This window comes from Lampetra planeri, chromosome 53 (assembly GCF_965212315.1).
Source record: "Lampetra planeri chromosome 53, kcLamPlan1.2.h2, whole genome shotgun sequence".
NCBI lineage: Eukaryota > Metazoa > Chordata > Hyperoartia > Petromyzontiformes > Petromyzontidae > Lampetra > Lampetra planeri.
Window position 1 is genome coordinate 357,056 of NC_136159.1, and position 72,089 is coordinate 429,144.

The 72,089-nt window shown below is 53.1% G+C and overlaps 1 protein-coding gene across 1 annotated transcript; it reads left to right on the top strand.

Moving 5' to 3' along the window:
• The first annotated feature begins 23,056 nt into the window (after nt 1–23,056).
• Nucleotides 23,057–58,461, top strand: LOC144734785 (thrombospondin-3-like). Its single transcript, XM_078617157.1, is given in 18 exon segments — nt 23,057–23,137; nt 23,139–23,223; nt 23,918–24,066; nt 24,380–24,520; nt 26,405–26,482; nt 32,072–32,224; nt 35,940–36,044; nt 38,791–38,898; nt 39,643–39,802; nt 40,595–40,713; nt 43,373–43,425; nt 47,838–48,055; nt 49,797–49,975; nt 52,558–52,606; nt 53,595–53,791; nt 54,823–54,995; nt 56,310–56,449; nt 57,825–58,461. Coding segments are annotated over 18 exon segments (2,259 nt in total). The 3' UTR covers nt 57,896–58,461.
• The last annotated feature ends 13,628 nt before the right edge of the window (nt 58,462–72,089 follow it).

Consider the following 72,089-nt stretch of genomic DNA (forward strand, 5'->3'; position numbering starts at 1 on the left):
TCATCATCATCATCTGCCTTGGTCAATCAACTGCTACATGATGACTTCCCCAAGCCGCCACCATCTCTCACGATCCTGCGATGTAGTAGCTCATCTAGCACCTGCACACGAGCGGATTCCATGGCTCCATCTCCTCAGCACACGTTCCCCGGTACTTTGCTTGAATAGGAAAGAGATCCATTTCCACCGAGGCCTCATTATAAACAAATACAGATGCATTGTCCGTCAAGTGGCAGCACTCACTTGCTGCCGCAGTAATGGGCGTAATGCCATTGACAGTGGGAAACCCAATACTCGACTTGGAGAAGGGGTTTTGGTGAATCTTGGAAATTGCAGTTGACAGCTGGAAAAGAGCAACCCTGATGTGGCATTTGCAAGATATGTTTTCTTACCAGTAAAAACACGTGGTAGCATTACTCTCACTCGCAAATACATAAATAAACATTACATAAACTATATTCTTGGTTCTTTCTGTAAAGTCACGTAGAAGGGAAATAATAAAATACAAATATAATATATATAATATAAAACAATTATATTTGTATTTTATTATTTCCTTTCTATGTGACTTTACCGAAAGAACCAAGAATATGAATACCTGCAGTCACGAAAGCTTTAAATCAAAATGACATAAACTGTTTTATAATTTAGGGTTAAAAGGCACAATACCAAACCCTGTAAATAAACTGCTTGTATTTCCAGAAAAAAACAAATGTTACTGATGTGACACATTCCAAAACGTAAAGAGCGGAAATAATTGCTCATGGATTATTTCCCAGGGAGCCTCAACCCACACAGCGCACTGTGGAGCGGGGGGTGGGGGGATATTTTCTGGAGCTCAGCCCGAAGACCACTCTGGCTAACATTGCGACGAGCAGCAGGAAAGTGACACGCGACGATTACTAAATAACATTGACGCAACTCCACAGAAGGCGTTGGAGTCGTGGCGACGCGGTGGTCGTCCCGCCACACTGTCCACCTTAGCCGCCTGAGTTCGATTCCCCGCGATGGGGCACCGTCACTGGCGAGTGAACAACGTGCGAAGCATCGTGCAAATATTGAGATATTTCATTTCTGGACAAATAATGTGTTAACGCCGTCGTAGGCGCAATGTAACACGCGCAGGCTTTCGTGACCAACACGATTAATAATTAGTTGTTTTGGTCAAATCGCCGCGTAAGTAAAATGTGTGTCGTGAATCCGTCCTCCACCAGACTCAGTCAATTCATAGAGTTGTCACGTGATGAGCAAATGTGGCCGATGTGTGACTACTTTAGCAGCACCACCGGTGTTTTGGAGAGAAACATCAATGCTTTTGATAACCCCTCGAGTGGGGGTTCTATTACATTTAAAATGAAGCCGTGAAACAACGTTTCTCCGAAAGCAACAACCAAAGAGTGAAATGTTGTGAATTTCCCCCCAACATTCACCGGTGCGCTGGAGCAGCACGAACTTGTCCACGCTCACGTGACAACTTTACCGATTGCCTGTGTCCGGTGGCAGAGGGTCTCCGACACACAGTCTACTGACACGACCAAACTCAACAAACCAATGATGTATCACCGCAGTGGGCACGCGAAGCCTTTTTCAGTAGCTGGTCCCAATGTGTTGGTAGTGTCCACTCGGTCCCCGTTCTGTCACACCGCAAGGGCAGCGGTGACTTATTCAGCTGTCACAATCTGCGCCATCGTCACCCTCGCATAACAAATCGCTTTTCTCCTGCACCGTACGAAAACTTTTCTTTCTGTAGAGTTCGGCATCGTCTTGAGATTCGCTCACTCATGCACAACGGGTTCCACCTTAGAGCCAACTTGTGTGATTTACCAATTATCAATGTACCTCTCTCGGCGTTCATGCTCCCACTGTTTATTATGATATCTCCAATAACCTTTGTGCTGTGTTCTCCGATTTCCATCCTCATTCTTTCATAAACGGCTTTACCGATGTCTGTAGCCGGGCGATGGTGGCGATGATACGCGCGTCATCGAGCACTGTCGATGGTGAGAGCTGGTGGATCATTGTTCACCCTCTCTTGGGTGTCTAGGAGGTGCAGCACCCCAGTACAGCAAGTGTGGCCTCCACTTGTTCCGTCTCTCTGGGATAAGGTGTCGCTCCCTCGCATACAACAAACTCCACGCAGAAAGTCGCCGCAGATGTAACTCGAACCCAGGGGCGTCTTGCTGCGAGCCACCACAAGTGTCACCACCGTGCAAAGCGCGTCGCCACAATCACACAGAGGCTGCACGCTGACGCAGCCAAACCTGAAGAGGCGTCGGTATCTCTCGATGAAGAAGATGGTAATGATGGAGGCGAAGTGTTTAGAGCTCGTCAGAGATCGGAATCGCTGTTCCCCCTCCACTGATTGAGCTCGAACTTAATTAGCACCGACACGAGATCGCGATATGAGCATCGGCACTGAGCCCCTTTCTGCAGTGAGACAGATTTCAATAATCTCTCCACCTTAATCCCAGAAGGGGAGAAATAATCACTCCAATTAACCCCTCCCCCCCACTCCATTAGCGACAGTGCTTGATATTGATCATTAAACGGATCCCCAAGGCTACATTAAACATCACAAGTCTGCAAAGACAAGCGGAGCAGCTTCCGAGATCATTTCCGTGCGCCCAGCGATGGAGACGCGCAGTCGCTCGAGATACACGATCTGCGTGGCGTGGGAGGTGGTTTCCTAGTTTCGCGTTTGCAGCGCACGCGTGCGTGTGAGATACAAGGCCCATTTTTAATGGTTTGTATCAACGTAATAAATAAATAAATAACCGTGCCAGAAAGCCAGGAATTTCATCGATGTGCCAGCAGCAGTAGCAGCGTTCTCTTGCCTAACCACACGCGGCAAAGCCATCATCATCATCGTCGTCGACACGCCGCCGCACATGCGAAATACATTCTCCTACGATAAAAGCAGGATTCATCCCGTCTATATAATACGAACAGTATTAATATATTTATCCAGCAAAACCAAACCGAGGCCAATTACTCCTTTTGAGGATCCAGCAACAATGGGGTTTCATGTCAAGATGTTTTCAGTCAATCGATGAGTCCATAATCTGTGTCGTTTATTATACACGTGGGAGAAACCCCGCACGTGCCAGGGGGCAAAACTCTATCCCGTACAGATAGAATACTGATGGAAATGAGTCAACTTGCTGTGCCTCCTGAACACGGCAAGCGCAGGGCATGACACCGCAACGCTGACAAAGATGAGGTTTCACTGCATTTGTGTGATCCACCAATCCCACTGCCTCCACCAGTGCTAGGTTACAGGCAACGTGCGTAGCCACCGCCCATGTCTACATACACACACGGCGACATACACACACGGCGACATACACACGGCGACATACACACACGGCGACATACACACACGGCGACATACACACACGGCGACATACACACACGGCTACATACACACACAGCGACATACACACACAGCGACATACACACACAGGGCTACATACACACACGGCGACATACACACACGGCGACATACACACACGGCGACATACACACACGGCTACATACACACACAGCGACATACACACACAGCGACATACACACACAGGGCTACATACACACACGGCGACATACACACACGGCGACATACACACACGGCTACATACACACACAGCGACATACACACACGACGACACACACACACAGGGCTACATACACACACGGCGACATACACACACGGCGATATACACACACGGCGACATACACACACGGCGACATACACACAGGTCTACATACACACAGGGCTACATACACACACGGCGACATACACACACGGCGACATACACACACGGCGACATACACACACGGCGACATACACACAGGGCAACATACACACACGACTACATACACACACGACGACATACACACACGACGACATACACACACGACTATGAATGATACTCTTGTAGCTGTAACACACTGGCTGACGAGGGAATGTGAGTATCATTGATACGAATTAATTGTAATGTTTCAGCTCCATTGGGTCATTCAATGCCGCTATCAATGTAGCCTATTTTAAGAAAATGTCAAAATACTTAGAGCCAAAGGCAAGTTCAGCGGTGTCGAGCCTACGGAGAATTGCATTTGCCGCTGCAGGCAGGCATCAGCAGCAGCGTCATCAGCAGCATCATCATGCGCATTAGCAGTAGCAGCATCATCCGCAGCAGTAGCAACAGCATCTTCAGCAGCAGCATCATCATCAGCACCAGCATCATCATCAGAAGTAGCATCATCAGCACCAGCAGCAGCATCATCAGCAGTAGCAGCATCATCAACAGACGGTCGGAAAATGTTAAGCTGTTTAAATTTTAATAATGAAACACGTCAATGCGTTTGTCGTAGTAAATGCACTATGGTAATACCCTGGTTTACATCGGGGATGCGTCCCTGAAAGGTGCGATTACGAATATCGAAACGACGTCAAATAAAGCGATTTACAGCAGTCGGTGGTGGCGGAGGCGAAGGCTGAGAGGCGGCGGACACGAGCAAGGACGGACGGTGCCGTGAGCGATGTAAGTGTGGGGCTGAGGCGGCGCGAATCAGGTCGCGGTGCTACTAAAGTGACGACGTATTTGCGAGAAACGATGTCAAAGGGAGAGACGTCAACGGGGTATTGCTGTGTTAATAAAACAGCAATCTTTGGGGGTCCCATCGACTGCCCCCTCCCTTCCCCCGTGGATCTGCCACTGGTGGCAGTGACATCTGAACATGTCCGGTGCCCCCCACTCTTCTCGCACTCTGACCAGCGTGGTGAAATATGGTCAAGCAATCCCTGTGACCGGCGCGGCGCGTTGGGAGGCCTGGCGGCTATTTCAGGGCAATGGCTGCTCGCAAATCGTCCCCGGCAGTGGACGCGGCAGAGTCGCAGTCGACTAGCCAGGGCCCACCGCGCTCGAGAATGATCATGATCATGATCATCACCGTCCATCATCACCGTGGCGGACGTTGCTCGACCGCCACTGCTTCAGCTCGGCCAACATCCGCGCTTGGTGCCAGGCCCTCGAGCCCGTGGTGCCACTCGGGGCTCTTTGATGGCAATCGTTGTCATTCACTCGTTACCAGGAACACTTGCCACGACGAGCAACTACGCCAACTTGGTACGACGATTGTATATATTTATATATATATATATATTTATATATAAATATATTTATATATATATATATATATTTATATATATAAGCATAATGCAATAGGCGTCGAGATCATTTTGAGAATTTTCTTCGGAATATTATCTTAATAAAATGTGGCAGTGCCCCCGCCATTGCCACTCAGGGAGACACCACGTTACATATTGATGTATGAATGTAGAACTTCATAATATAGGTTTTTGGGTCAGAACCTATATTATGAATAATATTGGTCGCGAAAGCCTACGTGTTAAATGTAGAACTTCTTTCGCACCGTACGTCGCCAACCGTGCTAGTCGGAGGTGAAACATCTGACAAAATCAGAGCAATCGCCACGACAGGGGTGACACCTCAACAGTCTGTGCGGCATCCCTGACGAAAGTTCCCCCACATTTCCCCTACGTAGGGGAGCCGAGCTGCAGCTCAACATCACGATCACGCCATCATCACGGCCCCCAGCCATCGAGACCACCACCACCTCACCACCACCTCACCACCAACTCATTCCGCCCTCTGCCAGATCCCGCGGGAGACACACAGCCACCTCCAAGCTCTGCCTCCACGGTCTCGTTCCACTATCTGCTCTCAGATCTTCTCATTGTGACCGCCGGACTCGTGGAGGCCACTCCGAATCCTGTTGCGGTGACCTGCCATTCCCTCCGTGCGTTTCCCTTGCCCTACCCACCACATCTCCTGCCAGGTAGCTGCACCGACTGTGGCGTAAACGTGAGCGGTGAAATTAAACCTCCGCAAAAGTCTCCACGCAATTCGAGCATTCCTGTCGATTCTCCCGCATGTGTTCCCAACACGTGGCCCTCGCACCAACCCGGCCGGTGGTCTTTACGCCGTTCGGACTGATGTCAATGCCTCCTGTGCTACCCCAGGGCACAGCGCGTAAGTGCATCTCCTGATTGAAAACTCGTTTTTTTTATATAACCGATTTTTGTGTTTAGTTTGTTGTCCTTCCCCCGCACATCCGATGAGCGCGGTTGGCTACGTACGGCGCGAAAGAAGTTCAACGCACACACACACATGAAGCCTCCTCGTCTTCTGCGCCGTTATCCATTAGCTCGGCAAGGCCACACCTGAAATCCCGAGCGGCCCGCAGTGGACACGCCGCACGCATCTCGCCCTCCTGACGAAGCCATCGCGACTGTGCATGCGCGCCGTGCCGTGCCAGCTGGCCGGGCTCTGCTCCCCCGGGCCCTGACGGCGGGGGGGGGGACGCTGGCAATGCGCCTCTCGCAGCAGCAGCCCCGTCGCACCCACGCGGCCCGCACGGCAGACACAGACCTCGCCTTTATGTGGGTGTCGGAATTTTTTTTATTTTTGCATCAAGCTCAACTCACTCACGAGCTTGATCCCTCCCACCTTTTAATATTTCCGAGTGAGATATGGGCCGTTGCAGGGATACCGTATATATATAGAGAGAGAGACCGTATATATATAGAGAGAGAATCCATTGTCGATTTTCGGCAGTTGATTTATAACCTCCCTTCGAGGCTTGTCGATCTTTGCAAACATCGCTCAGAACTGCTGCTGCTGCAGCTGCAGTCTCCCGGCAGCATTCCGTGGAATGTTGATGGTGTCTGACAAACTCCGCTGCTCTGCTAGTCCAGCAGTGACAGGCGAAGTTGTCGGTCAATTTAAATATTCATATAATTTTACTCATAAATATTTTTCGCTGTGTATTTAGCGACAGAGACACTTCTTAACTTGAGGCCATGGTGATGTATCTCCTGCTGGCGCTTTTGATCCATTCCTGCCCAGCTTCTTCCCGGGTCACCACAACCACGGAGGTGAACTTCTCCGGTGAGTGGCACTCCTGTGTGGCGCTGTCGTGTCTCTGCCAACATGACGAGATCGCAGGTCCCTGCGAATGGAGCTGTAGCTTAAATCTGCCGCGTGCACACTCACACCACACACACCACACCACCACACTCACACCACACCACCACACTCACACCACACACACATACCACACACACACACACCACACACACACCACACACACACACCACACACACACCACACACACCACACACATACACCACACACACCACACACACACCACACTCACCACACACCACACATACACCACACATACACACCACACACACTACACACACCACACACACACCAAATACACCACACACACCTGACCACACCCACACCACATCACACCAAACACACCACACACACACACCACACACACACCACACACACCACACACACACCACACACACACCATACACACATCACACACACCACACACATACACACACCACACACACCACACAGATACACACACCACACACACCACACACACACCAAACAACACACACACCACCCACACACACACCACACGATTATTGCCTGCGCGCTGCTTCAACACGGGAAGCACGAGATCTCTCTCTGTCTCTGTCTGTGTTAAGCGGCTTTAGCAGTGACGGAAATCCATCCTCGGAGTGGCGACGTCTCGTCCCGTGCGTGCAGGAGATGTGTGCTGTGTGTGTCGAGCGTTCTCGTGTTGTTGTTGTTGTTGTTTTCCCGGGGTGAAGTGTGTCGGGGTGCAAGCACGAGGATCTCGTGTTTTTCTCCCCGCGTCACCCCGGCGGGAGGCTCCCCGCTCACCGCGTCCGGGGTGAATGACCGAGTGGGGGGCGGAATCGACATCGTCCCCGGCTCCTCTCTGAACGTCCCACACGCGCCAGGAGCCGGCGCGCGGCTCGCTCTCTCCCCAACACTGCCGCGTGAACACGCGGCTCGGCCTTCGCTTGACATTCACAGCGTTTGCTTGTCTTGAATCAATGCCGCTGAAAGTATCCACTCCCAGAAGGAAGGCCGGACGGCCGATGGGTTGTGTAAGAATACTTGCATACTGCATATTGTTTTACATGTTGTATTACATGTGGTTTTACATGTTGTATACATGTTGTATACATGTTGTGTCCATGTTGTTTTACGTCGAGAATGTCAATGGGAGTAGAGTGAGATGAGAGAGGAGAGGCAGGTGAGTGCGTGGAGGGGAGTAGAGTGAGATGAGAGGGGGGAGGTAGGAGAGTGCGTGGAGGGGAGTAGAGTGAGATGAGAGGGGAGAGGCAGGTGAGTGCGTGGAGGGGAGTAGAGTGAGATGAGAGGGGGGAGGTAGGAGAGAGCGTGGAGGGGAGTCGAGTGAGATGAGAGGTCGGAGAGTGCGTGGAGGGGAGTAGAGTGAGATGAGAGGGGGGAGGTAGGAGAGAGCGTGGAGGGGAGTCGAGTGAGATGAGAGGGGGGAGGTAGGAGAGAGCGTGGAGGGGAGTAGAGTGAGATGAGAGGGGGGAGGTAGGAGAGAGCGTGGAGGGGAGTCGAGTGAGATGAGAGGTCGGAGAGTGCGTGGAGGGGAGTAGAGTGAGATGAGAGGGGGGAGGTAGGAGAGAGCGTGGAGGGGAGTCGAGTGAGATGAGAGGGGGGAGGTAGGAGAGAGCGTGGAGGGGAGTAGAGTGAGATGAGAGGGGGGAGGTAGGAGAGAGCGTGGAGGGGAGTCGAGTGAGATGAGAGGTCGGAGAGTGCGTGGAGGGGAGTAGAGTGAGATGAGAGGGGGGAGGTAAGAGAGTGCGTGGAGGGGAGTAGAGTGAGATGAGAGAGGAGAGGTAGGAGAGAGCGTGGAGGGGAGTCGAGTGAGATGAGAGGGGGGAGGTAGGAGAATGCGTGGAGGGGAGTAGAGTGAGATGAGAGGGGGGAGGTAGGAGAGTGCGTGGAGGGGAGTAGAGTGAGATGAGAGGGGGGAGGTAGGAGAGAGCGTGGAGGGGAGTAGAGTGAGATGAGAGGGGGGAGGTAAGAGAGAGCGTGGAGGGGAGTAGAGTGAGATGAGAGGGGGGAGGTAGGAGAGTGCGTGGAGGGGAGTAGAGTGAGATGAGAGGGGGGAGGTAGGAGAGTGCGTGGAGGGGAGTAGAGTGAGATGAGAGGGGGGAGGTAGGAGAGTGCGTGGAGGGGAGTAGAGTGAGATGAGAGGGGAGAGGTAGGAGAGAGCGTGGAGGGGAGTAGAGTGAGATGAGAGGGGAGAGGTCGGAGAGAGCGTGGAGGGGAGTAGAGTGAGATGAGAGGGGGGAGGTAGGAGAGTGCGTGGAGGGGAGTAGAGTGAGATGAGAGGGGGGAGGTAGGAGAGAGCGTGGAGGGGAGTCGAGTGAGATGAGAGGGACCTTTAAGAGGGTGAGTCAGTGCGATGTGGTGGCGTCAGTGAGTGAGAACGGTACCGATGCAGTGTTCTGTGGGGGTTCCACTGCAGGTGCGATGCATCCGATTCGGGGCTCAGATGTAAGACTCTTGTCCCACACGCATATGATGCATAACAATTAGTTTTCACGCATTGTATACTTCGGAAGCATTCGTACGCAAATTGAAACAAACCACAGTATAAATCGTAATATATACAGTATGTATATATGTGAAAGACTCTTCTGCCTTATTGTGCAGTAATAAAGTGCTCTTGCCAATAGCATCTGCATGGCATCCCAGCAGGAATTGTATAACAGGCTTCATCCGCAGAATGCATTATTAAAAAAATTGCTGCTGGATAATAATGACAGTAATGTAAACGCGTAACGCAACGGCGCACAGGAAGAACCGCAGAAGAGCCAGTGCGACCAACAGTTGCCGTAGCTCTGCGGTCCTCTACATATTAAGATGTTTCCTGCTAATGAATGAGTGGAGAAAACGCACACGTGCGACAGAAGCATCACTATCCCATACACGTGGAACAGATGGAGTGCACATTTGCTGTTCTGACTTCTCTCGTAAAATTTGCTAAGAATGTAAAGTTTACAGAGAAGCGTGGGGAGATGTACGCTGAGAGAACACACGCGCAGGTTATGGACATCATTGTGACGATTGGCATAGTGAGAGGGTGGCAGCCCACGAATGGAACGTGCCCAGGAGGACGTCCGCCTGGGAGATGGAAGGAGAACATCAGCTCGTGTGTGCAAGGTGGAGTGCCGCGTCTCATGGCCATGAGAGATGGCGATGGCTTGTAAGGCCTTCGTCCAGGATTGATCATGGTTGATGATGATGATGCGTGTGTGTGTTGTATTGTAGAGAGAGAGGCAGTGGAGTGGAAAGTTTGATTCCCACTCACGGGACAAAACAGAGGCAAATATTTGAACCGGTCCGTGGCCTCCAGTAGGTCAACTTAGCCTTAAAATTAGTCCGTGATGTGGTGTGTAAACATCAGTACTGGGGAGACAAAGGCGGCCCGGGCATGGTGCCGCCCACCCACCTTCTCGTGTGTTGTGCCGGCTTTCATCGGTACTCCTCGCGAACAGCACTTGCCCCAAAATCCGTTAAAGGCTATACGGGGGATCTTTGTGATTGTGTGTTGTAAAGACTGCGTGCGTAAATGTATAAGTACCCAAGCGACCGTCCCACCCCCTGTAGGGGGAGGGGGGGGATGCGAGCGTTGTTCTGCTGAGGCGTGGACAAAGAAAGAAAGGGAGGGAGGGAGGGTGGCATTCAAATGTGGCTGAAGGGTCCCCTGTCACTTGGCCCGCGAGCGTTCACGGCAGCGGAAACACACACAGATGGCAGCACACACACACAGCAACACACACAGCAACACACGCACACACACAGCAACACACACACAGCAACACACACACACACAACAACACACAGCAACACACACGGCAACACACACACAGCAACACACACACAGCAACACACACAGCAACACACACACAGCAGCACACACACAGCAGCACACACACAGCAACACACACAGCAACACACGCACACACACAGCAACACACACACACAGCAACACACACACAGCAACACACACACAACAACACACAGCAACACACACGGCAACACACACACAGCAACACACACACAGCAACACACACACACAGCAACACACACACAGCAGCACACACACAGCAGCACACACACAGCAACACACACACAGCAACACACACAGCAACACACACACGGCAACACACACACGGCAACACACACACAGCAACACACACACAGCAACACACACACACAGCAACACACACACAGCAACACACACACAGCAACACACACACAGCAGCACACACACAGCAGCACACACACAGCAGCACACACACAGCAACACACACACAGCAACACACACAGCAACACACACACGGCAACACACACACAGCAACACACACACAGAAACACACACACACACAGCAACACACACACGGCAACACACACACGGCAACATACACACACACACATGGCGGCAAACTCTCGCGAGCACGCGGAACACAATGAAGCCCTTGGATCCACGACCTTCACTTATGAATCCCCAGGACCCACGACCTTCACTCTCCGCAAACTACGTCAGTCACGGGAAACTAAAAAATAGATTTTGATGAAAAAGAAAAAAAAGGTTTTGAGATTTGGTTGAGAATTGCGCCGGCGAGAGGCCTTTTTCTAAAGTGTCCGTGACGTTCTCATCACGTGGTTGACCCCGCGAGACCGCTTCGCGTGTCCTCGACACCGTGGTTGGAGACCCGTGGGGTCCACCCCAGCTCCTTACTGTGGCGGCGAACTTCAAGGTGGATCAGAATATTAGTTTAGACAGGAGGAGTCCGATGAGCTATACAGCTCGTTTTCACTGTTGCCAAGTCGGGGCAGGTGAAAATGTTACAACAACAAACACAAAAACACGATTGGAGTGCAAAGCATAGGAAAGGTGAACAAATCACTAAATACAAACTTTTTTAAATCTTATTTTACGACTTGGCCACAAATGATAACTCAAAGAAGTGGCTTATGTGGACATTTATAGCAGCCAAATAATCTAAAGGCATGTCTCTAAATGTGGAGAGGATCCCCGACGGACCTTTGAGATTGTTGTGTTCTCAATGTCGTCATGGTGGTGGAGCTCAAGGTCTGTTCTCGTGACTTCAAAGTCGTTGTGCAGCTATGATGGTTTTCAGAATGTAAATATGGTGGTGGACTTCATGCCTCTTCCAATGTTTTGGAGATATTGGTGGACCTTATGGACAGTTGAAAAGTTATCAATGTAGTGGTTGACCTGTGGGATTTATCACATGCTGTCAATAGAGTGCTGGACCTGTGGAATTGTTCTTATGTTCCTGCTAGAGTGATGGACCTTTGGGATTCATCTCATATCTTAATAAAGTAGTGAACCTGTAGGACTGACCCTATGTGATCACGGACCTGTATGACCGTGCCCACGTCCTCAGTGGTGGACCTGCTGTCGACCGGCGTGGGCCAGGCCGCGAGCATAGCAGCGGCGCTCGCCAACATCCGCTCTCGCGACGTCGTGAACTTCGCGACCGCGTTCCGCCTCTCCCCGCACGCCGGGGGCTCGCTCGTCGGGATCTACTCGCGAGCCAATGGGACCAAGCACCTGGAGGTTATCCTGGCCGGCAGGGTCAACAAAGGTGAGAAGTGTGGAGCTCAATTGATCGGTGATTCAGTGGTATGTTAATATTTTTTTTCCTTTCTTGGAGATTTCAAAATATTGCATATATCTTGCTGCGTAAAGTGCAATCCAGTTCGATTCCATCTCCTGGCACAGCAGTTTGAATAATTGGCTAATGTCTTGAATTAAAACCCGCCATCTGTCTACCCAGCTGTATAAATCTATACACCGCAATTAATCAATCGGCAAGTCGTCTGTTGTGGGTTAAAGCGTGGAAGAGTAGGCCAAAACAGCAGTGGCGTGAGCAAGAAATATCAGAGCTGCGCTTTTACCATTTTTATCCGATGAAAAAAGGAGAGGCTTTCCACTTTCTGGCAATAGGGGTGCCGCGGTGGCGAGATGTGAACTACCTCGCCCGGTATGCATGGAGGTTGTGGGTTCGATCCCAACCCTGACGCCTGCTGTATATTTGGAATTTGCATGTTCCCCCCGTGGTCGCGTGGATTTTTCCCCTCCACATTTAGAAACATACGTTTAGAGTATTTGGCTGCGTTAAATTCCCCCGCGATAAGCCACTTCGTCGAGTTATTATTTGTAACCAGTCGCTTCTGAGAAAGTTGCGTAGCATAAAAATGAAATAGTTTAGTTTTTAATAATTTTGATACGGGCAAAAAATTATATATTTGTATCCGTTCAAAAAATGAAATATTGGTGGTGTCTGGACAGCCACGACAGCTGCAGTGGCTGCGGTCCCGTAGCAGACACCGCACGAGGCGGCGAGATTGATGGTTAGAATAACATCGCGGCATCAATTTCAAAGTCCGTCGTAAAAAATGGACACGTACCGTGCGGCATAGCCTGCCTCTATAAAAAAAAAACACAGCCCCTTTTTTTGGTGTGCAAGGCAAAAAAAAAGGTAACATTCACGTAGTGAGAATAGTGCAGCAGCTGTATTGACCTTGAGAAAGCCACCTTCCATAAACTTTTATAAATCAGTTTCCAACATTTATGGCGACGCGAGTCGAATTATGATGAGGTGCCCCTGTGAGTTAATGAATCAGCCCGTTCCGGCATGAATCCACTTGCACCGAGAACATGGAACTTGGAACATTGGAAGGGCATCGCTTTGAAAGACGACGAGGTGCTTTGAAAATAAAAGCTAAACTAAATTCCGCAATACCAAGTCGTGACCAGGCTCGTGCCTGCTTGGCTTATGAGATCCGACGATTGTGTTGCTACTTATATGGACAATGACGCTGAATTAATATTCTGCGTCCTGCATTATTTAGACTTTGCATCGAACTAAGATAGCAGAGAGGGGTTCTTGCCCTATGATATATACAACTGGCAGGATGCAGTATTGGTTCTCATCAACACGCCCGACTCTACGGATGTGGCAATGCGTGTCAAAGCCGGTTCAGAGTTTGATTTGCTTATACTGGAACCAACTTCTGCTGCAATGATGCATTCTCAGAAGGCCGTGTGGCTGACGGGATGTGTCTAAATCCCGCATGCACAGCGATACCCCGATTTACGGCTCCCCCTTCAACGTCGTTTCACAACTACGTCGTCACTTCACTAACACCGCTGTCTGGTTTGGGTGGCTTCAACCCCGAGTTCACGTTGCTGACAGCACCATCCATCATTTCTCGTATCCGTCGCTTCTTAGGCTTTGCCTCCACCTCACCCTCTAAACTGCTTTGATTCACGTTGTTTTGATATTCGTCGTTGTACCTTTCAGGAATGCATCCCCGACGCTAACTGGGGGTTTGCTGTGGATATATTTGTGTTACGTGAAAGGGCGAGTCACGTGTTGGTGGCGTACTGCTCGCTCGTTCACGTTGTGAGGGTGCTGCAGTGGTGAGATGTTAACTACCTCGCCTGGTATATAGGGAGTTGTGGGTTTCAATACCGACTCTGACGTCTGCTGTATATTTTGATGTTCTCCCCGTAGTCGCGTGTATTTTTCCGGGTCCTCTAGTTTTACACTCCACATCTCGAAAGATTCGCTGTCAGACTTTGGCTGCTATAAATGTCCACGCGATAAGCCACTTCGTTGGCCTATCACTTGCGGCCAGGTCGCTTCTGAAAAAGAGCTCCATAGCTCAGTGGGCTTTACCTGGTAAAATAAAAATAGCTTAAGCGCGCATCATCGGGCGCAACGCGGGCGACTCGTGGCCGCATCTCTCCCCCAATTCTCGCGCAGCGGGCGTGCGCTACCTCAAGGCCGACGGGACGCCTCACCTCGTCACCCTGCAGCGCGTGGCGGTGGCCGACGGCGAGCGGCACTCGCTGCTCGTGCGCCTCGAGGGCCTGCGGGGCGGCCACGCCACCGTGAGCCTCTTCGTCGACTGCCGCCTCGTCGACTCGGCCGCGGGGCTGCCCCCGATCCTGCGCTCGCTGCCCGGCGACGCGAGTCGGCTGACCATCCGCACGGGGCAGCTCTCGGCCTTTCGCGTGCAGGTCAGGGCAGGGGGGGGGGCGGGTCAGAGTGGTGTGGGTCATGGCAGGTCAGGGAAGGGCAGGGAAGGGTGGGTCAGGGAAGGACAGGGCATGGGGGGGGGGTCAGGGTGGTGCGGGTCAGGGCAGGTTAGGGCGGGCAGGGCAGCGTGAGTCAGGGTGGTGCGGGTCAGGGCAGGTCAGGGCGGGCAGGGCAGCGTGAGTCAGGGTGGTGCGGGTCAGGGCAGGTCAGGGTTTGATTGATATCACTTAAAAAGATTGTTCTGGGTCGCTGGCAGCCTGGAGTGGATGGCATGTGATTGGCAGCCACCATCACAGCGGAAGGTGTATGTGGTGTGCCGGGTACGGTATTAATTATTGTATCATTGATCCGGAAAGGTACAAGGTAAAAGGTGCAGTCCTGCAATTTCTTGTTCAGGCCATTGCTGGCAGAAGGGCCTCGACTAGAAGGAGCTCTCGAGAGCCCATCTCGAGGCTGTGTGGCCGACTCTCTCCCACCGGAGCGACATATCTCGCCCACCATAGCGTGGCCTGCCCATCTACCAACTGTGGTGCACCGATTTGCTGACTGCTCGTGGCCTGACAAAAGGCGGGGGGCGATTGAAGAAGCTCGCCGCGTCGTTTCACTCGTCGCTCCGGGAGATTGGATCGAACCGGCGATCTCTGCCAATCTCAGTCCGGTTGTGCTGGTGACCATTTCCACCGCGGACGGACCCGGCTGAAATGTAAGGCCCTGGGCTAGGGGTCGAGCAGCGAGGCCGCAGAACGTGTGGACACGAGGGGACGCGTCCAGCCGTCTCGCGCGCTCCCTGCCTTGCTCCAGACTCCAGCGCCCACACCCAAAGTGCAATGCCAAGAGTCAGCCCGGTTATCTTATCGTAATGTCTAAAAACAAGCAGGCACGACGCAATTCCCGTCTGCTGTGGTGTATTCCTCGACAATGTGTGCCTTGTAGAATGACAGCCCCCTCCATCCCCCCCTCCCCGCCAGGTCCAATGACATCATTCTCTATCCTTAGTTGACAGCCATGGTTTGAGAGAAACTTGGTCTACAGATGTGGCCCATTTAAAGTTCCGTGGCGGGTATCTATGGCCGTTGGTGATCTACGCTATATGCAGAGACCTGCGGCCTATAGAGTTATACATCACGTATTTTACAAACCGCGATCGCCTTATGACATAATCACTCGGAACGTGCCGGGTCTCATCAGCGCTCAGAAGCTAAGCGGGTTTGAGCCTGGATAGCATTTGGATGGATGATGACCACCACACAGGCGTGGGGAGGCCCTCATCCAGCAGTGGATTGACACGAGTGCTGTACGTGTTGCATGTACATGGTCATTACCAATATTCATTTAAATAGTCTGGTGATGCTGCTGCTGCGTTGGCAGTTGTGCACAAGCAGAACGAACCAACACATCTCAACACATACGTCATAGAGGTGACGTTCCAGGCATTGGCCCATGCCTATGGACCACGTGGGAGGCCGCTTCGTCTGTTCACCTGCACTGTCTTAATGGTAGAGTTTTACCCTTTTAACTGGTACAAAACTGACACCTTTATTCAAGGCATCATGTTTGCAATGACCACAACACAAGTAGTCAATAAAGCAAACAAAAAGAAGAAACTCTGATAAGGATAATAATATGCACTGTCCTTGAAGTTGATTGGCCCACACCCGAGACGGCTTTCTTTAGAGCCTAGTCCCCATTGGTGTAGGGCCAGATGACACCAGAAGGCGTACAACTCAAAAACAGTGCAATATCAGAGTATTGAGAGTTCGGGGTAAACATTTACACTATGAGATCTCTTTTACCAGTGGCAAAATATAATGGTAGGTTTTTACCCTTTTAACTGGTACAAAACTGACACCTTTATTCAAGGCATCATGTTTGCAATGACCACAACACAAGTAGTCAATAAAGCAAACAAAAAGAAGCAACTCTGATAAGGATAATAATATGCACTGTCCTTGAAGTTGATTGGCCCACACCCGAGACGGCTTTCTTTAGAGCCTAGTCCCCATTGGTGTAGGGCCAGATGACACCAGAAGGCGTACAACTCAAAAACAGTGCAATAAACTGGTAAAAGAGATCTCATAGTGTAAATGTTTACCCCGAACTCTCAATACTCTGATATTGCACTGTTTTTGAGTTGTACGCCTTCTGGTGTCATCTGGCCCTACACCAATGGGGACTAGGCTCTAAAGAAAGCCGTCTCGGGTGTGGGCCAATCAACTTCAAGGACAGTGCATATTATTATCCTTATCAGAGTTGCTTCTTTTTGTTTGCTTTATTGACTACTTGTGTTGTGGTCATTGCAAACATGATGCCTTGAATAAAGGTGTCAGTTTTGTACCAGTTAAAAGGGTAAAAACCTACCATTATATTTTGCCACTGGTAAAAGAGATCTCATACTGCACTGTCTTCTCCGGGCAAGCCGGGGGGGGGGCACGGCTCCTCCATGACGCCCACGGGAAGGGAGTTCCACGACATCTGGGTGTGATCCACCAACCCTCGCTGCTGCTGCTGCCTCCACAGCGCTGAGGCTGCTGTGGAGGCAGCAGCAGCAGCCACGCGCTGTACGTGTACACAGTGTACGTGTACACAGTGTACGTGTACACAGTGTACGTGTACACAGTGTACGTGTACACGTAGAGGCTGTACGTGTACACAGTGTACGTGTACACGTAGAGGCTGTACGTGTACACGCTGTACGCGTACACGCTGTACGTGTGCACGTAGAGGTCACGAAGCCAGTCACCGGCCACTGCTGAGGCTTGGGGGATGTCGGTGACATTGGCTGCGTATCGGCGGCGCGGTGAAGATTTGGATCGTGCGATGCTTTCGAATCACCTCTCGGGCTGTCGAAGCAGATCGGGGCCACAAACCCGCGCATGGCTCCACGCTCCGCGCGTCTCTCCGCGCTCCCGTGACGCGCCACAGCGGCACGGAGAGACGCGCTCGCAGGCGCCAACGCCGCCGCGGCAGCGCTGCAGACGCACTGCGGTGCACGGACTTCTTATAATAAATAAATAAATATCGACGGCGCGTCAATTCAGTTGGAAGGCCGGACAGAGGTCGCCGTCGCCCGAGTCTCGTCAACCCACGCGCCGCGCGTGGGTTGACGAGACGTGGGTCGGCGGCGTCTTCAAGGGACCGCTCATCGAGCCCCGGGCGTGCCGGGACCCGCGCGCCCACGACTCGAGCCCCCCACCCCCCCCCCGGGGCCCCCCCAGCGCCCACGACTCGCCCCCCCCCCCGGGGCCCCACGCGCTCCCACGACTCGGCCCCCCCCCTCCGCCCCCCCCCCCCCCCCCCAGCGCCGCTGATCCCGGGGCGCGACGTCTCTCGCGCGCGCAGCGACAACGGCAACAGAAGTCGTCGGAAACGCGCAAAGCAGCCGTGTTCACGTGTTCACGTGTAGCCGTATTCACTCTATAGCTTCTATAGCTTCTATAGCTCCGTGGGCCTTACTTGGATGGGGGCCGTGAACGACCGGGGGGTGTGGAATGAGACGAGATGATCGAGGCAACGCGAGAGCACGTTGCGTCTTAGAGACCGGTGTGCAGTTTCGATTTAATGTTCATAGCCAGAAGCAACATTCCAGAGTGCATTTTTCTTATTTGGATTCAACGGGAAATACTGAGTGTCAAATGTCGATAGAATCCCCATACGATGGAAACATTTATGTCCAGAGTGTGTTTAAGTCTGTGCACTCTCCACCACCACCACCACCACCTCAATCACAACTCTCACTCGCTACACTCACCATCAACCATCACGAATACCACCCACCACTGTGACCACCACCACCACCACTGTGACCACCACCACCACTGTGACCACCACCACCACTGTGACCACCACCACCACTGTGACCACCACCACCACCGTGACCACCACCACTGTGACCACCACCACCGTGACCACCACCACCACTGTGACCACCACCACCACTGTGACCACCACCGTGACCACCACCACCACTGTGACCACCACCACCGTGACCACCACAACCACCACCGTGACCACCACCACCACTGTGACCACCACCACTGTGACCACCACCGTGACCACCACCACCACTGTGACCACCACCACCGTGACCACCACCACCACTGTGACCACCACCACCACCGTGACCACCACCACTGTGACCACCACTACTGTGACCACCACCACCACCACTGTGACCACCACCACCACCACTGACCACCACCACCGTGACCACCACTGTGACCACCACCACCACTGTGACCACCACCACCGTGACCACCACCACCACTGTGACCACCACCACCACTGTGACCACCACCACTGTGACCACCACTGTGACCACCACCACCGTGACCACCACCACCACTGTGACCACCACCACTGTGACCACCACCGCTGTGACCACCCACCATCATCTACCATTACCACCACCACTACTCATAATCCACTAATCATCGACACAACCATCACCCATTGCCACCCACTCGCATCGCCCAGCACCAACTCAACTTAGCACAACCACGAACATCTACAATCTTTACCACCCTCATCACCCCCACCACCCTCTACGAAAGAAAGACAAAGATCCCCTGTATAGCCTTGAACAGACTCTTGGGGCAAGTGCTGTTCGCGAGCACCTATGAAGACCGGAACGGCACACGAGGGGGTGGGTGGACAGCACCACGCCGCCGTCTTTGTCTCCCCAGAGCTGATGTTTACTACACACCGTAGCGAGGACTGAAAACTGATTTCTTTAGAGCTGCGTTTTGTGTTCAGTTTGTTGTTCTTCCCCCGCACCTCCGGTTAGCACAGTTGACTACGTACGGTGTGAAAGAAGTTCAACGTGCGTACTCATTGAAGGCTTAGTCAGCATGGGGACTGGGACCGGTTCCGATAATCGCCGCTGATGTTGGCCGTGAGCGGGAATGGAACTCGCGTTGCGGGCGCCGTGACTCGGCACGCTGACCTCGAGCGCTGCCTGGCAGGGCTCCCTGCAGGAGATGAAGCTGGTCCTGGGAGGGTCCCTCGCAACTGTTGCCAGTCTGCAAGGTTGCTCGCAACAGGCAGATGACAACACGCTGCTCAACACAGGTGGGACATTACAGCTGTTGATCACCTTCCATCACCACACGTGACGTCTCCCATGTGCACGTGGTCACCCGTACGGACGTGCGCCCCCCCCCCTCTCTGGCTCCCGGTGTAATTCCGAGCGAGCGTTTGGCCAGCGTGCTACTTTGTACCCGCGTTACGTTTCATTTCGTGACATTTTAACTGTCACCGCCGATGGTTCTGACGCGTACGCCACAGCTGGCAATGCGCGCTCATTGAGAACTTGCGATCCGCGGGTACCACGATTCGCTGCGGCTAATTGCCCAGTTCGGTTTATCAAAACGCGCACCCACCCTGCTCCCCTTCGCCTCTATTTGATAACCTTCGATCGTAATGTTGCTGTGTATGTGCGTGTGGGCTCGGCTCTCAGCCTCGCAGTTGGAAATGTTGCGAGTTCAACTCCCTCTGGGGTGGATGACTTGGCCCATCATCCCTCTGGGGTCGTTATAATAATCACCACGTTGTAGGAAAGTTAACAGCGGTTGTTTTATGAGTTGCCTCGCCTCGCCCCAACCCCGCCATAGTAATGTGGAATTTACACCACCGGCTCAGGGCTGTAAAGAGGAGATGAGCACCATTGCCTCTATGCTCATTTGAGCGGGAATCACTCTTGACGTTTCCACCCAAGACCCTAATGACCCAATGGTCATCGTCGTGTTGACTTTCTCAATGCGATATTAAAGAGTAGAGTTGATCCTTGAATGCAACACGGTGTTATATTGAACCCGTCTTATACGTTGACGTTTTCTTTGTTTTCACAGTGTCATCAAATTCACGGACCTTAGGTGAGGAACACATGTACAATCTCATTTTAAAATGCCCTGTCACCGCCGCTTCTTCCTCTCCTAGGCCAGAAGCCCCGTTGTAGCGTGGGGTCGGCTGGTCCGAGTTGAGATCTCCGTGGGTTTTCTATTCTGTCTCTTCTCTATTGGCATGCACTGTCTTCTTACATCGAGACCCATGCACGTGTATGATCCGCAGACTTACAGAGATCATCAGAGACGTACACAGAGACGCACAGACTTGCATAGAGAAACAAAGGACGTGTATCTTCTTCTAAGACATTGTTGCATGGGGCCAGTTGCTCGCATGTTCTCTCTCCACCTGCTCCTGCGCCTCGTCTCTACTCACATCCACTCCGCTCATATCTCGTTCCACCGCATCCTCTTCCCATCTCACATCGTCACCTGTTCCGACAAGAATATTTACTGAATGCGAGCGTGTCATCCAGCTGTCAAAGACTCAAGTGGTACGAGTCTGATTTTTTCCAGCGGGCCAATCTATCGCACGCTCCGGAACTGAACGCAGTGGCGTTGCCTAAAGTGTATTCCTTTTTTGCATGATCCCTCAGGCTCGCGAGTGCCATTACCGGTGTGCTGCGCTCTGTTCAATTCGTGATTCTATCGGCGATGCGGGACCCGTTCTCTGCTTTTGCGAGCCGCGTTATGAAGTGACAACTGATGGACGACGGCGCTGGCTGGGCCGGCTCGGCAGTCGGCTTCTCTGTCATCCGCCGCTCTCTTGCAGACGACCAGAGCGCCCGACTGCTGATCAATGAGATGGCGAAGCTCACACAAGTCTTGCGGGAGCTGCGAGAAGACGTCCAGCAGCAGGCACGCACCCCGCCATGCACCTCCCCACGCACCCCACCACGTGTTCACCCACGCACCCCGCCATGCACCTCGCCACACACCCCACCACGTGTTCACCCACGCACCCCACCATGCACCTCGCCACACACCCCGCCATGCACCTCACCACACACCCCACCACGTGTTCACCCACGCACCCCGCCACGCATGCCACAATTCCCCGGCCGCCCTCCTGTAACAGAATGGCTGCTTTCTATTGATGCAATATCAATATCATCGGGGTAAAAGTGCAGCTCCACAAATGCTCGCTCACGCCACTGCTGGCGGAAGGCCTCCGCAAGAGCGAACGCTCTCGATGTTACTTGGTCTACTCCTCCACGTGGACTGAAGGTGTGGGAAGAGACGGATCTACCCACGGTCAACCCCACCAAATCGATGAACTGTGAAGAACCCATCTACTTGGTTCTTTAAATCGAAATGTGAAGAACCCATTTAACGCTCGTCAACCAGAAGCCTTCGACTCGACGTGGGTCGGAAGTCGCTCACTACAGGAGTAAGACATCTCTTAGCGCCACTCCTGAGCGATACAACTTCAACACGCCCATCCCCAATGACCATACTTCAACCACGCTGGTCATTGGAGGCTGCTGAATCCGCAGAGCATTGTATGTGAGGACATAGAAGCACAGTATGACAAAAGCAAGTTACTTTGAATTATACAACAGCGTACGGCGCTTAGGTGCTCGTATTATACCACTTTTGGAGGCCGCTGTGGTGCAGTGGTTAGCGCACTGTGTCTGTGGGGGGAGTGGTGGTGCAGTGGTTAGTGCACTGGACTTGCAGGCTAGAGATCGATGGTTCGATTCAATTTCCTGACGTGGCATTTGAAAAATAAGGCAAGTTTCTCAAAATCACTCCGTCCGTCTCTGTCCACCCAGGAGGATAAATGCTCATCGATTTGGAGGTTGTAGTGGTAGGGTAATGTGTGGCGAATCCCACGAGTTCCAGGATAGATGTCTTTCCAGTACGGAAGAGTAGGCCAAATGCCCACTAGAGTGGAAGCCCCTTCCGTCAGCAGTGGCGTGAGCGAGCAATTTCAGAGCTGCGCCTTTATCTTTAGCCGTCACCGAAGCGCATCAAGTTGAAATTGAGGCGCTACGTGCACACGGAGGCAGTCCTGAGTCGGGAGAAAGCAATCCCATTACATTGAGGCAACACATTTGACTCGGGTCGGCAGCGGGGAGCTGCAGTCTTTGTCACTTGGCTCAATGCGAGTAAATGTTTATAATGGACAGATGGAGGGAGGTGATGGATGGATTGAAAGCCGGCGCTGAATATGCTCGGAATGCCTCTCTTTGTGTTGGCGTTTTTTGTTGTTTTTGTCGTCGTGTTTAATAACGTGCCGCTTTCATTCATCTCCCTCTCTCTCTCTCCCCACCTCCTCTGTGCAGATAACAGAAATGGCTCTGCTAAAAAAAGCGATCCAAGGGTGCAGAGCGTGCGGTGAGGTTTAAACGGCCCCTGTGATCCTGCGCGATCGCCGCGCTCGCCCTCCGCTTGTACCGCAGCCCGGCAAACGTCGTCGGCATCGCCCCCTTGCCGCGTTCCCTTTCCTCTCTCGTCACCTTGACCCCTCCCACGTGCGCTAGCGCAGGAGTCGCAGCGCAAGGTGACAACAGAATGCCCTTCTGTCCGTCATCTCTCCGCTTAATTTTTTTATTTTATTTTAGTCCATCGTGTATGTATATATGTTGAACTTCTTTCGCGCCGTACGTAGATAACCGTGCTAATCGTAGCTGTGGGGGAATGACTACAAACTAAACATAGAAAGCAGTTAGAAATAAATTAGTTTTCAATCGAAATGTAAAAGTGCATAGCTTCACTGGCTTCTTAATATCGGAAGGAAGAGCGCTCCAGACGGCCGGATGGAAGTAGAACAGTCCCTAGGGTAGGGCGAATCGGGGCGACTGCCCCGGGCCCCGCGCTTTCAGGGGACCCGCGCTTTAACGTCACGGTGTCAGATGGCTTCGAGGGGTCCCACAAGCTGTGATTTGCCACGGGCCCCACACCCCCTATGGACGGCCCTGCATGGGAGCGTCGGTGTGAGCGACGATGATGACGACGATGATGATCGGTGATTGATGATGATGATTGATGAGAATGCGTGGCCGACCGGATGGCCCCGCCCATGTCGTAGACGCTGAGGTTGACGCGGGGAGGCCGCAGTGCGACACGCGGCCGTGCTCCCGCGGCGTCGCGTGCACCGACACGGAGCGCGGATTCCGCTGCGGGCCCTGCCCAGACGGCCTCACCGGGGACGGAGTGCGGTGCACCGATGTGGACGAGGTCGCTACCCCCCACCCACCACCCCCCCACCCACCACCCCCCCTACCCACCACCCCCCCCCATCCACCACCCCTCCCACCCACAACCCCCCCCACCCAACCCCAGCACCAACCCACCCACCCACTAATCAATCTTTCCACCCACCTGACGACCCGCACACCCAACCACCCACCCACTAATCAATCCAACCACCCACCTGCTCATCAATCTAACCACCCACCCGCCAAATTACCCCACCAACCCAACCCACCGTGAATTGATGTCCGCTGCTAGAAGCCCACGTGAACGACGCCGCGGTGCCTCTGATCCGCAGTGCGCGGGGGCCAAGCCCTGCTTCGTGGGGGTGGAGTGCTCGAACGCGTCCCCGGGCTACGAGTGCGGGCCCTGTCCCGCGGGCTACACGGGCACGGCCGCCTCGGGGCTCGGCCTAGCCCAGGCGAGCGCCCGGCCCCAGGTGAGCTGACGGGAGCGAGCGAGCGAGCGAGCCTGCTGTCAGCCGCCCGTGGTTAAATCGAGTGGAATCAATCGATGTTTCCATGCTAGACATCATTGACTCTGTACATGAAAAGATCGCATGAAGATAGTTTTTTTGTCAAGTTAATTAGGTTAATTAAATTAGAAATTAAAAGAGTATCGACTGACATGCAATAAACACTCTCAGCTGGGCACATTAAAGGTTTTCACCTCGTGTGGGTAACGTGGCCAAGTGTCACAACCACGTGGGAGCGTGTGGGGCGGCAGCCTGGAGCAGTGGTGACACGCGCACCTCGCAGCCGACGAGCACCTGGGTTCGGTTGCCGACTCGGGCGCCTTCATGCGTGTGGAGTGTTTGTGTTCTCCCCATGTTTTGTGTTCTCCCCATGTTTTGTGTTCTCCCCATGTTTTGTGTTCTCCCCATGTTTTGTGTTCTCCCCATGTTTTGTGTTCTCCCCATGTTTTGTGTTCTCCACATGTTTTGTAGAGCGTGAGTGGAATCTGTACTTTTGACTTAAAACTTTTGTGACCGCAGGAATTCAAATTCTTGGTTATTTCGGTAAAGTCACATAGATGAAGACCGCGTGTGTTGCGATCGAAACGTCGTGTTTATTATTATTTTCAATTTTTTTAAATATTTTTATATTTTTTTTGTATCTACGTGACTTTACCGTAAGAGCCAAGAATATGGAATCTGTATGTTCTCCCCTTGTTCTGCAGAGAGTGAATGTGTCTGAGTGAGTGTGAGTGGAGTCAGTATGAACCCTCCCCATGTTCTGCATGGTTGTCCTCCGACTTCTCCAGTTTCCTTCCATGATTTAAAGAAACCCACTCCCACCCCGCACAATTGAATTGCAGTCCCGTGCTGTACACCGCACACGGACGAGCGTGAACGACACCCACCACGCACCGCCGCTCTCACAAAACGGCGCAACAAGCAGTGGGCGAGCGACGGCGGCATCGCGAAACGCCGAGCCACAACGCGTCTTTACTGCCTCGTGGTCATTCACTGGGTTTTGTTATTATCTAGAAGTGAACCGGCGGGTAATTAGCGCAAGTGAAAATAAAAAAAAGTTTTCTTAAAACCTCTGGGGCCCTGTGACGACACCGCAATTGGCGATTTACAAATCCGAAGGGGGGGGGGAGGGGGGGGCGTCGTCCCAGCGGCCCCACTCCTCCACTCCGTACGCTCCACGCGGCTCATTCTCCACCTCTTGGTGTGGGATGGCAGCTGTTGCTCTGCTTCAACATCAGCCATGCGAAGAAAATGTGAACCGAGAAACTTTCTTTAGTTCTCACTTATTTAAGGGGCGCCACGCTGGCGAGATGTCACCTTCCTCGCCTGGTAGGCAAGAGGCGGGGGGTTCGATCCCGACCCTGACGCCTGCTGCTGCCGCTGCTGCTGCTGCCGCTGCTGCTGTTTATTTGGAGTTTGTGCGCGTCTCTCTTCTCGTGCTCATGCGGATTTTTTCTCCGGGTCCTCCGTTTTTTTTATACACATTTAGATACAACATGGATTTAGATTATTTTGATGATTTGGCTGCTATACATTTCCACGTGATAAGCCACGTGGTTGAGCTACCATTTGTGGCCAGGTCGCTTCTGAAAAAGTGATAAAACATTGTTTAGATGTATTTATATATTTTTTTAAGTGATTTGTTTACTTTTTCTATAATTTTCACTCCTGTCGTGTTTGTGTTGTTGTTGTAACGTTCTGACCCTGTGCCCCTTATTGGACATCTGTGAAAAAGAGCTTCATAGCTCATCGAATTCCTCGAATAGACATAAATATCCTGATTCTGACAAAAAGCGCAACTTCGTGACGTTTGCGTCTCTTCGCGTTGATTTGTCGTCTTGTGCTCAGGTCTGCCACGACGTCGACGAGTGCCGCGACGGGAAAAACGGCGGCTGCGTCGACAACTCCATCTGCATCAACACCAAGGTGAGTGAGCTCACCAACACCATCACCACGGTGAGTGAGCTCACTATCACCACGGTGAGTGAGCTCACCATCACCATCACCACGGTGAGTGAACTCACCATCACCATCACCAAGGTGAGTGAGCTCACCAACACCATCACCAAGGTGAGTGAGCTCACCATCACCACGGTGAGTGAACTCACCATCACCATCACCAAGGTGAGTGAGCTCACCATCACCACGGTGAGTGAGCTCACCATCACCATCACCAAGGTGAGTGAGCTGACCAACACCATCACCACGGTGAGTGAACTCACCATCACCACGGTGAGTGAACTCACCATCACCATCACCAAGGTGAGTGAGCTCACCAACACCATCACCACGGTGAGTGAACTCACCATCACCAAGATGAGTGAACACACCATCACCAAGGTGAGTGAACTCACCATCACCAAGGTGAGTGAACTCACCATCACCACGGTGAGTGAACTCACCATCACCACGGTGAGTGAACTCACCATCACCATCACCAAGGTGAGTGAGCTCACCAACACCATCACCAAGGTGAGTGAACTCACCATCACCAAGGTGAGTGAACTCACCATCACCATCACCACGGTGAGTGAACTCACCATCACCATCACCAAGGTGAGTGAGCTCACCAACACCATCACCAAGGTGAGTGAACTCACCATCACCAAGGTGAGTGAACTCACCATCACCAAGGTGAGTGAACTCACCATCACCAAGGAGAGTGAGCTCACCATCACCATCACCAAGGTGAGTGAACTCACGATTACCATCACCAAGGTGAGTGAGCTCACCATCACCAAGGTGAGTGAATCACCATCACCAAGGTGAGTGAACTCACCATCACCAAGGTGAGTGAACTCACCATCACCAAGGTGAGTGAGCTCACCATCACCAAGGTGAGTGAGCTCACCATCACCAAGGTGAGTGAACTCACCATCACCATCACCAAGGTGAGTGAACTCACCAACACCATCACCAAGGTGAGTGAACTCACGATCACCATCACCAAGGTAAGTGAACTCACCATCACCAAGGTGAGTGAGCTCACCATCACCATCACCAAGGTGAGTGAATCACCATCACCAAGGTGAGTGAACTCACCATCACCAAGGTGAGTGAGCTCACCATCACCAAGGTGAGTGAATCACCATCACCAAGGTGAGTGAACTCACCATCACCAAGGTGAGTGAATCACCATCACCAAGGTGAGTGAACTCACCATCACCAAGGTGAGTGAGCTCACCATCACCAAGGTGAGTGAACTCACCATCACCATCACCAAGGTGAGTGAACTCACCAACACCATCACCAAGGTGAGTGAACTCACGATCACCATCACCAAGGTGAGTGAACTCACCATCACCAAGGTGAGTGAACTCACCATCACCATCACCAAGGTGAGTGAGCTCATCATCACCAAGGTGAGTGAGCTCACCATCACCATCACCAAGGTGAGTGAACTCACCATCACCAAGGTGAGTGAACTCACCATCACCATCACCAAGGTGAGTGAACTCACCATCACCATCACCAAGGTGAGTGAACTCACCAACACCATCACCAAGGTGAGTGAACTCACCATCACCAAGGTGAGTGAGCTCATCATCACCAAGGTGAGTGAACTCACCATCACCAAGGTGAGTGAGCTCACCATCACCATCACCAAGGTGAGTGAATCACCATCACCAAGGTGAGTGAACTCACCATCACCAAGGTGAGTGAGCTCACCATCACCAAGGTGAGTGAACTCACCATCACCATCACCAAGGTGAGTGAGCTCATCATCACCAAGGTGAGTGAGCTCACCATCACCAAGGTGAGTGAGCTCACCATCACCATCACCAAGGTGAGTGAATCACCATCACCAAGGTGAGTGAACTCACCATCACCAAGGTGAGTGAGCTCACCATCACCATCACCAAGGTGAGTGAATCACCATCACCAAGGTGAGTGAACTCACCATCACCAAGGTGAGTGAACTCACCATCACCAAGGTGAGTGAGCTCACCATCACCATCACCAAGGTGAGTGAATCACCATCACCAAGGTGAGTGAACTCACCATCACCAAGGTGAGTGAGCTCACCATCACCAAGGTGAGTGAACTCACCATCACCAAGGTGAGTGAGCTCACCATCACCAAGGTGAGTGAACTCACCATCACCATCACCAAGGTGAGTGAGCTCACCATCACCAAAGTGAGTGAGCTCACCAACACCATCACCAAGGTGAGTGAACTCACCATCACCAAGGTGAGCGAGGGACGTTGGTGTTAGTGTTGAGGGACGATGGCCGACGGTCACGAGTAATAACGAAGCGGTGGCCAAGGATTGGAATGCATCCGAGAGCGCAAACAATGTCGAGGTGGAAGGATGAGAATGAATGTGCAAGTGGTTATGGATGGATTGTTTCATCATTGGTCTTCGCTGATGATAGTGATGACGAACGTTCCCATTGTATTCTAGGAACACTTTAAAACATGTAATTAATTAAGTAGTGAATTTAATTTAATTGCCTAAAATTATTCATAATCAACGATTTTTGGGTTTAGATCGCGTTATTTATAAATGTGTCGTAACCCTCCACCACCCGACACGGCCAATCAGTAAAAAAGTGTCACGTTGACAAAAGACAAATAGTTCACTGCTTTAGCCCACCGGTGTGTTGAAGCGTGAAACCACAACATTTACAATTTGAGTACGACGTTTCGCTGGTAATTGCATCCAGCATCATCGGGCAATTCGCCATTCTGGTAATTCGCCATTGTAAATGTTGTGGTTTCACGCTTCAACACACCGGTGGGCTAAAGCAGTGAACTATTTGTCTTTTGTCAACGTGACACTTTTTTACTGATTGGCCGTGTCGGGTGGTGGAGGGTTACGACACATTTATAAATAACGCGATCTAAACCCAAAAATCGTTGATTATGAACAATATTGGTCGCGAAAGCCTACGTGTTAAACTGCCTAAAATTATGTTTTCGTGCTTAAATTAACATTTACAGTCAATAGGATGCAATGTATGGTGTTACGCGTATGTATGTTTAACTTCTTTTGCACCGTACATAGCCAACCGTGCTAATGGGAGGTGCGGAGGAAGGAGCATTGTAGGTGCGGGGGAAGGGCAAGTAGACAACGCGGACTCGCACTCGCCCGTAGCGCGGCATGTGCTCCTCCTGGGAGTTTGCCGTGCACCGAATCCTGAGGTCTTAATAGCCCTCGCACTCTCCTCCGCAAGGGCCCAGATTATCCTGCCAGAGGGCCACGGCTTAGATCATTCAGAGGGGTTCGACGGGCCGATTGGCGTCCCAGGGAATTAAAATTTTGGCTTTGATTTAACGGTGATTTATCTTTGCAATTTTTTTTCCAATTCCAGCGTTGCTTTGTTGTGCGCATTTTTGTTTTCATCTCAATTGCTTATCCGAAGCTTGTCATTTAAGCCTATAATATAAAAATAGACTTTCAAACGTAGGCTTTTGCAACAGATATTATTATTATAATTGGTTTCTTTTGGCTTAGATCGTGGAGGTTTAATGCCAATTTGTTTAAAACCCTGCACCACCCGACAAAGCCAATTAAATAAAATTATTAGGTGGACAAATATGCAAATTTATTTGGTTTCTTATCGAAACCGGGGGAGGAAAGTTGAAATATAAAATTTGATTTGATGGCTCTGTCGGGTGGTGAAAAGTTATCGTTAAATAGGGGCGTGATACCTACACAGTAATCTAAGCTAACAATCGTAATCAAATGCCATTAAACGCAAAAACCAGAGCATTGGGGAAAATGCGGCAATGCTAAAGTGTGAGAGATTCCAATCGCGTCGTCTGACTTTCACCATTTCAGTGACCCCAGGTCACTGTCGCGAATTCAACTCGAACCCTCCCTCTGGAGTTCTCTCGCTGGGTACACAAACCGCTCTTCAACCCCGACCCGCGCATTCACAATCACCAGTGCACTCGCGACCTCACGATTGACCGCAGCTGCTGTGTTCAACATCATCAGCCGTGACCTATCCACTGCTGCATGAACGCCTGCCCAAGCTGCCGCCACCTCTCCCGCGATGGGACAACCCACCCAGCTCCTGCACATGAACCGATTTGATATGAACCGAATGCAACGTTCCACTTCCTCGAACGACCTGGCGGCTGTGGTTTAGACGCGACGATCATGGTGTATGTGCGTTGAACTTCTTTCGCACCGTACGTAGCCAACCGCGCTAATCGCAGGTGCGGTGGAAGGACAACAAACTAAACACGAAAAGACAGTTCTCAAGACAAGAGCTTTCAATCTAGATTTTAAAATGCAGAGCTCCAGTGCAGACGGCCGCAGAAGCGCAGTGACCGTCTTTGTTGGACGGCTGGCCAATAGAACATGGTGGGGGCTTGGCCATTCTTCAGCTGCTCAGCGCCTGATGCCTCGCGTCTCACTGAGCACGGGGCTGCTGCTTTGGGTGCCCCCATCAAGTATCTGGCCTACTCGGGTGTACGTGGCCCGCACGGCCTCTGTGCCCCGCACTCGCCATTCATTCCCGATATTTAGCGCGAGACGCAGTTGTTGTCGCGGCGTGTCTTGTGCTGTTTTGTGCTCGATGCAAACACGCGGAGTCAAGAGACGCGCACCGCGTGTGTATTCCCTGCGTGCGGTACGCGCCGTCTGCCTCACCGCGGACGTTGACGATCACGTGACGTGACTCGAACAAGACGAGGGCAGCGTGTGCCAGCCTCGCGAACCAAATGTGACACAACAACAAACAACAACAACTACAAATAACTGAATTAGGAAACACAACTATCATCACCCTCCCACAGCGAGAACTTGGCAGGAAGCTCCCGGGACACCGACAATCTGCAGCTCAACGAATCAGTCCTGGCTGAACAAGCGCAACAATTATCAGAATACATATTTATAAATGTATAATAATGACCACAATGAATTAATATACTACGCGTTTAACAACGCGCCAGCTCGTATTGTTCCATCGCACCGCCAAGTTGAACCATGCTCACGACGCGCGCCATGGTGCGTGGAGCTGCGCCAAGCGTCTTCAGGGACGTGCGACACGTCACGCGAGAATCCAGCACATCGGGATGTGAATTACGTTTAACTTTACACCTCTGTGGTACATTATTGTGCAGGATGGTTCAGATTTCTTGTGACCCCCAATTAATTGACTCTTAACATCTTTTCCCTTTGCATATTAATGTCTGTTTTAAATAGACATTACTTAAAAGCATATATAAAGTTTTTGAGAATTAAATGGGGGTCACAAAACATCTGGGCCATCCTGTAGATGTTTCGAGTGTTTGGCTGTGATACATTTCCACGTGATAAGCCACTTCGCTGAGCTATCATTTGTGGCCAGGTCGATATAGCTCAGTGGGCCTCACCTGATGACATAAAACATGGTTTGATAGTGTAATGTATATATGAATGTATGTTGGAATTCCTTCGCACCGTACGTAGCCAACCGTGCTAATCGTGGGTGGTAGACGTCGGCAGCTCGTGGGGCCAGGGTGAAGGACGCTAACGAGGCCACGCTTTTCCGCACTCGCCCTCCCGTCGCGAGCGAGCAGGGGTCATTCGAGTGTGGGCCCTGCCAGGACGGGTTCGTCGGAGACCAGAAGATCGGCTGTCGGCGTGGGCACGGCTGTTCCGGGGCCCACGGAGCGCCCTGCCACGAGCAGGGCGTGTGCGTCACCACCCACAACGGATCCACCTCCTGCCAAGTAAAGATTGCAGTGCAAATCACAGTCAGCAGCACCGCCATCATCAGCACCACCGCGGCCTAATTTCTCACTGAATATCAGCCAGCGTCCGATTGTCGTCAGATCCAGGGCCGAGCCTGGATAGTCGCGCTTGGGTGTGTGGCCAAGCGTGCGGACGAAGCAGGTGCAGACGGAAGCGCTGTGTGTGCAGGAGTGGGCAGTGCAGCAAAACACTTTGTTCTGCCCCCTCACCCCACCGCACCTTCAAGTCGCAGTGACGAACGTGGGGATGTATGGCCACGGTTCCCACCTGGTGTGGAGAGGCCCAAAGCCGAAGGTGCAGCCCTGCAATGTCTTGCCCACGTCACTGACGCCAGAAGGGCCTCCCCTGGGGGGCGTGGTGAGATCGCCCACACTTCGCCACACGCGACCCGCCAGTCGACTAAGTGTGCGGTGTTATTCGTTAACGCTGCCTGGTGGACACGGGCGAGGCTAAATGAACTTGCACAGTCGAGAAAGTGAAGCTGCGACCCCCGCAGTGCAAGTTCCGTGTGCTCACCGTGGCAGCCGGGCAGCTCCCCGAGCTCAGTGAGGTCAATGAGCATCACCTTCTGTCTACAGCCAGCCGTGGCTCTCCACGTGTCTACTCACGCGACCTCCTCGGCACATCCAGCGCCCACACGGAACATCCGAGCCCCATCATCCCAGCCGGTGTGCGCCCGCCTTTGCCCGCTGATAGGTCCCGTCCCGCACACAGAGGCAACGACCCCCCCCCCCCCCTGTATCCCGATAGACGGCAGGGGCAGGGACGCTGCTGCCCCCCCCCCCGTGGCTCTCGTGGGCAGCAGAGACTCGACTCGCGATGCGAAGGTCGCCGCGTCATCTCCCGCCGTGGCACTTGGGGCGAAGCTGCGCGACTTTCCTCAAATGTCGCCCGACTCTTTGTCTGCCCCGAAGTCTCGAGTGGTGCGCCACAGTTTCTATCGGTTGGGTGGCCAGCACCACACCCGGCTGCCTTTGCCTCCCGAGTGGCGATGTTTGCACACCAACTACTTATTTGAGGCTGAGTCAACCTAGGTGATGCCTAGGACCGGTTCAAATGATCGTCACTGGTGTTGGCCGTGAGCAGGAATCGAACTCGGGTCGCCGGGTTTGGAGTGCAGCGCTCTAACCACTACACTACCGCTCACCACACTCACACAACAGCGATCATTGCCCTCTACTGGCAGCAGACGAACACCGCACTCTCGCAAATGTGACTCCGTCCTGTTCGCGAGTTCTCACCTGGTGAAACAACAGAAACTAAACTTGAAACGTGACTATAGCTGACAAACGGACATGCACACAATGAGAAGAGAAAAACACTTCCCCTTGGTTCTGAGAATGATTTCCCATATCCGTGAGCTCTAACATATTTTTTTTCATTTCCAATTGTGCCATTGCCATCAAATCTCAGACTGAAGTATGGTCTGCAGAAGAATGTATCATTGCACCACTACTGAAATCCCTGCCAGTGAACTCTCTTCCACACACTGGGGATGCTGCTCGTTCTCACCTGCCCTGCTAGCGAGACGTTCATCGCATGCAAATCAAACCGAATTACATCGTTTTTCATTCTCAACGCTAGAATTGCTATCACCACATTAACCAAATGTACAAGTGCTCATTGGTGACCGACTGAGACCTGCAACTCACTGCACTTGAGAACTCAATTTCGTTACAGTCGGTGGATAAAGCCAGGATTTGAACCCAGGATACAGTGGTGTTGGCTCGGTGCTGTGGGCCCTTTGCTCGTTGGGCTTTACCTGGTTAATTAAAACAGTTGTATTTATCTACGTGACTTTACCGAAAGAACCAGATTTGTATCTTCATTTTAGTGAATTGCTGTACCTTACCGATAGTTCGCACTCCTATGGTGTGTTTGTATTGTTGTCGCATTCTCACCCGCCCCGACCGGACATCCGTGAACATGAGCTTTGAAACTCATCTGATTCCCTCAGTATCAATACATATCCTGATTGTCAACGAACCCAGCTCTGACAATGTAAGGCTGTGCGTGTGGATAGATGCGGAGGCAGCCCCGCACGATGGCCATGCTCATGGGTGACGTGAAAATTTAATAAAAATGTGAATTCCATTTAAACCGCACTTCAAATTGACGAGAATGTAACCAGGGTCACCAAACTCTAAACCACGACCCCCACCGACCTAGCCCGCAGCTCCCAAGTGTTTAAGCCGTCACCTCCATTTGACACTAAAATAATTACTTCATCAAATCTCGTCCGGTGCAAGTAATAAATCATGTGAGATTTTTTTTTGCAAATGTGACAAATGCCGCAGATACTAAGCGTGAGATTTAATCCCACATTCCCAAAGGGGGATCTCGCTGAGAACAGTGGCGCGGTTGTCAATCGACAAACTTGATTTAGCGATACGGTAATATACCGTTTATCATGCTCAACCGTCGTTATTCTAGCTCATTATCATTATGGATTCCGAGATGCCTCGCGCAACCCCCGTGCTGCAGTGCACACAAAGACAAATATCCCCCGAGTGGCCGACACGGGCTGCAGGGGCAAGTGCTGTTAGCAAGCACCTATGGGATGGGTGTAAACAATTGTCATTTACCAGGTAAGGCCCCACTGAGCTATTTCGCTATTTTGATAGCTCAACGAAGTGGCTTACGTGAACATTTATATCAGCTAAATATTCTAAACGGGTGTTTCTAAATGTGGAGGGAAAAAAACGGAGTCCACGCGACCACGGGGAGAGAGACGCAATTTCAAAATATCCAGGCGCCAGGGTGGGGATTCAACCCACGCGTCCTTCATAGCAGACGAGGTCGTCATCGTCTCGCCACCGTGGTGGGTGTGATCAGAACCACGTCCTACCGTCTTCGTGTCCCCAGTGCCGATGTTCACACGACACGCAAGGTGAATCGTTTAAAGGCTGAATCAACCTAGGAGACACCCAAGACCGTTTAAGATCATTGCCGCTCATGTTCGCTGTACCCGGGGATTGAACTCAGGTCTCTGGGCTCATAGCACAGGGCGCTAACGACTAGGCTACCACTGGCCACGAGTGCTGCATACACGCACAGTATATGACAAATATCCCCACAATATCCTTTCCGTTTGGGGAAAGTGGCATTAGCGAGCACCGATTAAGGTTGTTGGCATGTACCACGCGTGGGAGGGCAGCAACACTCGTTCCCATGCAGATGCAACATATGGGAGTCCGCGTTTGCTGCACCGCCTTCTCCTGGCGAGCCAGGGTATGGCACCTCCTGGATGCCCACAGAGAGGAAGTTTCACATCTGTGCGGTGATCCACCGACCCTCGCCGCTGCCTCCAGTGCCGCTGCATCACAGGCGGCCACTAGGGGTCGGCACGGTTTGGCTCAAACCACCAAACCGCGGTTTGAACCGAACCAAATCGGTTTGGTTTGGCTCTGTTTGAACTGGTTCGGTTTGGTTTGGGGCTACGAAAACCGACTCGGTTTGGCTCGGACAGGGTGGAACCGGCTCAAACTAGTTTGGTTCAAGCCAACTTAAGAGGTTTGGTTTAGCTTAGTTTGGTTTGGTTTTGGTTTGGTTTGGTTCAGTCGTCGCTGGTTTGGTTTGGATTGCTCAATTTGAAACCAGTTTGAGTCGGTTCAAACCGTGCCGACCCCTAGCGGCCACGTGTGGCGTAGCCACCGCGCCCGTCCTGAACTTTGCTGTTATTTGCATGTGCAGTGCAGAGTGGGCTGGGCTGGAGATGGCTTCGTTTGTGGAATCGACACGGACTTGGACAGCTATCCTGATGAAGGTCTGAGCTGCAAGGACAGCAACTGCAGGAAGGTAAAAGCTGCCTGCCCCACGCGACCCGCACCGCATCCACCCAATGCCTTCAGCTGACATGAAAGCAAAGCAACTCATCTCGTAAACAAAAACTAAACATTTACATAAGCTGAAGTTGCCAGAGCAGCTTTGGCGGTGAAAGGTCCTCTCTTTTCTCTCTTTTCTCCTCTGTGTAACACAATATCACCATGAGTGTTGTTGTATAGCAGCATCTACATTTTTCAGTAAATCACATGACGTCGCCCCCTGCGAACACACGCCGCCGCCGCTGCTGCTGCTGCTGCTACACGAAGCCCACTGCTGCTTTCTTCTGTATCTCTCCCCTCTCATCATCAACATCTCATCCCTCCTCCCCTTTTTGCCCGGTGCTCTTTCATTTTAAAACATGCCTTGAGATGATTTTGCTGCTAGAAATTTCCACGTGAACATCCACTTCGTTGAACTATCGTCGTGTGCCATTTTATTTTCTGTTCTCCGGTGTTTGTCGAGCACCCCCTGGTGGTCACAAATTTCGAAACTGAAACCGCACGGAATTCTCCGCGGCCGTAGATTCCTGTTTGTTGACGCCGTGATGAGCAACCCTGCCGTGATATTCTCGAGCATCGTGGCAGCGGCAGCAGCAGCAGCAGCAACTCGGTCAGGAGCTCGACGCCAATGCCGAGGTCTAGCTGCCGCTCGCCACGGCGAGAGGGCTTCAGCAGAGAGAGAGTTCGTGTCGTGTCGCTCTTCCTCCTCCGACATTGGTTGACTGTGTGTCCAAGGCCGTAATCTATATATATAAAATCGCAAATCTGTCTGTCTGTCCGTCTGTCTGTCTGTGTGTGTGTCTGTCTGTCTGTCTGTGTGTGTGTCTGTCTGTCTGTGTGTCGCCGGACCATACGCAGTTTCATTGGACGGTGGTTGCCCCTGGCAACGGGTAGCGACGCATTCACTGCGGGGTGGACGCCATTTTTAATTCCCGTTAAAAATATGCGCACGCATTAACACGCGACTCTGAGGTAAATTCATCAAAGTTTCACGTCCTCTTCACTCCCCCCCCACCACAATGTGTGCAATTACTATTATAGGGTCGGTAGATAATAAAATTATAGCGATTAGACAGTATTATTGTAGCACGGGGGGGCGGGGGTAACGGCCCCTGTACTCAGCCTCAGCCGGATGGGCAATTTAGGCGAGGCCGGAGGCTCTGCACGGTACTAGGCCTCGACACCCCACCACACTATAGGCCGTACATATTACTGCACAGCGGCCCAGGAGATCGTGGCTGGGGGGGGGGGCAGGGGTAGCAGCCCATCTGTGTATATATGTAAGGTTATTAAGAAATATATTTTTCACCCGGGCAACGCCGGGTACTTATGCTAGTTACAATATATACATTTGGAGCATGTTTGAATATTGGGGGGGGGGGGGGGGACACACATCCCCACCAATATTTAAATATGCTCAAAATGCCCCCCCCAATATATTGCTATAAAAATAAATAATTGCTATGCTATATAAATAAAAAATAACAATTTGCTAAGCCACAATATCTGGACTTGCCTTCATATAAATCAATGCATAGATTTTTGTTTATATGATTGTAGTTATGGTTGTACTTTATCAATTCCTAATCTCTGCCATTACAAAGAATGTAACAAGAAATGGTAAAATAAAGTAAAAACAGAGCAATGTAATACAATACACTATTAGACATTATTGTAAAAAATAAATTAAAAGTCCATCCCATGTGTTAGTGAATTTTTTTAATATTTTAGGCAGGAAATTCGTTTTCAAATGTAGATATTTTTCTGGGTTGGGACCCCCAGACACGCTGGAAGATTTGGTCCCCCCCCAATGTTGACTCCATGGCTACGGCCTTGGGGTGGTCCCTAGTTTGGGTTGCATGGGCACAATTGCATTGCTGTGACTTGTATTTAATGATGAATGTTCCATTTATGAATGAGATGTCTGCAATCGGCCTGGTGATACTTAAATTAGTGTTTATTTAATGAAAAATACGTTTTACAAAATACATTTGACTGTTGCAAAGTTACACATCATCATAATCAAGGCAAGTATCCAAACCGTATCACCCTGAATGCACCCGGCCTCGTTGGCTCCTGGATGTTGCTTGCACAGCAGGTGCTATAGGCTATGGGTCCACGTGGCGGGCGGTAGAGGGACAGCGCAGCAAAATCTTGTCCTTCCATGCTCCCGCTCATCTATGCTGCCTGCCTACAACATCCCGCACCGAGCCAGTGTGGCGGAGTATTGGGCAAACCAATGAGTAGAGGAGGCCCTCATCCAGCAGTGGAATTGCAAAAGGACGGTGGAGGCACCTTCTCTGCACAGACTGTTTCGTCTCATTCGTACCGTGCGCAACCATGGCACTGCGGATCACAACAACATATTCGTTCATCCACCCACTCACCACGCTGCAGGTCACGGGACACTCACCCACTCAATCACTCTGCCTCATTCGCCCACCCACTCACCACGCTGCAGGTCGCGACGCCTCTGCTTTTTGCCTCGCACTGCTCTACTTAGAAATGCCCTCTTCTCATCGTCTCTGTTGCAGCAATAACCTCGCTCAATTCAAGACTCCCTGTTGACGCTCATCTGTTAGAACTTTGATAATAGCGCCGCTTGTTGCTGACCGCGTAATGTGTTTGGACCCTTTTGGGGGGCGGGGGTTTGTGCCCAAATATTTTGTCGTAAAAAAAAACAAAGCCCCAGAGAGCGCCTCTCATTTCACTCATTTCAGGACAACTGCCGCCTCACGCCCAACTCGGGACAGGAGGACACGGATGGCGATGACGTCGGAGATCAGTGTGACCCCGATGGAGATGGTGATGGCATCACCAACGAAGAGGTGAAATGAGTGACGGTGATGGTAGGCTCATTCTCGCAAGAAAAGCAACCGGAGTCGTGCCGAATCCAGCCACTAGTCGGCCGAATGAGGCCCTTTGTGTTGTGGCGGCGATTCGTCGCTCGGTAGGTGGCGCTACAGGCCTCGGTCGCAGTGTTGTCGGTGAACATCTTGACCATGGTCGTAGATCCCGGTAGTCGATCGGTGGTCACCGCTCATCAGTCATCGTTTGCTCAGGATCATCGGAAACATCAGGACCTTTAACAATCACCTGGAGACCCCACGTGACCTGGTCACTCTCACTCAGTCACCTGGAGACCCCACGTGACCTGGTCACCCCCGCTTGGTCACCTGGAGACCCCATGTGACCTGGTCACTCTCGCTTAATCACCTGGAGACCCCACGTGACCTGGTCACCCTCGCTTAGTCACTTGGAGACCCCACGTGACCTGGTCACCCTCGCTTGGTCACCTGGAGAGCCCCACGTGACCTGGTCACTCTCACTTAATCACCTGGAGACCCCACATGACCTGGTCACCCTCGCTTGGTCACCTCGAGACCCCACGTGACCTGGTCACCCTCGCTTGATCACCTGGAGACCCCACGTGACAGACGCGGACAGGTGGAGAGGCAAGCGGCGCGTCTGCAGCGACGTCCCGTGCGCATCTCAAACGGCGAACGTGGGAATTTGACAAATGTCTATTTTGTATTTTGCACCTAACAAATGTGACCGCGCATCCGCCGCAGGACAACTGCCGGCTGGTGCCGAACCCCGACCAGCGCGACACCGACGACGACGGCTTGGGCGACGCCTGCGACAACTGCCTGGGCGTCTCGAACCGCGACCAGCGCGACGCGGACCGCGACGGGCACGGCGACGCCTGCGACAGAGACGTGGACGGGGACGGTGCGTGGCCCAAGCCGGGCCCTGCCAAGCCGGGCTGAGTCGAGCTGAGACGAGCTGAGCCGAGCTGAGCCGAGCTGAGTCGAGCTGAGCCGAGCTGAGTCGAGCAGAGCGCTGCGAAACTAAGCCACGCCAAGCCGAGCTAGGCCGAGCCGAGCCGAAGTGAACTGAGCAGAGCCGAGTCGAGCTGAACCGAGCTGAGCCGAGTGGGCTAAATGCCCCCTCCAGAGAGGCAGTTAGCAAAGCAATTGCAGTGCTCCACCGTTGCCTATCGCTTCATCTCACGTCTCGACGCCTTTAAGAGATTCAGCAATCCAGCCCTGCGAAGGTGGGGGTCTGTGGATCACGCAATGTGGACTCCGCACGAGGAAGGGTGGCACGGTGTAGATGTGACCTCCATCTACTTCATCTGTATGGTATAGAGTGTTTCCCCCTCGCACGTGTGGGTTTCCCCCGGGTGCTCCAGTTTCCTCCCACGTGTAAACGTTGGTTAACCGGAAACACGTGCATATGTAGAGGACTGCAGAGCTTGGTGGGGGTGGGAGGGAAATGTGGCTCCGCCTCACCGCTTGGCTGCTGCTGCTGCGGCCTTCCCGCTCATCTGCGGTTCCTCCTCGCGCCTCGTGATTGTTCTCTCGGTGAGCTGATTCTATGCGGGGTGTTACAAGTTGAAGTTATTATGATAAAATCGGGTAAAAAATCTAATATTTAAATCCTGGCCGCATCGCCGCCTACCGTGGGGCAGGATTGTGAATTGTGCTCCTGCCGGGTGATCGGTTGGGGTCGTCTGCGCAGGGATCCCCAACATTCTGGACAACTGCCCGAGGGACGTGAACCCGGAGCAGCTGGACAGGGACTCGGACGGCGTGGGCGACCGGTGCGACAGCTGCCCCAACGTCAGCAATCCCACCCAGGTGCCGTCACCTCCCAGGCGAGGGCCGCTTAGACTATTCAACTAGAAATATGTTTTTATATTTTACCAGGTCCACTGAGCTAAGCAGGTCTTTTTTTAGAAGTGATCTCGCCACAAATTATTGCTTCCATCCAGCAGTGGAATGACAAAGTCCTGTAATATATTGCTTAACCCTTATAGAAATATGGTGAATGCATTACGAGTCGGGGTTATGAGTGATTATTGCCGTATCGTTTGAATCCTGTCTCGTTTGCAGAGGGCAGTCTCGAGACGTCCCAGGTTTGGTGGGGGGGGGGGGTTCGACTGGGGGAGGGGGGTGAGCCGGTAGATTTCAGCTTCTTTAAATCGGGCTCTGCATTACTCAATAACTAAAACCTCCAACCCTACGTCACAAAAAAACCGATGCAATTTATCAGTTAAATATCAGTAAGAGGCCAATGTTTGTGGTCTCAAGTGGGGGGCTGGTGACCCCCTTCGCCGTACGGCCCCTTGGATCCACCGCTCCTCATTTGTCTTGACTGGTGCGGTGCAGTTGGCTCACCTCCTCGTTTGTTTACAGTCACATTGTGAACGTGAATACTGCTTAGATGAGTAGTAGTTACATTCATAATGGTATGCATTGTTATTGGTTACATTAATATTGTTAACATTAATATTGCTTACATTAATACTGTTTGCATGCATGATAGTTACATTCATATTGTTTTCATCAATACCGTTTACATTCATAGTGTTTACATGAATAGTTTATGTTCTGTAATCTTCTAAACAATTATATGGCGTGATATTTGTTGCCATGTTCCATTTGAATACTTGCGTTTGATTATCAACAATATATGGTTATAATGAATACATATGTTCGAAGAATCCAACATACATTTTAATTACCAAACATATTCGACAAACACAGGGACCAAAAAGCGTATTCACGCATCCAACATCTAACACAAAAAACCGTGAATCCAACAGGCGCGTGCTGATCGTCGAGCGGCGCGTGCTGATCGTCGAGCAGAAACCTTCAAAGGCACTTATCATGCACGCCGGGGTTTGACGTGTGGGTCGCACGCGTGGGTGGAGAGGAGGCAGCGTAGGAGTTAGCGCACCGCGCGCGACACACACACGAACCGCGCGACACACACACCACGCTACACACACGCACAGCGCTACACACACACACTGCTCTACACACACACAACGTGCTACACACACACTGCTCTGCACACCCTGTGCTACACACACACACCGCGCGACACCCACGCACTGCGCTGCACATACGCACCCTGTCATTTTTGTAAGCGACAAGTAGATGCATAATTACAATGCCATCTCATTTATTACAAACACAAAATATCCCGAAATCTCCTTGATAATGCCATGGCGCAGGAACTGGCTGTGGCTTTAACGTCTTCCCAACGTTTTCAGCTGAGGGTGAAAGCATCCATGCATTAGCTCTGCCCATCTGTCTGTCAGCCCGTCTGTGATGGGGTTCGGGGGAATGGGGGGTGGGGGGTGGAGGGGACCCGATGACTCTCGTGAAGATAGTCCGATAAAACCTCAGTGTCGATTTGTGTTGCTGTTCGGAGCTAACCGAATTAATCAATAGTTTGCCTGAAACCTGGAGAGACAAAGCGGCACGAATGTAACTATTTGTAACTATTCGCAAACATGCAAATTAATGTTTGCTCTGACAGCTGCACCCGCCGACTTCAGCACCGCTAATTAACTGCTTCCAGCGACAATCGCATGATCAAAAGCGTCACGTGGCAATCCATACGCGCGCATCATTTTCTTGTCCCTTGTTCCTCATTGAACGAGGCTCGCAACGTCCTGCCGGGGGGGCCTGTCCCAGCTCCCGCGGCCTCAGCGCCGCTCTGCTGGACGAGGCGCCGCCCGCCGCTGAGCGAGGCACAGGAGCGGCGTCTTCTTCAGTGACACGACCAAGGAAACGAGAGCGCAATGATTGCCACCTGACCCTCCCCTCCCTCCCACCCTTCCTCGTTCTATCCACGGTGTCAAGATTTCCCCGAACGAGGAGGCGGGGAAGGTCATGCCCTCCTAGTTTCAGATCAACTCCCCCCACCTCCCAGAGCCGGTCCGACTGACACGTGGCCACCACCTTGACGCATGCGACGCGAGCCGTGGTGGCAGGCGATGCCGCCGGCACGGCTCCCGTGCGCCCCGCGCGCCGTCATCTGCCACGGCCTCGTTACGTCAATTCGCGTCGGCCGATGCTCGCCAGCCCCGCCGGACCGGGCGCGAAGATTTGGGTTGTCCGGCCGAAGCGACGAGCCGCGACGTCCACGGTCGTCGCGGGCGTCGCCCGAGAGACGCGTTGCGAGAGTCACGCGGACGCGCGAATAAAGCACGGAGCAAATGTTGTGCCCCTGGAAACCAAACTTGTCGATCGCTGGAAACCAAAATGATCGATCGGGGAGAGAAAGCTCATCGATCTTTGGAGATAGATGAATGGAACAGGGGTCACCGGAGCCATTGAGCCTCGTTCGGACGTTGCCTCCCAAGGCTCAGATTCCCGGTTTTCGGCTCCACGCAAGCGCGGTGCAGTGCCCCACGCGCCGCGCCGCACAAGGGAAGACCAAATTATCGTCTCGCAGGCACAAAACGTTGACAGCAGTTGTTGTTGTTTGTTCGCGTCTCTGCAGGCCGACATGGACGACGACTTAGTCGGAGACATTTGCGACACAAACGAGGACAGGTAAAATATATATATATAGTAATTGAATAACTCAAAATAAATGCGGCACGGATGTCTTTGTGAGCCCAACACTAATGACCGCGTCGTGGTCAAGACTTGAATGGGACTGCATATTTTTTTTATTTTTCCTTAAATGGGCCCCAGCTGCTGGTGCATTGGCCTTAATTGCCTTTGCTAAAAGGGCCCTTCCTGCCAGAAAAGCACAACCGGTTCCACCCCCCACTCCCACCCCCCAATCCTCTCTCACTTGGCCAGTTCACTTTGAACGTGAGCCCTCATTGCTGCGGCGAGGTTCGAATTCTGTCCACGCGGTGCGACTGGGGAAGAGAATGCGGGCGCAGGTTATCCGTCCCCACTCGCCCACACGGCACTCTGCTTCTACCCCACCACCCCCTCTTAGAGTCGAGGTGAGAGGCAGCAGCAGCAGCAGCGCTGTCTTCTCGTGGTCGTCCTCATTCTAAATCGGGCCCCCAGTGCCGCTAGGCGGTCGGGCTGCTCGCAACTGGAAGGTCGGAAGGTCAAATCCTGGTGTGCGGACGATGACTCGGCGCTATAATCCCTCCAGGTCGATAAAATGAGCACCACACTGTGGGCTTGTCCTGTGTGGAATTTCCCGCACCGGCTAAGGGCTGTAAACCGGAGATGAGCGCCACTTCGATAATCACCTGAGCTGGAAATCGCGTTGACGTGGCCTTCATGCCCGATTCCATGACGCGCTCGTCGCATGAGCGCCCGCGCAGAGCGAACTGCGGCGGGGACGAGCAGAGCGCGTCTGAGGCCCGGCCTCTCACGCGCCTCTCACGCGGCCTCTCACGCGGCCTCTCACGCGGCCTCTCACGCGCCTCTCATGCGGCCTCTCACGCGCCTCTCACGTGGCCTCTCACGCGGCCTCTCACGCGGCCTCTCACGCGCCTCTCACGCGGCCTCTCACGCGCCTCTCACGCGCCTCTCACGCGCCTCCCACGCGCCTCCCACGCGGCCTCTCACGCGGCCTCTCACGCGGCCTCTCACGCGCCTCTCACGCAGCCTCTCACGCGCCTCTCACGCGCCTCTCACGCGCCTCCCACGCGCCTCCCACGCGGCCTCTCACGCGGCCTCTCACGCGGCCTCCCACGCGCCTCCCACGCGGCCTCCCACGCGGCCTCTCACGCGGCCTCTCACGCGCCTCCCACGCGGCCTCCCACGCGGCCTCTCACGCGGCCTCTTACGCGGCCTCTTACGCGGCCTCTCACGCGCCTCCCATGCGGCCTCCCACGCGGCCTCCCACGCGGCCTCCCACGTGCCTCTCACGCACCTCCCACGCGGCCTCTCACGCGCCTCTCACGCGCCTCTCACGCGCCTCTCACGCGGCCTTTCACGCAGCCTCCCACGCGCCTCTCACGCGGCCTCTCACGCGCCTCTCACGCGCCTCCCACGCGCCTCTCACGCGGCCTCTCACGCGGCCTCCCACGCGCCTCCCACGCGGCCTCCCACGCGCCTCTCACGCGGCCTCTCACGCGGCCTCCCACGCGGCCTCTCACGCGGCCTCTCACGCGCCTCTCACGCGGCCTCCCACGCGCCTCTCACGCGGCCTCTCACGCGGCCTCTCACGCGCCTCCCACGCGGCCTCTCACGCGGCCTCTCACGCGCCTCTCACGCGGCCTCCCACGCGCCTCTCACGCGGCCTCTCACGCGGCCTCTCACGCGCCTCCCACGCGGCCTCTCACGCGGCCTCTCACGCGGCCTCTCACGCGGCCTCCCACGTGCCTCTCACGCACCTCCCACGCGGCCTCTCACGCGCCTCCCACGCGGCCTCCCACGCGCCTCCCACGCGCCTCTCACGCGGCCTCCCACGCGCCTCTCACGCGCCTCCCACGCGCCTCCCACGCGGCCTCTCACGCGGCCTCCCACGCGCCTCCCACGCGCCTCTCATGCGGCCTCTCACGCGGCCTCTCACGCGGCCTCCCACGCGCCTCTCACGCGCCTCCCACGCGCCTCCCACGCGGCCTCTCACGCGGCCTCTCACGCGGCCTCCCACGCGCCTCCCACGCGCCTCTCACGCGGCCTCTCACGCGGCCTCTCACCCGGCCTCTCACGCGGCCTCCCACGCGCCTCCCACGCGCCTCCCACGCGGCCTCTCACGCGGCCTCCCACGCGCCTCTCACGCGCCTCCCACGCGGACTCCCACGCGCCTCTCACGCGGCCTCTCACGCGCCTCTCACGCGGCCTCTCACGCGCCTCCCACGCGGCCTCCCACGCGCCTCTCACGCGGCCTCCCACGCGGCCTCTCACGCGGCCTCTCACGCGGCCTCTCACGCACCTCTCACGCGGCCTCCCACGCGGCCTCCCACGCGCCTCTCACGCAGCCTCCCACGCGGCCTCTCACGCGCCTCTCACGCGGCCTCTCACGCGGCCTCCCACGCGCCTCTCACGCGGCCTCCCACGCGGCCTCTCACGCGGCCTCTCACGCGGCCTCTCACGCGGCCTCTCACGCGCCTCCCACGCGGCCTCCCACGCGCCTCTCACGCGGCCTCCCACGCGGCCTCTCACGCGGCCTCTCACGCGGCCTCCCACGCGGCCTCTCACGCGCCTCTCACGCGCCTCTCACGCGGCCTCCCACGCGGCCTCCCACGCGGCCTCTCACGCGGCCTCTCACGCGGCCTCTCACGTGGCCTCCCACGCGGCCTCTCACGCGGCCTCTCACGCGGCCTCTCACGCGCCTCTCATGCGGCCTCTCATGCGGCCTCTCACGCGGCCTCTCATGCGGCCTCCCACGCGGCCTCTCACGCGGCCTCTCACGCGGCCTCCCACGCGGCCTCTCACGCGGCCTCTCACGCGGCCTCTCACGCGGCCTCTCATGCGGCCTCCCACGCGCCTCTCACGCGGCCTCTCACGCGGCCTCTCACGCGCCTCTCATGCGGCCTCTCACGCGGCCTCTCACGCGGCCTCCCACGCGGCCTCTCACGCGCCTCTCACGCGCCCTCTCACGCGGCCTCTCACGCGGCCTCCCACGCGGCCTCTCACGCGGCCTCTCACCCGGCCTCCCACGCGGCCTCTCACGCGGCCTCTCACGCGGCCTCTCACGCGCCTCTCACGCGGCCTCTCACGCGGCCTCTCACGCGGCCTCTCACGCGGCCTCTCACGCGGCCTCTCACGCGGCCTCTCACGCGCTCAGTGCAGAGCAAATGAAGCAAAGCAGCTCATTTGCAACCCTATAGCAGCAGGCAATGGGCAAATTACATAATGCATTTTTTAATGCCCTAGGCATGAAGTGCTATTAATGAACCTATGCCCTTCCAAGCCCACATACGTGCTTTGCATTTCTGAGCCCACCCCCCCCCAGCCTTCTGTCTCTCTGGGGGGGGGCAGGCGAGCGAGCGTCTGTTTTGTTAACCCACCAGTCGCCGTGGATGGATGTCGCCGCATCCAGCCGAGGAGCCGGTAGTCTGTTCAGGTGGAGGCTGCGTGTTATCATCAAGATTGCTCTTTCCTCTGCGATTTCGGAGGGCACGCTATAAAATATGAATCTGTGTAATCTTGACGTGATTGGGCTGTAATTGGGAATGTATTCGTGTTTTCAACTGATTGATAACAATTATAATAATTCTCATTTCGTAACGAGCGCATATTTCGCGAATCGAACTCGGAGGCGCGGAGATGTATTTTGGGATTCTTTCACGATCGTTATTAACGCTGCCTTAGCAATTAAACAAAATGTTACGGGATTGCTTGTCAAATATGTTCAGTCAGTGGCAGAGTGGCTTGCGCTCGGCACAATGAAACCCGATGGGCTAAGTTCAATTCTTGACAAGTCAATCTAACAACTTCTTACCCTGTCAGAGCAAATGCTGACCCCATACATTAGTGGGACTTTGTGGTTTACAGGAGTTTAGCCCCAACAGCTGCCCCGTCAGCTTCCGTGCCGCTAATTAAATCCATCCGAAGACCAACGCGTGGAGGAAAGCGTTGCTGAAGCCACACGCTCGTGCGACGAATCTTCCTCCCCTTGTTTCATCTCCGATGACCTTCGTCCGCTACGGCGTCGGAACATACGGCTATTTGCGGAGGTTCGCGGTTCGGTTCCGGCAGGCCGCCCCGTTTAATACTGCAACGGCGTTACCCGTCAAATACTACGCGGTGTTTACTTCACGGTGGAAGTTAAAGATCCCGTGATGTCATTCGAAACGAGTGGGCCATCGCATGCCACTGTCATGGTCCAAAATCTGCCAGATTAAAAAAATTACGTGGAAAATCACTCGATTGGGATTATGCACACACAGCAAAATCACCCCCTACTGTGGAACACAGCGGCGGTGCCTTCCTTCGTGGCGATCGCCCTGCGCTCTTTGGAATGACGGCGCCCCTACCGCACCGGCTTGAATGACGTCCACTGTCGTACTCGTCGTCGTTGTGCGGCGAAACTTGCACCGCAGCGACGGGGACGGAGTGCAGGACAACCGAGACAATTGCCCCGAGGTGGCCAACAGCTCGCAGCAGGACACGGACGGGGACGGCCTGGGCAATGAGTGCGACGACGACGACGATGGCGACGGAGTCCTCGACAGCGACAGTAACAACGACGACGACGGCGCTCAGCCCGGGCCCGACAACTGCCGGCTGGTGCCCAACCCCGGGCAGGAGGACGGAAACCGTGAGCACCACGCACACACACACGCGCACACACACACGCACACACTCACACACACACTCTCACACACTCTCACACGCACACACTCACACACTCTCACACACACATACACTCTCACACACTCTCACACACTCTCTCACACATACACACTCTCACACACACACACGCACACACACACACGCACACACATTCTCACACGCACTATCACACACACACGCACACACACTCTCACACACACTCTCACACACACACACTCTCACACACACTCTCACACACACGCATACACACACACGCACACACGCATACACACACACGCACACACTCACACACGCACACACGCACACACTCACACACATTCTCACACACTCTCACACACTCTCACACACACACGCACACACACTCTCACACACACACGCACACACCCTCTCATACACACACACACACTCTTACACACACAAGACAAAGATCCCCCGTATAGCCTTAACAGACTGTAGGTGCAAGTGCTGTTAGCGAGCACCTATGAAGGCCAGCACTGTACACGAGGTGGTGGGTGACCAGAACCATACCCGGCCGCCTTTGTCTCCCTAGTTGCGATGTTTGCCGGGTACTAGTTTTGAGGCTGAGTCGACCTAGGGGAGGCCCGAGACAGGTTAGGATAATTGTCACTGGTGTTGGCTGTGAGCGGGAATGGAACCCGGCTTGCCGGGTTCATAGCACAGCGCAGCGTAGCGCCAACTGCTGCACGAATGTTGGTGCTGCTGCCGCAGTCGCCGCACGGGATTCACTCACTCAGTCACTCACTCAGTCACTCACTCAGTCACTCACTCAGTCACTCACTCACTCAGTCACTCACTCAGTCACTCACTCACTCAGTCACTCACTCACTCAGTCACTCACTCACTCAGTCACTCACTCACTCAGTCACTCACTCACTCAGTCACTCACTCACTCAGTCACTCACTCAGTTACTCACTCACTCACTCAGTCACTCACTCACTCAGTCACTCACTCACTCAGTCACTCACTCACTCACTCAGTCACTCACTCATGGGGAGAGAGAGAGACGACTCGGAGGGGGGGGGGGACGACAGACGAGCAGCGGGAAGGCAGCAGCAGCCACGCGGTGAGCCGGCACCAACAATTGCCCAAGCTCTGCGGTCCTCTAAATATGAACGTCTTATTGGCCAATTCATAAGTGTTTACATGTGGGAGGAAACAGGAGGACCCAAAGCAAACCCAACAGATGGAATCGGTCCTGAAATTTCAATATTGTTAAACAGAACCTTACATCATTAGACCTCCTTTGCCAGCCTTGAGCCTCGTCTCAATTGGCGTCCTCTGGTCTAGCACCAATTGAGACGAGGCTCAAGGCTCAAAAGAAAGCCGTCTCTGGTGTGGACCAATTAGTTTCCAGGACAATGCATATTTTATTAGAGTGTTTTTTGGCATTTTTACCACAATTATCGTGGTTAATGCACACATGATTCCTTGTAAAAAGTAGAAAAACCCCTATTATTAGAACCTTACATTGATAAATACAAACACTCAGTGTTTTGTCTCTGATGAGTATCAATATCATACAAACTCTCGGGGTCTCGAGGGGTGAGGGTGGGGGGGGCGATGCGGGGCGCCGTTAATGTCCACGCCGCAATCAGCGCGGCAGGAAATGAAATAAAATCGGAGCTTGACGCTGATTCTTGTTTGGCGTTGTGCGTCCCGCGCTGGTGGGGGGTGTGGGGGGCAGGCAACGGCGTGGGGGACGCGTGCGAGGGCGACCTGGACAACGACCGCGTGCTCGACGTGCTCGACGTGTGCCCCGAGGACGAGCACGTGACCCGCACCGACTTCCGCGCCTTCCAGACCGTCGTGCTCGACCCGGAGGGCGACGCGCAAATCGACCCCCAGTGGCTCGTGCTCAACCAGGTTCCCCTGCGCTCACCTGCAAACACAAAGACCCCCTCGGTAGCCTCCACACACTCGTAGGGCAAGTGCCCCCCTCTTGCGTAACAACCCCCAAGCCCCCCCCCCCACTCCCCTCTGCGCAATGGGCAGCACGTGGCCTCAGCCCAGCCAGCCAGTCAAACTTTGCTTCTCATGTAATACTATGATTACGCTTGCTTAGCCATAGCGTCCCTCAACCTGGCTGCGTGAGCTGCCACTCTGCGGGAATTGTGAAGGTTGTGGGTTTACTCTCCAACGCACGAGCGGGCTGCTCAAGTCGTATCGAATTGGCACGTTCTGTTTACGTGGCAAAGCCCTCACTAATTGGCTGTGTCGGGTGGGAGCGAGTTGGACGACACATTTATAGTCATGCGATCTCACCCTTAAAACCTTTAATATACAGTAATATACTGTGTTATACAGAAATATACTGTATTATACAGAAACATACTGTATCACGGAGGTGTTAAGGTTAACAAACATTACATCGAAGACGCTTGGTGCAGCTGCAAGCGATACGTCACGTGCGTTATTGCTACATTTTGTTGTGACCACTTTGTTCCTCCACTTAGCGGGTGAGACGACGGTAGAAGCACTTTGTATATTTAGACTTCATTACGATCATTAGCACGCCTATCTACTCAGCAAAGCCTCACTGGGTGTCTTGACTCTTTCAGTAGAGTCCTGATAAGTTTTCGCAGTCGGGGGCGATTGTTGCTATGTTCCGTCCCAATTGAGTAATTAGCAGCGTCATTCTTTCTAAATTTAGCCACTGTTGATCATGACGTCGGCACACAATGGCCTACCCTTGTGAATGGCGTCACAGGATCTTTGAACGTCCACTGTGAAGCAGGCAGTGCGCGATACTTTTCCGGTGAATTCACCCGCAGTATTAACCAGGGCGGCCGCTCGAATCGATCTTTGCAGCACGCGGCGAGCGCGCCGCCTCTGGCCCACGATTGGTGACGCTGGAGGCGAGGCCCGAGGCGCGTGCAGCAGCCGCGGGAGCGGCCTCTCGAACCCCCTCCACCCCCCCCCCCCCCATCCGCGTCCCCCCCCTGCCCCCTGTACCCATGCGAGTGTTTATATATTTAAAGCGACATTTTAAAGATATTGAACATGGTTTAACATATTGTGCTTGTCCCGGGCTATAATATACTCTTGTGGCCCTGTTCTCCGCATTCAAAGACAAATATGCCCCGTTCAGCATCAACAGAATGTTGGGGCAAGTGCTGTTAGCGAGTAGCACCTATGAACGTCGGTACGGCACACAAGGGGGTGGGTGGACAGCACCACGACCGGTCGCCTTTGTCTCCCCAGTCGTGATGCTCACACATCGCACTAGGGACTCACTCGGACCGTACGCACGCACACTTCAAAATCGAGATTAAAAACGATTTGTTTCATAACTGCACCTCCAATTAGCACAGTTGGCTACATATGATGCGTAAGAAGTTCAACACACATACATACACACACATACACACATACACACACACATACACTCGCGGATATTAAAAAGAACATCACTGCCAACTGCAGAACAGAGCTCACGCCATGCTGCCATGGTGCTGTCTCACCTGAGCAGGTGGTAGATTGAACGAGTGAATGGGTGGGTAGTTGATTTAGTGAATGGGTGGGTGGTAGATTGAACGAGTGAATGAGTGGGTAATTGATTGAGTGAATGGGTGGGTGGTAGATTGGACGAGTGAATGAGTGGGTAGTTGATTTAGTGAATGAGTGGGTGGTAGATTGAACGAGTGAATGAGTGGGTAATTGATTGAGTGAATGGGTGGGTGGTAGATTGGACGAGTGAATGAGTGGGTAGTTGATTTAGTGAATGAGTGGGTGGTAGATTGAACGAGTGAATGAGTGGGTAATTGATTGAGTGAATGGGTGGGTGATAGATTGGACGAGTGAATGAGTGGGTAGTTGATTTAGTGAATGGGTGGGTTGTAGATTGGACGAGTGAATGAGTGGGTAGTTGATTGAGTGAATGGGTGGGTGGTAGATTGAACGAGTGAATGAGTGGGTCGTTGATTGAGTGCATGAGTGGGTGGTAGATTGAACGAGTGAATGAGTGGGTCGTTGATTGAGTGAATGAGTGGGTGGTAGATTGAGGGAGTAAATGAGTGGGTAATTGATTGAGTGAATGGGTGGATGGTAGATTGAACGAGTGAATGAGTGGGTCGTTGATTGAGTGAATGAGTGGTTGGTAGATTGAACGAGTGAATGAGTGGGTCGTTAATTGAGTGAATGAGTGGGTGGTAGATTGAACGAGTGAATGAGTGGATCGTTGATTGCGTGAATGAGTGGATGGTAGATTGAACGAGTGAATGAGTGAGTAATAGATTGAGTGAATGAGTGAGTAATGGATTGAGTGAGTGGTACCCTCTGGAGAGGCACGAGTGTGCTAGTTGTGGGCAGAAGCCTTCATCCAGAAGTGGATTGGCAAAGTGCTGCGCATTCCTATGTAATCATTGCTCGTATTATTTATATCTTTAGCACACGAACCTGCTGTGTGCATTAATGCCCGATTATATTTTGTTTTACTTTCGCCGCAGGGACGGGAAATTGTACAAACAAGAAACAGTGACCCTGGACTTGCGGTAGGTAAGTGAGCTGCCCCCCCCTCTCCGCGTTATGGGCACGGAGCGATCCGCACGCCATCGCCGCTGATTGAGCCGCGGGCGATACAAACGCTGCTCTCAGAGAAGAACATCGGAATGTCGACACAGGAATCATCAGCGAAAGGCCACGGTGAGTTCATTGGCTTGCCACGGATGTAAGCTCGGGGCACTCCCCGTCGTGGGCGAGCCGACAGCTTCCCCATCATCATGTGAGGGGACGGACAAGAGGCACCTGCGACATTTTGAACAAAAGCCTTGGGATTGTTGAGTCCGTGTGTTTCTCTCTTCGGCAAGGAGACATCGATGCTGATTGTGCTGCTGAGGCAACCTTGAAGCACACCGTAGCTCTCGCACGTTCAGCTCGTGTGTGTGTGTGTGTTGAACGTCTTTCTCACCGTACGTTGCCAACCGTGCTGATCAGAAGTACCGGAGAAGGACAACACACTGACCACACAAAGCAGTTCTCAAGAAATTAGTTTTCGGTTTGAATGTAAAAGTGCATCACAGCTCCAGTGGCTTCCTCATATGGGAAGGCAGAGCGTTCCAGACGGCCGCAGAAGCGCGTCTGAACGTGCGCGACGCAGCCGTGGCCCTCTTTGTTCGCTGGTTATCCAAAAGCCGCCGTGAGGACGGCCGGAGTTTGTGTGGTGGGTTAGGCTCCTTGACGAGATCAGCGAGTCGTGGTGGTTCATCTGTGGCGAGCGCTTTGTGTGTCATGAGCGCGACCCCACAATGCAGCAGATCAATGAGGGCGAGCAGAGGTCGCGCTACCTCACGGTTCGTTGTCCTTCCCCCGCGCCTCTGGTTTGCACGGCCGGCTACGTACGGTGTGATTCGTAGTTCGACGTAGACGTCCACACACAGCGCCGTGATCTCAGCACAGCCGCGCCTCGGCTCCAGCAGCACCTCGCGCTGCCGCCGGGTGCGATCTTCTCACTGCGGACCCCCCCCCCCCCCCGTGCCCCGCCAAGGCTTCACCGCCTTCAACGGCGTGGACTTCGAGGGCACCTTCCACGTGAACACGGTGGCCGATGACGACTACGTGGGCGTCGTCTTCGGCTACCAGGACAGCGCCAGCTTCTACGTGGTCATGTGGAAGCAGGTGGAGCAGACCTACTGGCAGTCGACGCCCTTCAGAGCCGTCGCCGAGCCGGGCTTGCAGCTCAAGGTTGGTGGGGGCTGGAAGGGCGGGAGGGGAGGGGGGCGTTCGGCGTGAGCGGTCAGACCAGTTCGTGGACGAGGAGACAGCCCGGCGCTTGGTTTGCACGGACCCAGCGTCGCGGCCAACGGACGAGCCGTCGGGTTTTTTTGTTTGTTTCTAACCAAAAGGGAGAACACGAAAGGTGTTGGTTCTTGTGGCATGTCTGGGGCGTCTCTGTCATTAGCAATTTGACCAGGGCGGCCGGGCGCCTTCCTGTGCGGGGCTTCTGTGTCCGTCCCCTGTTCTGCGTCGGGCTCCTCCGACTTGTCGGGTCTCCGACCACAGCTAACACAGTGTAGCCTGCATGTTGGCTCAAAACACCCTCATGCTGGACAATCACCTGCATGTTGGCGAGTCATCGAACCAAGACGGCCACTGCATCGCGCGCTTTCCGATGCGCTTCCGCGGCCGTCTGGAACGTTCTTTCTTACGTTATTAGGAAGCCACTGGAGCTATTCACTTTAAGTCATCATCATCATCTCGCTTTACAAACTAATTTCTTCAGAACTGCTTTTTGTGTTAGTATATCGTCCTTGTCTTGAAACTGTTGGATTGTGGTTTGTTTTTAGTTGTCCTTCCCCCACACCTCTGATTAGCACGGTTGGCTACATACGGTGTGAAAGAAGTTCAACATACACACTTTACATGTTACTCAATTGGGATTACGCGCAGCAACGTCATCGCCACCACCCCCACTGGATCTGGCATGTAAGCGTGCGTACGTGCCCACGTGCTGCGTGCGTGCACACGTGCTGCGTGCCCACGTGCTGCGTGCGTGCCCACGTGCTGCGTGCGTGCACACGTGCTGCGTGCACACGTGCCCACGTGCTGCGTGCGTGTACACGTGCTGCGTGCGTGCACATGTGCTGCGTGCGTGCACACGTGCTGCGTGCACACGTTCTGCGTGCGTGCCCACGTGCTGCGTGCACACGTGCTGCGTGCGTGCACACGTGCTGCGTGCGTGCACACGTGCACACGTGCTGCGTGCGTGCACACAGGCAGTGAAGTCGCGGACGGGCCCCGGGGAGAGTCTCCGCAACGCGCTGTGGAATACGGGCGACACGGACGGCCAGGTGGCGCTCCTCTGGAAAGACCCGCGCGGCGTCGGCTGGAAGGACCGCACCTCCTACCGCTGGCACCTGACGCACCGTCCACAGGTCGGCTACATCCGGTGAGACGCGCCGTGAGCTCCGACGATCAGCGAGGCGGGGGGGGGGCCTCACGGGGAGAGAGGACCCACGTGCAAGATCACAATCTGAATCTTTATCGTTACTGAAACAAGAGCTCCATCAAAGAAGCCTGTTCGCTATACTGCCTCTGACTGATGAAAGTAAAGTAATAATGATGCCCTTTCATTCAGAATCAGCATCTTTATTTATCCTAGAGGAATCCGATGAGCTATGAAGCTCTGTTTACAGATGTCCAGTATGGGTGGGTCGGCAAGTATGGGTGGGTCAGCGAGATAGCGATAGGGCACTCGCGTTTCATCATAATTTTGTTGTGGCTTTCGTGGATTGCAGAGATAGAGAGAGGCCAGAGAGTGAACGATTGTCAGAGACTGCAAGATGATCAGAGGTCTATCCATGTTGTATTAGTGCAGTCTCCCAACTATTTGGCCGTTTTATCTATGAACTATAAAAAGGGCCATTATTATCACCGCACTTGTTTACCGAGGAAAGCCTCACTGAGTCTCAAGACACATTCTCAGGAGGGTCCTGCCAAGTTTTCGCAGGAGGGAGGAGAGCGGGGTCACGCTGCTGCTCCGTGTCATCCCAATGGAGTAATTTGCTGTTAATGTGCAGCTTTGTGATGTTTGGCCAGTTACATTGTATATATATATATTTTTTTCATCATAAGGGATGCAGTGTTATTGATGAATTGGCTGACTTTCATGATTTGCATTGGCTCGCGACTTACGGAGTTTACTAACCGGTAAACCGGTTACCATTTTCAGAATCAATTACCAGTTCCGAAATTCAGTAACGGAAAAAATACACCGATTTTAAGTAACTGTGTCAACTGCCGCGCTGGGAGATGGAATCTAGCCGGCAACCCTGTGGGGATCGCAAGTCGAGTGCGACCCTAACCAGCAGCCTCGTGTCGTGTGTGTTGCTCGAGGCGTTTCTCTACGTGCGCTAAACCGGTACTAACCGGTTTTTTACCGGCTTTTTCCACGCAGTTACCCATCCTGCAACAAACGATCGTTGTCGAGCGTTCGTGAGTTGATTCGACGACTCCGACCCAGGGTTGTCTGTAGAGGATGGCGACGTACGTGTGCGTGTGTGCGTGTGTGTGCACGTGTGTGCATGTGTGCGCGTGTGTGCGTGTGTGCGTGTGCGTGTGTGTGTGCACGTGTGTGCATGTGTGCGCGTGTGCGCGTGTGTGCGTGTGTGCGTGTGTGTGCGTGTGTGTGCGTGCGCGCGCGTGTGTGAGTGCGTGTGTGCGCGTGCGTGTGCGCGTGTGTGCGCGTGTGCGCGTGCAACAGGGTGGTGCTGTACGAGGGCTCGGAGGTGGTGGCTGACTCCGGGGTGGTGATTGACACGACGATGCGGGGTGGCCGTCTCGGCGTCTTCTGCTTCTCCCAGGAGAACGTCATCTGGTCCGACATGCACTTCCGCTGCAACGGTGAGAGCCGCTGTCTGGCACTGCACGCGCACAAAGACAGAGGCAGATATCGCCCGTGTAGCCTACTCAGGCTGTCGGGGCAAGCCCTCCACTCCAAATTAGCTCCAGAGAGCCCCCTCGTAGATGACGTTTGGCCTACTATTCCACGTTGGCCAGTGAAATTGCAAAAAGGTGGAAGTCCCCACACTCTACCCCACCACAGGTGAACAGCCGATCGACTCCCCTATTAGATAGCGAGCACCTACGAAGACTGGGGGTGCAGGGTGTGGCCGGAACCACACCCGGCCGCCTTTGTCTCCCCGTGCTGATGTTTACACAGCGGCATGAGATACCCACTTAAGGCTGGCTTGGCAACATGGGGGAGGCCCAGGAGTGGTTCAGATGATCACCACTGACGTTAGGTGAAGCCAGGGAGTCGAACTCAGGTCGCTGGTTCTATAGCCAGAAACAGGTCTGAAATGTGTATCTCCAGAAGCAAGGCACTTAATTCAAGACAAAAAGAAAAACAGAGTGTTTGTACTCTGGTAAATATCAATAACATATCCATTTTCATGGTCTCAAAGAGGGGGGTGGAGTGGGGGGAATCACCACCATTGCCCCCCACACCGTTTGTCCGTAGCGTAACAAGCTAACCACGAACCGCTCCGCTCACCACACAACACAACACACCTGTCAAGACCTGCCGCGGATTAAATCATTCATCGTTAGATATCACATTACTCTCTTGACCTCTGGACAGAAGTGTCGATAAATTACCGTCACTTGTGCCGAAACGTTTCCCGTTCTTGAGAGGGCACGGATACAGCTATGCAGTTCCTGTTTTGTACACTCTAAGCTATAAAGAAACACAGATCTTGCTGTTGGAAGTGCTCCTGTCGACCAGGGGAAGCGATGGTAGATTGCACCTATTTGGTTGGTTCAGTGCAATTATATTATCATAAAAATGTAGTATGGCTATGAAAGCCTACGTTTTAAATTAATAAGCGAGTGCATTTGGTATTCACGCCATTCGTCTAGCGCAAGGCTATGATTAAGGAAGGCGCTGCTGCTGCTGCTGTTTGACAGACACAGTCTGCGGTAGTTTGGCGGTAGGGGGCGATGATTGCCATGCGTGTGATCCCCATTGAGTCATTTGCGGCGCCATCTTCGGCTGATTTCTCCCTGTGACGCCAGCACGCAGCCGCCTACTCTGGCAAATGGCGTCAGGGGGAGCTTTAATGTCCGCTGTGAAGCAGATGGCACATCGTGTTATACACATTTGTATACACCGCAGTAGTAATCAGGGCCGCCGCTGGATTCAAACCGCGAACCTCTGCGACAAGGGGTACAGGCAATGTATCGTGTTTTAGTTCTACTGCTTGTTCTCTCTTTTCAGACACGCTTCCTCGTAACTTCAACGCTTACTTTCGCAAGAGGAAGAACATGGCCCGGAATGGTCGGATGTGAGCCCAGGACAAACATCATATGAATCAACATGAATCGTGTGTGTGAGTGTGTGTGACCCTACAAGCTATTCATATTCTGCCGCTATAGAATGTTCTGGCACCCTGATCTGAATCTACAAGACAAACAATCATGGAATATTGTTACGTGAATAGACATCATCCCGAAAAGATGGCCGTATTTTGTATGATGTGAGGGTAGTAATGTGAACTTGTGTTGACCTGCGCAGTATTCGCTCGTTCTTGTAGAGAGAGAGAGAGGATGACTCAGAAGCTCGAGGAGGAACCTCAGACGAGCGGAAAGGCAACAGCAGCCACGCGATGAACTGGCGATATGAACAATTGCCCAAGCTCTTTGGCCCTCTATATAGTAAGGTGTTATCAGCCAATTAATGAGTGTTTACATGTGAGAGGACACGCTAATTAACCCTTTCCTTTATGCTTTCAGAATGGCCACGTTATTTATCTTGTTTGAAAATAAAACGCACTACATTCCAAAAACGATTACAGCAATAATAATACACTTCTTGAGATTTATACTAAATTCAAATAAAATTATTGTTGTCAAAACAGAATTGTGTAATGTTGTCATGACAAGGTTTGCTGGCAGTGTTGTGATGCTTATTACGTCAATGTCTCATCGGAATTCATTGTACGTGAGGCACGGGCCAGCAGTTGCGCAGTGGCTAAACACACATTGCGCCATGTACCTGACGCACCAGAGTTAGAATCCCATCCAAGGCCAACATCAGTGGCGAGCAAAATATCTGAACCAGTCCAATCCCCCGCCACTCTTACCGACCTGCACCGACCAGCGCGGTGAAGTACGGCCAAAAAATGTAACGTTTCGCAACTACCACCATGTGGAGGCCTTCATCCAGCAGTAGATTGACAAGACTGTAAATGATTATCAATTGTACTCTTCTTCCATTAGCTATAATTGCAATAGAGGCAGTGAGGTGACGCGGAGTGTAAATTGGGCCCTGGAATGAATGCGGAGGGTGGGAGAGAAGCTTTTATTGTCGTGTGGCGAGAGAGAGAGAGAGCGAGCGATGGTGGCCCCATTAAAAGCGGCAGATGCATTACAAACGTTACTCCCTCCACCTCTCCTCGCATCCTTCACTGACAATAACTGCACAGTTCATCTTGGTGCTCATCCTCACAGCAGATTACACGCTCATCAATGGCTACTTCATGTCAACCCTGGTTGATAAGGGAGCTTAAGCGGAGACCATTAAACAGGAGGGGGTGGGGGGGGATGAAATGGGTCAGAATGTGGCGGTGAGGTCACGGGGACGCGCCGATGACCCAAATGTTTCCCTTGCGACGTCCTTGCGACGCCGGCGGCTCTCGGCGGGCGTGGGACTGAGTGGCGCACCGACACGGGCCTCGCTTCAAGCAATGAGCGGGACATGTCGAGCGAATGATATATGTACGTGCATGTTGAACTTCTTTCGCGCCGTACGTAGCCAGCCGTGCTCATCGGAGGTGCAGGGAGGGGAGCCGGGGCGACACGATGGGAGCTGACTTCGGTGTGTCTTTGTGTTTGGTTAATAATAATACTCTCGTTTTATATCGTGTCATTCGTGCTAATAGAATCCCATAACGCTTTACATTAATTATATATCAGGACAAAATCCCATATACAGCCACTATCAAGCAAATTAAAATCCTACTAGCAATAACAATTACAATGCACAAATAAAGAAGTGTCACTAAATAAACCAGCACAAACAACAAAAAGCGTGATCACAACACAATCCCAACTTCCCAACTCCTGAGATCGATCTGTGTTCGCACCAAGAATCACGATGAAACTCGATCATCATTTATAGAGGGCCGCAGAGCTTGGACAATTGTGGGCAGCGCCGGTTCCCATCGCGCGTGGCTGCTGCTGCCTTCTCGTCTGCGGTTCTGAGTCGTTCTGCGGCGGCAGCGTGGAGTTACGAGTTGACTGTATTCTTGTCCGTGTCGTGTAAGTAAAAGGCCACGTTGAAGTCTCACTCAGAGTGGCTTTTCAGGAGCGGCGATGTGATCGTCTTGGGTGCGGCCATGTCGCGATGGTGAGTCAGCACACTGCACCTGCAAGTCTGGTCTCCGGTGTAATTCGATCTCCCAGCGGGGCCGTGTTTTAAACCCTGGGAAGTTGTTTAAATGCCCCCCCCCCCCCACGTCGCTGTCCACTCAGCAGCCAGATGCGGACCCTGAAACTTCCCAGCAGAGTGGTAGGGGGGGGGGGCAATCCTGACATTACAATATTTGTAAAGAAGGTCCCCTACATCAACAACAACTTTTAAATACGTATTCTCTGGTATCAGTTCAATATGAATGTTCCGGTTCTCAATGGGGGAGCAATTCCCTTAAACGCCCCCACCATGGGTTTGTCACTGCCAGCAATATGGGTACTCCCACCCCTTCTACGCTGTCCGGCCAGCATGGAAGAGTAGGCCAAATACCCTCTCGAGGGGCTCTCAAGAGCTGTCTCTAGTTGAGGCCCTTCTGCCAGCAGTGCCGTGAGCGAGCGATTGCAGGACTGCACCTTTTACCGTTTTACTGTCACCTGTGTGAGTGACGGCGATACCGCTCAGCACCCCGCAGGGACAACTTCACGAGCCTAACTTCCTCTCCTGCTGCCTCTCACGACCAGCTCGCCTTCTCGCGGGGACGTTGGGACTTTCACAAATCTCGACGTGACTCACCAACCCTTGCCTCCGAAGCTCTCCATTCCGAGTCTGCAGTCAACATGGCACCACATGGCAACGTTTCCAACGTTAACCCAACGTTGGCATGTTCACCGGGACGGTGCGTGTAAAATGTTATACACAGGCTTTCACGACCAATACTATGATTCGTAATTGGTTTATTTTGGGTGAGGTCTTGGGTCGTGTGGAAAGTCGTGTCGTCAACTCTCCTCCACCCGACACAAGCATCACGTGAATCCCACCGTGCCGGACGTGTTCACTGCTTCGGGAGCACCGCCGGCGGCCTTGCTGGAGAGCGGCCTCCACGGCGTCCGCGTGGCTGCCCGGCTCTGGGACGTCGCCAGGCAACTTGGTGGTGGAACCCCATTGGCGGCGGTGGGGGGGCGGCTAACCCCGGGGTCGGCAGCCTGCGGCTCCGAAGCGGCGCGTGGCTCTCTCGGGGACTGCCTCGCGATGACGTTCACGTGCGGTGCGGCTCCTGGAATACGGTGGGGAAGGGGGGTGGGGGGTTTCTTTTTACCGAATTCGAAAACAAAAAGTGGCCCTTCTCGTGATTGCCGATCCCCCCTGGGGCCACCCCCAGAGACTTCCGGTGGCGGCCCGCGCCCGTCACGGCGCGCGCCCGTCACGGCGCGCGCACCGCGCGTAACGGGCGCGGTGCCGTCACAGGTGAAAGAGTTAACGCGGCAGCGGTGGTCCCCGTGTTCGAGCCGACACGTGTCTCCAATTAGCCGCCTACCGCATGACACCATTTCGCCCGTCGCCCCGGCAACCGCTCCCCGGCTCGCATAGAAGTCAGCTATTTTTACGCCTTTTCATCGGCAATCTCCGCCTCGCCAAGCGCCCGTCTCTCCCGCCGCCGTTGGGTGAGAGAGGGGGGGGGCTCTCGGAGCGAGCGGCACGGTATTGGCCGCGTTGGCGGTGGGGGGGTTAGCAGCGGATCTCCGGGTGGTAGAGAGGTGGGTGATCGCCCCCCACTCCCCCACCACCTCAACTTCACACTCGACACATCACAAAGTGATGTTGTGTTATCCACAATACTGATTTTATTTTTGGGTTAGATTGCATAAACATAAATGTGTCGTTAACCCGCCATCACAATATTTTCAATTTGAGTACGACGTTTCGCAGGTGATTACAACAGCTTCATCAGGAGATTGTCCAGAATTGTGAAAAAGTATTCCTGTTTCGGTCTTAAATAATTATATTGTATTGATATTTACCAGATCATACACATCGAATGATGTGTAGGAGGTGTACCCACCAGCGGGAGTTCGATCGAGTGAGGTCTGTCACAGAGAAGGGCACAGCAGCAGCAGCAGCAACGATAGCGGTGGCCGCCACACCAACTGGACAGACGAACAAACCGCGTCCCTTGGTGATGTGTAGGTCATTTGTTTTTGTCTCTCACTCCGCTAACAAGATTCCCAATCGCTACTCGAGTGGCTCCAGCTCTGCGGCTCGCGCCCTGGGTAAGGGTCCTCATGGCAGAGCCGCCCTCACGTCAGCCAGCACCTGCCGCATCGACGGACTTGCGTTCACATTCAAAGGCAGACTTTTGTGGAGCCCAGATGACATGTCGTGGCTTCGCAGCGGCGAGGGTTGGTGGATCACACATGGGCACACGTCGTGAGACTCCCTCGCGCGTGCGCGTAGCGAGGAGCCGCACCCTGGCTCGCCACGACAAGAAGCGGTGCGGCACAGTGCCGACTCCATCTCTTCCCTCTGCACGCGTGCGTGTTGAAGCTCTTTAGCACTGTGTCCTTCCTCGTGTATAAACATTCATTATTTGGCTGAAAATATCTCAATATAGAGAGGACCGCAGAGCTACTTTACCGCTTAATAAACACGCGTTTAGAGTATTTGGCTACTATAAATGTCCACGTGATAAGCGACTTCGTTGAGCTATCGTTTGTGGCCAGGTCGCTGCTGAAAAAGAGCGATACAGCTAAGCGGGCCTTAGCTGATAAAATAAAAAAATTAAAAGTTGAATAGTTGAGTTTGTCTGTGGTTCCTTCTCGCGCCTCCGAGTCGTCCTCTGTTGTCGAGAATGAGCGGATGCTGTGTGGCGCCTTGCAAGTTGACTTATTTTGTAATGATGTCATGAGCGATGACCTGCGACTGTCAACGCCGCTGAGAGGCAGCAAACGTTCGCGATGCTCGGCACGACGTCGCGACGTTTCGCTCCCCGTGCCTGGAGCGTCTCCCGTGACAACGACGAAGCAATTCATGGGGAAGCTCCCATCACGTGGAGCGAAGCGTCGGACGTCGTGCAGCGGCGACAGCACGAGCGTGAACATCTCCGTAGCTGCATTCTCAACTTTCAGTAGCGGTTAGCAAAGCTTCAATCGTGTAAAATTGACACTTTTATCATGACGCTTGTTTACCGAGGAAAGCCTCACTGAGTCTCGCGACTCTTGCAGGAGGGTCCTGCCACGTTTTCACACCAGGGAACGATGTTGCCACGTGTATGTGTGGATGTTGAAATTATTTCGCACCGTGCGGAGCCAACGGTGCTAATCAGAGGTGCGTGGGGAGGACAACAATATAAGCACAAAAAAAGTTCTCAAGAAATGAGTTTTCAATCCAGATCGGTGTTCTTCATTGCAAGGCCCCAGGGCTACTAGCGGCCCCTGGTGCTGCTGTCAAACGCCCAATGGTTTCAAATGTGTGGCGGCCCTCACGCTGGTGATGTCTTATCGGCGAAAGTGGCACCCCTCTGAACATTAGTGAAGAACGCTGCACTGGGTTTAAAGTGCATAGCTCCAGCGGCTTCCTAATATCAGATGAACGTTCCAGACGGCCGCAGAAGCGCATCTGAAAGCGCGATGCAGTGAACGTTTTTAGGTAATGCGCAGGTAATTATTTCAGCAGTGGATTGTTTTGGCCATTATCATTATCACTTGAATTGTTTTTAGCTTAAGGCAAGAAACAGGGGGGGGGGGGAGAACATTCTCCACACATACAGAGCGCCCCAGTCGGGAATAGAACCCAGGCCGTTCTTGCTGTGTGTGACACAACTGTGTCACCCTGCCGCCCATGCAACGATGAATGCCACGTCAATGTCTCCGCCTATTGAGCTGCACCAGCAGAGGGCGATGCGTGTCGATGCGTTGTTGCCGCGTGAGGCATCTCAACACCGAAGCGCCTCCCCCTCTCTTCCTCTCTCACGCTATGAGGTCCATGCCATTCTCGTCATTGCCGCAAGTTTATTGGCAACATCGGTGATTAAAAGCTCAAATTCAGTCAATGGTTTTGTGTTCCCGTTTTTTTTAAGCATGGTAATGAACACCAACAGCCGACATTCGCCACGAAGTGGTGGTGACGTCACCATTGCGCTTGTGCCAGGCTAGGTGCACTCGGAGGTCACGTGAATCGTGGACGGATTGCTGATATGGGACGCAAGCAGGTGCCATGGGTTGACCGACTGAGCTAATAATTAACAGCAATGCCAGAACAACCATTCCCGTGTGGCCAACACGGTGTGGAAATGCCCTCATCCAGCCGTTGATTGCCACAGGCAATGATTCTTGTTAAACGGACATTCAACGGCGTTGTCCGATGAAGAGACTGGTCCCTTGACATTACCATCGGAATGTGGATTTTCCTTTCCTGATTCGCGAGGAAGACCGCCGAGAAGACACTACAACAGTTTGACCTTCGAAGCAACATTCAGCTTCCCCAGATGCTACCGACGTAAGGCCGCGCTTGTTGGGGAGCCGCGTGACGACGTCTCAGCGGCGTCGTCTTTCAACTCAGAGCGCCGCTTCTCTGGGGGCCGCTGGAGACACTGACGAGGAGGAGGAGAGTCTCGGCCGACGTCCACGCGCTGACGCGCTCGCGACGTCCGTTGGGCAAATCGGTTTGCGATTGGCAAGTGAACAGGAGAGAGAGAGAAACACACGACCGCCGAGCAGCGAAAGATATCATCTGGGCTCCACAAACTCTCTCTGCCTGTGAGTGTGAAAGCAACTTCACCGATGTGACAACTGCTGCCTCTGCTGCGTGAACCTTTACCGAGGACGATCACCGCGTGACTGGAGCGATTGAGATTCTCGCGTTAGCAGAGTGGAGACAGTCAAAGAATGACCTACAAATTACAAAGAGGCGCAGTTTGTTCATCTGTCCAGATTCCTGTGCGACTAGGCGAACTCGCTCTTTACTCAGCTGTGCTATGATTTGTTTGATAATTATTTTAGGTATAGATTATATTTATTTTTCCAGAGATTAAACACGGCAGCAGCTGTTCGGCGTCACGCCCCCAGGTCGACCGTCTCGCACGCAGCGTGAGGGTCGCCACCTTTGCCACTGTGGACCAAACCCGGACAGAATTCCTCAGCCAAACGTGGCCTATAAATATTGACACCAATATTGCATTTTTATTGTCACTTATGCGACTGCATCACGCGACGCTGTGCAATCCGCGACACGTGGAGGCGCATAGATTAAAATTTTTCAGCCGATTAATGAGTAGCTATACGTGTGGGAGGAAATTGGAGCACCCGGAGAAAACGCACGCATGCGAGGGGGCAACACATTATTCCCGACAAATAGGAGAAATGCGGTTAGTCCACACCTGCTGTACCGCCTTCTCCTGGCAAGCCAGGGTATATTTTTCATAGCACTGAGTCCCACGGGAAGGGAGTTTCGCAACATCTGTGCGATCCACAAACCCCAGCAACCCTCCCTGCTGCCTCCAAGGTGCTGGGTAACAGGTGATCAGAACTGGGCGTTGTCTTGTGGTCATTGTCTATGCAATATTGGTACCACATCTCGGTCTGGGACAAACAGGTGGGAAACTTTACATGGCCTTTTGTACCGTGAACATTAATCAATCATTCTCTTGATCTATCCACTGCTGGATGAAGGTTTTCCAAAGTCGTCGGCATCCTTCCTAGAATTGCGACGGCACAAATGATAATTGCCCCTACCGGTCAGATTCTCTCAGGGTAGTCGTCCTCTCGGGCAAGTTGCCCCCTTGGGCTGCCACTCCATCGTGAGCCGTGACATCGTCGGTAACCATGACTTCTAATAACGTGGGCCGTCAATGCTCACTTCTATAACAAAGACAAAGATCAACACAAAGGCTTTGGCGACCAGTATTATTCATAATAAACGTTTCTGGGTTAGATCGCGTTATTCTAGATGTGTCGCAACCCTCCACCACCCGACACGGCCAATCAGTAAAACAATGATGACGTCATCCTGCACTACTTACGACCGGACGTAGGTGGAGGGCTTCACTGTTCTGGCAAATCGCCCGAAGATGCTGGATGAAATTACCAGCGACACGTCACAGGACTCAAATTCTAAATGTAGTGGATTGACTCTTCAAACACAACAGTGCGCTGAAGAAGTAACTCATTGGCGTTTTGTGAATCGGGTTGCGACACGGCCAATCACACAAACCTTTATTATGAAAAGACAAAGATTCCCCGTATATCCTTAACAGACTGTTGGGGCAAGTGCTGTTAGCGAGCACCTATGGAGGCCGGCACGGCGCACGATGGGCTGGGTGGCCAGCACCACGCCTGGTCGCCTTTGGCTCCCAAGTGGCGATGTTTACACACCACACTCATTGTAGGCTGAGTCGACCTAGAGGAGGCCCAGGACCGGTTGGAATATTCGCCACTGTAATTGGTTGTGAGCGGAAATTGAACTCGGGTCGTTGGGTTCGTAGCGCAGCGTGCTAACCGCTACACGACCGCCCCCCACTTACATATGAGCATTCAAGTGGGGTGATGTTACTTGGATCACGACGGCGCCGAGCGCCAAGTGCCATAGCGGTGGGCGCAGAGGCGACCACGCTGTGCAGCAGCACGCGGCGGGCCACTCGGGGCATGGTGCTGGGTGCTGGCAGAACAGAGACAGATGAGTCCACCAGCAGAGTCGGAGATAGCAGCCTCCGCCAGCGCCGCAGGTACTCGCCACAGAGTCGGTCACTGGGGGAGTGCGGTGGGGGCGGCTGGCGGCGTGAGCAATGTGGGCCAAAGGTGAACGAGTGGACACGGGACGAGTCGCTGAGAAACGTCTGGAGAGTTCCCCAAGGGGGCGTGGCTACGGGCGGAGCCAGAGAGGGAACCGGTGTGAAGTGTCACCTGGGACCGTCGGGAATGTTCCAGAGGTGGGCGCCGCCGAGGCTGGAGCCAGGCCGCGCCGAGGAGGATAAAAGGGAAGCTCCGATCGTGTATCGGGGCTGTCTGCAGGTGAAGTGGAACCCAAGTGCCACGTCTTCATCTCCGTCTTCGACATCGTGGGGCAGGCAGCATTTGGCTGCTCTGACCCGATTATAGTTATCCCGTATGCGAGAGAGATGGGTGGATTGTGGTCCTATGTGTAACAAGAGTGAGATAGGTGGATGCAGTCCCGTGTGTAACGGTGTTGTATCAAGTGTAGAATAAACGTTGTTGCCTCCTAAATAGTGTCTCTGAATGACTCGCTCCACATGGATGGAATCAATGTGTCACACGCAGAGACGTCTCACTTGAATTCCGAGAGCCGCACTGCAGCCCTGCGTGAGCTTCAGAACTCGGCGTGCGCCCCCCGAGACTAAAGACCCGAAGTGAAATAAACTAAATAAATGTGCAGCCCTGCAATGTTTTGCCCATGCCAACGCTAGCAGAAGGGTGCTTTGGCCTACTCTTCCAAGTTGGCCAGACGTCACACTTTACCCCACCGTCGTACCCAGGCACACTACTGGGTGGACAGCGCTGATGTTTACACTGCCGCGCCAGGAGATCGAATTAGCGACCGTCTGGAATGCAAGTCCGGTGCGCTGACTGCTACGTGTGTATGCTGAACTTCGTTCGCACCGTACGTAGCCGACCGTGCTCAGCGGAGGTGCGACAGAATGTGAGGAATACTTGACGACTAACGAGGAGGAGGCGGTGAGGTTGTGCTGAGCCACAGGTGGCCGTAGAAGTCCCGGCGACGTCGCGAACGTGAAGAGGAATTGTCTGGCTATGCTGGCAATTTAGCACGAAGGCTTTCGCAACCATTATTCTTCATAATAAATGTTGTTGGGTTAGATCGCGTTATTTATAAATAAGTTATCATGAATTTGCTCGGAATGGTTGCCAAAGGCGGGAAGGACAACGAAGCAACCACAAAAGCAGCTCTAAAGCAACGAGTTCACACCAAGGCCGCATCCCTTAACCATTAGGAAAGTAAAAACATGAACTTTTCAAATCCTGCAGTCATGTAAGAGACAACGAGTGGCGTAGTTGGAATGAGGTCACGGCATCTGCACATTCTTGGCAGGCAAACAAAGGCGGCCGCCCATCGCTTTGCGCTCAAGGCTCGGGCCAAACCCGACGGGACGCGACATTGGCGCTGCTCTTTATCTTGTTTGTGACCCGGGCCCTGCATCTAACCCCCCGCCCCCCCCCCCTGCATTGCGGCGGATCGCGAGCGCGAGCCGCGCGCCTGTTTATTTAGTTCGAAAACGTTTCCTTCCCCCGTCGTCTGAGTTTTATGATCCAGACACCGCGGCGGTCCGGCACGTGACGTCTGGACAGGTGCGGGACACGCGGGGACCCGCTCGTAACGCTCGCCACGTCGACTGCCGAGGCGACAACTTTCTTATTGAATCATTCGGCACCCGCGGCTTGGCTTGGTTCCTTCACCTCTTCTCGCACAGAAGGCGAAGCCCCCCCCCCACCCCCAATGGAGTCTGCAGGATCGTGTCGGCCCTTCAGGTTCCTCGCCGCGCCGCGTGGACACCCGCGGGGGGGACGCTGCGCGCCGTGCGACGTCCCCGCCACTGCGCAGAAGGGAGGGCACTGTGATGAGGGCCAGATGTCATCTCCCTCGCCTGCTACACACGAAGTCGTCGGCTCGATCGCGACCCTGACGCCTGCTGTATAGTTGGAGTTTGCGTGTCTCTCTCCCCGTGATCGCGTGGATTTTTCTTCGGGTTTTCCCTCCACATGTAGAAACACGCGTTTAGAGTAAATGGCTGCTGCGATGCATGTCCACGTGATTAGCCGCTTTGTCGAGCTATCATCTGTGGCCAGGTCGCTTCTGAAAAGAGCTCTACAGCTCATTGGGCCTTACCTGGGAAAAAATAGTTAAAACATCGTATTGGCACGGCTACGAATGGTCGACACCTGTGAGATGGCGACCTTCATCAGTTTCAGTTCCATGTATGAGGTATCGCTCTGTGAGCCATTCGGCTCTTGAATTGGGTGCAACCGCAACAAACAAAAAACCAAAACATGACCAAGAAAACATCTTAAAGTGACTACGCGCAAACAGAAAAATCCAGGAAAAAACTGCAAAGTCTTCCAGAAAAAAAAGCACCGTACACCAACACTGTGCACAAATCCCAGTGGGATGCAAGTCAAACAACAACAACAAGACAACTTAGATTAAAGCCATCATTCTAACTCAGTACTACAACAAACACACATGGTCAAACCAAAAAACGTTTCGAAATCACCAAAATAAAGCCATAAAAGCAATGTAACAGTGATCATAGGAACTGTGACCGAATTTTCACAATAAACGACATAAACAACATGTACCACCAAACCCTGCAGCCATAGCTGGCTGCATGAGTCACTCCACAACAGCAGGAGCATCAGTAGCAGTATCAACATTTTTCAAATGCACCTTTAAAGATCAGCACACTAAATACAAACACAAGATCATACGTTGCAGCTGTCATCCGGAACGAAAACATTTGGTTTCATGCCACTGAATAGCAGTGGCAGCTCGGGGTGTGGGACTCCTCTAGGGCATCGACACCCAGGGCCCCCGAAATTCGTCCCGCATCAATCCTGACGTTCACGTGGCCATTGTTAAACACTCGTTACCATTGTTAACCACTCGTTACCATTGTTAAACACTCGTTACCATTGTTACACACTGGTTACCATTGTTAAACACTCGTTACCATTGTTACACACTCGTTACCATTGTTACACACTCGTTACCATTGTTAAACACTCGTTACCATTGTTAAACACTCGTTACCATTGTTAAACACTCGTTACCATTGTTACACACTGGTTACCATTGTTAAACACTCGTTACCATTGTTACACACTCGTTACCATTGTTACACACTCGTTACCATTGTTAAACACTCGTTACCATTGTTAAACACTCGTTATCATTGTTACACACTCGTTACCATTGTTACACACTCGGAGGCGCTGAACAGGTCGCAGACGACGCTGGGGCATGAGTCGCAATGCCTACTGGGAGACGCGTGCGAGCTCGTGGTCGACCTTGGGGCGCTCCCGTCGAATGATGGCAAACTTAATGTAAAAGTTATTACAGAATACGCTGATTTTTGTATTCGTGTCCAACAATGTGTTTCCGGGTTCTATCGCGTGCTGTTCGGTGCGATGTTCGACGTTTTAAGTAGAAATTTATATCCCGAAGAAGCACCGGGGCACGTGGAGCGAAACGTCGGACATCGCACGAAACAACACGCGGGACGACGCGAAATGCATCAGAGCGATGGCCAAAATCGACGCAATCGCAATCGAACAAATCGACTTCGTATTCATGTCCACAAAGCGGCAATAGCATTGTTGATGATAACAATTCGTAGAGCTTCGTCCAACCACGGTGGGACGAAGTTCGCACCGCACCGTGTTGGTTGTGGGGTTTATTTGACCATACTTCTCCATGCTGGTAAGTGCGAGTTAGTGAAGCGTGGTGGGGGGGGGGTGACTGCAAGGACCCGTGCTCTGATGTTGAGCAGCGCAGATCTCTGAAAACAGCGGTGGATTTATACAAACACGCGAGGCACAGGTGCGGCCACGATGAGCACTGCAGTGAGACTCGTTCACTGCGTGTCGCGAGCTCCTACGTGGAGCCGCCGCGATCCACACCTGTGATTCAGGTCACTCGTTGTATGACGTCATTCGTATTGTTACGGGAGGGGTGTCAAACTTGATCCCCGTTGTACTATCGACGGCATGTCACGATCTCACAGAACCACCTTGACGATCCCTGCCGCACGGAGTGAATATCCACCACGTGTGAGTCAAGCCCATGTGTGTATCCTGAGAAGCCGGAGTTGAGCACGGACTGCGTGCAGGCCCACGTGCTATGCCGTGTGCAGCTCTCGCGTGATCAGGCTGAGGCCATGAGCTCACGACACCTCACGCACGGCCAGCTGGCCTGCCTGGATTCACTGCCAGGCTCTGACTTCTAAATCAGCTGACCGCCCGCGAGTCGGGTCACTTGCAAAGATTACCGCTTGGTATCAGCTGTCGGATAGACACACGACAAGAATGTGGAATTTCCATCGCTGCTTGAAGGCTGGAGAATAGTTAGTATTACAAATGTCTGAGAGCAAAAGCACTTTTTCGCGATACTAACGCGTAGATTTTCGCGGCCAATATGATTATTAATTTATTTATTGGGGGGAGGGGGGTTAGTTCACGTAATGGCCCTCCACCACCCGACTCAGCCAAACAAATGAACGTGTCACGTGGTGTGCAAATTTTTTGACAATGCGCCAATTATTATTGTTACAGCTCACGAGTAACACGTTTTTGTAATCTTACTGCTTTAATAATTCAAGTCTAAATGTCCACAGATGAAAACAAAACTCTTTGCACATATTGACACGTAATAATCTTTCGGTAAAGTCACGTGGGTAGAAAAAATAATAGATCACGACGTTTCGATCGCAACGCAAGCCATCGACATCAGGCGTCATCAGGCGGAAGATGACGATTGCTTGCGTTGCGATCGAAACGTCGTGATCTATTATGTTTCTACCTACGTGACTTTACCGAAGGAACCAAAGAGTATGGATTCCTGCAGTCACGAAAGCTTCAAATCAAGACGGAATAATCCGTTTCCAGTGACCACTGAATGCTCACAGCCCATCCACCACCGTCCAAGCGCACCCTCACGGATGCTCCCTGCACGTCACCGCCCGCGATGGAAGCACTGGCAGAGTGGCACAATCTCGAGTTACAGCCACTCACGAATGTACACTTACACAATTAAAATGTAACAGCGCTGTAAAGTGGAACGCGGGCAGTGAGTGACGGCACACTCCAAACATACTTCATTTTTGAGTTGCTTTGCATCGGCACAAAAGGGGCACATGTGTATAACCTTCCTGGGGGAGGGAGGAGAGGGGGATATATGATATTAGGCGACCCGCTCGACAGAACGTGAGAACAGGAGGTGAATTGAAGAGAGGGCGGGCGGCTGGGCAGATGTGAGGCGCGGGGCGACGGTGGAAATCCACGGCGACGCTTTTGTAAGACGCAGAAAACCTGCAGAGGCACACAGCCGACCAGGGCCGACAATGAACCCGGGCCGCCAGGCACACGATTTGAAACGTTCCTTTCAAACGCTTAGATTTGAAAGAACAGGAACTATAGTGTTTACGTCGTGTTAAGAAGGAAACGAGCGTTGTCACTTTAGCGGTAAATCGCGGCCTGTGAGCGCGCCGTGTCAGCAGCGCCTTGTGCCACTCCGCCTTGTGCCACTCCGGCCTGCGCGCGCGCTCCGCTGCTG